The sequence below is a fragment of the Mirounga angustirostris genome, unplaced genomic scaffold, assembly GCF_029215605.1.
Source record: "Mirounga angustirostris isolate CCGP_5_RB_7025 unplaced genomic scaffold, mMirAng1.0.hap1 SCAF_4, whole genome shotgun sequence".
NCBI classification, from domain to species: domain Eukaryota; kingdom Metazoa; phylum Chordata; class Mammalia; order Carnivora; family Phocidae; genus Mirounga; species Mirounga angustirostris.
This window is the reverse complement of record NW_026991712.1, coordinates 93,260,404-93,332,308: the sequence shown is the minus strand read 5'-3', so window position 1 is coordinate 93,332,308 and position 71,905 is coordinate 93,260,404. Positions and strand designations below refer to the sequence as shown.

General features: G+C 46.8%; 1 long non-coding RNA gene across 1 annotated transcript; it reads left to right on the top strand.

Annotated features, from left to right (window-relative positions):
* Window positions 1–13,000: 13,000 nt before the first annotated feature.
* Window positions 13,001–47,382, top strand: LOC135364133 (uncharacterized). The gene is made up of 7 exons (XR_010410778.1): window positions 13,001–14,635; window positions 20,901–21,020; window positions 25,061–25,105; window positions 37,767–37,898; window positions 40,186–41,070; window positions 45,357–45,543; window positions 46,969–47,382. It is a non-coding gene; the product is annotated as an uncharacterized LOC135364133 (long non-coding RNA).
* The last annotated feature ends 24,523 nt before the right edge of the window (window positions 47,383–71,905 follow it).

Genomic DNA, 71,905 nt, shown 5'->3' with positions numbered 1-71,905 from the left:
GATCTACTCTGATGGAGAGGGGATATAAGCAATTACGTGGACACATATACCCCTTCAGATATTTGATAAATATTAACTGAATTGAAAGAAGGGGAGAGATATACAAGTGTATAACAATCTGTCGTTAGTGCATTTTTCATTGGTCTATTCTTGGCACCTCACTCACTCCTTCTGACCACCTCAATCAATTAGGGCCTCAGAGGGCATCTCCCCCAGTTTCTGCTCTCTCCTCCTCTCTTAACACACATGTGCTTTTTGGGGTAGAGCAGGGATGGGGAGTAGAGGGTATCGCAGATAACTGTCTTAAAGTTGCAGGGAATTGAAGAAAATTGAATGGAATCTTCTAGCCGTCTTTATTCTTGCTCTTCCATTCCACCTCCCCATTTACGTGGAACCTGGTAGAATACCTTACCCTTAGGGGATTACAGAAGAAAAGATCATCACAGAAGGAAAAGAAACCCTCTGGACAGCAGGCACCTAGAGAGTAGGGGAAGTCTCTGCTGTGGTGGATTGAACACCGTGCTTTCCGGAGATTAGCTGCTGTAGACAGGAGCTTGCCATAGCTTCCATGTGCTGCAAGTTCTCACTCATGAAAACCTTCTGCAGTGAGGTCCTGGCAGCCACTGGCCTTGGGCACAATTGCTTCTGTATTCACTTTCCATGGGAGGGGGTGGCATGGGGGTAGGAGGTACACAGAATTTCCCTGCCACCACCATCTGGGGTCCAAGCAGAGAGCCAGAGGAGAGCTCACAGGAACTCTGCTGAGAGGGACTTTGCACTGAGGACCTCGACCTGTGGCATAGCTTGCTCCTTAGTACATGTGAAGACATTCCCCCCTCTAAGACTCAGTTTCCCCATCTGTAAAATGAGACCAATAACACACGTCTCATGTGATTGTTGGTGAGAAAATTATGTGAAATGTATTTGAAAGCACTTTGGCGAAGGTATTGTACAAAAGCTGGTGACCATCACCAGAGAGCTAACACACACACAAAACACACCCATTTTTAAACTTTATTTTAGAAATTGACATACGGTAAAATTGCCTGGTGCGTGTGTACAGTTCTGTGCATTGTAACACATGTACAGATTTGCGTAACCATCACCACAGTGAGAATATGGAGGAGTATCATTGCCCCATTCACTCACTGAAGGACATTTAGTCACGATGCATTACTATTTTCATATATCGCTGGATTCAATTTGCTACTATTTTGTTGAGGATTTTTGCATCTATGTTCATGAGGGATATGGATCTAAAGTTTTCTGTTGTCGCTGTGTGGCTTTGGTCTTAGGATAATGCTGGCTGCTAAAACAAGCTGGGGAGTGCTCCACCTTATTTGCCCTTACTTCTTTTTTTTTTTTTTTTTAATTTCATTTATTTATTTGACAGAGAGAGAGAGAGAGCACAAGCAGGGGGAGCGGCAGGCAGAGGGAGAAGCAGACTCCCCACCAAGCAGAGAGCCCAACGCAGGGCTTGATCCCAGGACTCGATCCCAGGACCCTGGGATCATGACCTGAGCCGAAGGCAGATGCTTAACTGACTGAGCCACCCAGGCACCCCTTGCTCTTTTTTCTTGAAATGTTTGTGAGCATTCACTAGTGAGACCACGCAGGCCTGGAGATTTCTCTTTTAAAAGGTTTTTTGGGACGACTGGGTAGCTCAGTTGGTTAAGCAACTGCCTTCAGCTCAGGTCATGACCCTGGAGTCCCGGGATCGGGTCCCGCATTGGGCTCCCTGCTCAGCGGGGAGTCTGCTTCTCCGTCTCCCGCTCCCCCCTCTTGTGCTCTCTCTCTCTCTCTCATTCTCTCTCTCAAATAAATAAATAAATAAATAAATAAATAAATAAATAAATAAATAAATAAATAAAATCATTTAAAAAAAGGTTTTTTGACTATGAATTCAATGTCTTTAATCATGATAAGACTATTCAGATAACCCTTGTCATCATGACTGAATTGGTAATTTGTGGTTTTCGAGAAATTAGTCCATTAGTCCATTTCATCTAAATTGTCAGATTCGTGTGTAGAGTTGTTTGCAATAATTCTCTTATTACCTCATTAATGTCTACAGCACCTATAGGCTCTCATTCCTAATATCAGTGATTTGTGTTTTTTCTCCTTTTTTTATTAGATGTTTATCGATTTTGTTGATCTTTTCAAAGAAACACCTTTTGGATTCATTGGTTTTCTCTATTGTTCTATTTATCATTTCATTGATATCTGCCCTTCTTTTGTACTCCCCCCCTTTTTTTCTTGCTTTGTCCTGATTTTGCTCTTCCTGTTCTAATTTCTTAAGGTATAAGCTTAGATGATCAATCTGATACCTTTCTTTTCTAATATAAGCATTGATGTTTTCTTCTAACTGCTTTAGGTACATCCCATAAGTTTTGATATTTTATGTTTTTATTTTCATTGAGTTGAAAATATTTTCTAATTTTCCTCGAGGCTTTCTAACTAATGGATTGTTTGTAAATGTTTTGTTTAATTTTCAAGTGTTTAGAGATTTCCCCACATATGTTTTTATAACCATTAAACTTAGGAAAGTTGTAAAAATCTAAAGAAGCCATTATTTTAGAAATGAAATAATTTACTGAGCACCTCGTGTGTGCAAAGCACTAGGCTAGGTGTTGTTTGGAGTGTAAGGCTGCATGAGACATAGATCCAGCCTCCTTCAAGGAACTGATTGCTCAGGAGGAAAACTAAGACACTCATGCAAACAAATGGGATGCATGGTGGTCAGTGATAAGAAGCTTCTACGTGGTGCAGAGAAGGGCTGCCACGGGGGGGTGGGGGGGGCAGTCTTTTCCCACCCAGGTGATCAAGGTCAAAGGTGTGAACTGGGCTTTGAGAATAGGTAGGACTTCCATAGTGAAGATCTTAGGGTAGCACCATGTTGGTTAGAGGGAACTTTGCCTGGCCAGGGCAGTACACCCTGCCCTTGGGCACTCTCCCATCATGCCCCACTGAGCCTGCTACCACGTGGTGCATTTGGCCTGCTTAATTCACACATGTCTGGGGGAGTGACCTAATAGACGGACTAGACCGAACTCTTCCAGAAATTGAAGACAGCTCCCAAAGCCTGTAGAGAAATAAGTAGTGTTTTCTGGGCCAGCAGAAGGGAAGGTGGGTGACAAAAATAAAGCTAACAGCGAAAGAGTATTCTACTTCTCTCGTATCCTGCCACCTCACAGATATGGTCTGTCCTTCTGCCTCATCAGAAACTGAGCTGAACTTGGAAGTTAAGGACTCAAAACCCTAGAGCAACTCATTGGCCAACCCTGGAGCATGTGGCCAGGTTGTGGACGTGAGCTGAATCAGCTCTGAGATTTGGGCCTCTCAGGCCTATAGAAGTCAGGGGAATGTTAGAGTCACTGAAGCCAAAGGAGAATGTAATGGCAAGTGGTAGGAGAGAAATATTTGCTCCTGTCCTGAGGGCTTGGGCTCAGTACATCAAGGAACAGAGGGGTTCATATGACATAAAAATAGCTCCCATCCTCTTGAGACACAGGATTGCTCAACCACAGAGAACAAATTCCAGGGGATCCATAACCACGTCTTCTTCATTCTTTCTGGGGTTGTCAGTCATATTTCACCTTCTTTCCCATTTTTCTGCACAACCTGATTTGCAGGGTCTGCTTTCAGCACATAAGAAAACAGACTAAAAGCAATGCTTCTGAGATTTTTGAATTTGCATTTCTCCTGTCAATTTACTTTGCACTTGCATATTTTGTTTTTTACTGAAGACTGATTGTGCATATGTTGGTGATTTAACAAGAAGGAAATATGTTTTAAGTCTCCTAGCAAAGATTAAAATAACTAGATTTAATTTTATAGAAAAAATTTTAAGAAATGGTTGACTTCTCGTTGAATTTTGGGGGGCAAGTTACATAAACTCTCTCGGGGTGGCCACAACATGGGGAAGATAAGACAGCAATCTTAGCACCTAGTACAGCTGGGCAGATGTAGAACCCTTGATATGGAGATGTACTGCATGAAGAAATAAAAGACACTGCGAAATCCCACCATGGAATTTCCAAATGATGCTATGAAAATGGAGCTAATCTTGGTACCTACCATCTGGCCCCAAAATGAAAGGTCTATATGACCTGTTTTCTCATGCAAATAACTAGTTTGTTCTAAAGAGGAATAATTTTAAGGCACAAGAAATTTTTAGGAAGAACCAGATTCTGATTTATGCAAAAACAAGACATCCTAAGGGATTTTATATTTTTCATGGTGCTTTATAGTTCATAAAAGGCTTTAACGGGCCACATCTCTTTCAGATTACCAGAATTGCCCCCAGAAAAAAAGGCTGGGCAGCGATCAGTCACTCTGGCCTTACAAATGGGGAAATGACGACTCCAAGAGAGTGAAGAAGTCCATGGCTTATAGGGACTAGAAGCAGTTTCAACCTTTTGTGTCCAGTTCTAACCAAGGTCTCTATGGCCTAGGAGACAATGGTCAAAGCTATTCGAAAGGAAGAATGAACCTTTTCGTACTAATTGGTACATTTTTCTAAAGTGCCTACAAGCATTTGAGTAATGGTTTCAGACTGATATTGGATTCATTTTTATGAGGAGAGAATGTGAGGTTTTACCTAAGTTATTTAAATAGCGGTGTATGCATAAACTCCAGATGTATAATGGGGATGAAGTGAGGGAGAAAGGGGGAGTCCAGCAGGCAGCTCTGTAGGCTGCTCTGGGCTTACCAGCTTGACTGCTAACTAAACCCCCCCACTGCGTGTTGCCTGTGGCTTGGTGATGCCTTTTCAATGAAGGCTGCCAGCACACAACTTCATGCCCCTGCAAACTCAGCTGGGGTCAGGCTTACAGATGGATCTGGCCCACTCAGGACAGATTATGACCCATTTTAAGGGATCCCTGCTTCCATTCAGGCTCCTCAGGTGCGCTTCCAGCTCTTCAGGGCCCGCCCTGCTCTGGGACGGACTGCGGAAGACCCAGTCAGCCACAGCAGGTCTTGAGGCACTGCAACCCTCTGCCAAGCCTCAGCAGCACTGATGGGCAAGATGAACAGACATGGAGGCCTGTGTGTGTTGCGCACTGTGCCAGGAATCCCATGAAGAACCGAAGAGAGTCCTTGCCTCAAGGCTTATATTCTCATTTCTCCTGTCTTTACTACCTAAATAATTGGCTCTGAGAAGGATTTGGTTCTCTACTGTCTTTTCTTTCAGTGAATCCCCAAGGCAATCTCATTGCTACCGGAAAGCAGTGAGAGAGAAGCATCAAATGGTCAGGCTGTGCTCCTCGGGGAGTCGCTCTGGGGGCCTGCCTTGAGCATTGCCAGATGCTTAGCATCCCCAGCTTCTGGGCACCGAGTGGGGCTCACGTGCTACCCCCAGTCACTGTGACAACCATTAAAACATCCACCACCCCACCCCCCCTTTTTGAAATGACAGTACGGCTCTCACATGAAAATCACCAAATTCCTTTGACTAATGATATTTTTGTTTCGAAATCTCTTACCCAATGACAGTGGAGCCAGCAAACTGTGAACTGCAGGTACAATTTGGCACACGACCTTTTTTTGTGTGATCCTCGGGCTAAGGATGGTTTTTGTATTTTTAAAGGGTTGGGAGGAAGAGGAGGCGAGGAAGTGAAAAAGTCCGCATTTCTTCTGTGGCCCTTTACAGGTGAAGGTCACAATTCATCAAGCAACGATCAAGTACTGCCAGGTGCTGGTGACACCATGCTGGAGAAGAGCTCACTGTTGCCCCGAGGGGACAAAAGTCACGTGTGGGAGAAAATGAATGCACCACAAGGCAAGTGCAGTGTGTACGGTGATGGGGGCGGGGAGGGCCCTCCACGTATGGAAGCACAAAAGAGGGGCACCAGGCTCAGCCTTGGGGACTTCGGGAGTGCAGATAAGGGGAGCCTTCCAAGAAGAGGTGGCAGGTGAAATTAACCTGAAAAGAGAAGTAAGTATGAGCAGGAGAAGGGTGTGCTGAAATGGGGGAGGGGGTAGAAAACAGCCCAGACAAGGAGACAGAGACAGAGAGAGGAAGAGGACCCAGAGGCTGTTAGCGGGACACAAGGTAGCGAGTGTCAGGAGCTGAAGCTGGAGAGGGGCTGAGGGCCGTGCCCAAGGACTTTGTGCCTCCCAGCTAGATGCTTGGACGTTCAAATGATGGCCCCATCGCTTAGTCGCTATGTGGCCTGAAGCAAGCCTTTCTGTGCCTCAGTTTCCTCACCTAATACATGTGCTTAAGAGGAGGACCTGTCTCAGAAGGTGGCCAGGAACACTGAATGACACAGTCCATACAAAGCATGCAGAACCATGCCGGCTCAGGATTCACACTCAGCAGACGTGGGTAACTGTAGCTGTGGGGGCCATCGCTTGTTTGCTATCAGCCATAGGAAGGCAGTGAGAAGCTATGAGCATCTGCTGTGTGCCCGTCTCTACCTTAAGCTCTAGGAGTACAAGTGGTCTTGTCTCGTGACGTCTGTCCGAGACCCGGACCTTGCAGAAATCCAGGCAAAAAGTGCTAGGACGCTGGGGTTCCCTGGTGCCAGTTGCTGGCACTCAGGAAGTGGTCATGGCCCATCCTCTCTGCATTGAAGGCACCTAGGGGTCTGCTCTGAGCACGAGTGTTTACATCTGAGAGCCCAGGAAGGCAGGAGGTCTGGAACAGGGGCATGAAGAACTCCTCAGTTCAAGGAGCCGCGTGCTTCCCTCTTTCTCTTAAAAGGAAAATATCAAATCTGGCTTAAGAGCAGAGGAAAGTAGTGAGCCTTCACCGGACCCAACTCGCACTTGACCCTGGACAACTTCTCTTTGCTTCAGTGACCCTCTCAAGTCATCCGATCTCCGAAATGTCTTTGGGCTCATTGCAATCCTTCAGGGGGTCTCCGTCTCCTCCCACAAAGAACACCTCTCCCTGCAGGTATGGTCCAATCTGGAGCAGAACCCCTAGAGGCAGGAAGACCATCTCCCGTGAGCTGTGTCCACCTGGGTTGCTTTGCCCCAAACAGAGTCCACACCATGGGGAGGGCTTGCCCTGGACAGAAGAGCAGTCCCTTCCTGCCCTTCCCTGTGGGAGACGGTCTCCCTCTGGCTGCTGTGCCCCAGCTCATCCATACCCTTCTTAGACACAGACATAGCCTGCAAAGGACGCCGGGGAGTAAGTGCCAATTTGGAGCAGGCAGCCCTCCCCCACCCCCCCCCTTTCCCCTATTGGCAGTGCAGTGAGCAGAGAGAGAGATCCCTTGCTTCTGGAAAGCCCCTCCGAGGCTTCTGTGCTTCTAAGCTGGTGGTGACCTCCAGGGTCAGCACCTCTCTGTACAGGTCGGCCACGTGGCACTGGGCCTGCTGCAGAAGCACTGAGGATACAGTCCTGCTGAATGTGGCGGGGGCTACCTGGGATGCCTGTGGCCCAGGTTCTGTCATCCCCACTGCAGGTGCAGGCCGGCGCCCGCAGCTGGCCACCTCGGCCACCCAGCCCAGGGCCCACGCAAGTTGGACTCTGACTGTGCAATCTCTAAGTGCTCTGGGCTCCTTTGAAAAGGAGAACATTATCTTCGATATTGTTATACAGTAATGAGAAAATGTTTCTGTGTTCTGCGGCTTTCTGGCTGAGCACTCTCAGCCAGAAATACGCTCTTATTTATTTTCCCTCCAGAATATTAAAGTTGACAGCACAGGGACTCAGATCTCTGGTCATTTCCAGACCACTTGCCTCTCCCCGCCCCACCCTCTGCTCCTCAGCCACCCTGTCACCTGCCCCCAGGGCCTTAGGCCCTCACACCTGACTACCCAGGTTCTTAGCTGGCCATGTACTGTCTAAGCACTTTGCGCCGGTGTGTCCATGTAATTCTTACACTAGCCCTAGAACGTAGGGATTACCGTTGTTGTCATTTCTCAATTGAGGAAACAGCCTAGAGAGGTTCAGTAACTTGCCCAGGGTCACACAGTAAGTGGTAGAACACAGATTCAAACCCAGCCATCTGGTGCCATAATTTGGGCTATTAACCTTCACTACTCAGCCTCCACCTCTGGTGCTATTTGTGTGTGAGTCTCTGTACAGAACAAACTGGGGGCACCATCATACTTAGCATCTGAGCCAATGGAGACCGTGGAGCCCAGGAGCACTGTCGATCAGCACTGACCTCATGGAAGCTTTAGGCCAAAGTAGACAAAACTCTCCTTTCTCTCTAGGATGTTCCCAGAGCTTCTCAGGTAACCCTACAGTCTGAGCGTCTGAAATCCCTCCGGGAAGCCCAGCGCCTCCAGAGCAGTTCCTGGGATTCTCAGAGCTTCCCAGAGCTTCCTTGGGTCGAGCAGCCGAGCTGTGGGCATCCAGGTGCCAGACCCCGGGCTCCAGGGCCAGCAGTGTGGCCACGGCGACCCTTCCCAGGAATGCCCTGTTGACAGGTCCTGGAGTCTGTCAGGTTGTATCTCTGGGTCTGGGCCAGTCTCGGGGTCACCCGACAAATGTATATCTCATCTCCCAGCGGGGTGCCTCACCGGTTGCTACATTTGTGTCTTTATTTTGCCGGGTAGTATGTGCATGGGTCAGGGCTAAGGCCCCCCAAATGGGTAGGTACCAATATGAGCATAAAGTGTGTTAAAGCATGTATGTGTGAAAGAGAGGCTGGAGGTGTATAGCTGTGTGTCCACGTGTGTGTGTGTGTATGTGTGTGCGGGCACACTCTTCTGGGGGCTCTCTGCACAGCTGTGGCTCCTGGCCACCTTGGCACTCCTCCTGTGCTACTCTCAGGCAATGTTCCAAGGTGATCTGGGCCCTGCCTTGCACAGGGAGGCAGCTTAGTTCTTTGTGGGCTCGATTTGGTTCCTACAGGAAACAGCCCCTCCCGCTTTCCTGGTACTCCCATTGATCTCTGCTCCTCTCTCTGGCTCTGCTCCAGCCATGGGGACTGTCCCCCCAGCCCCCGCCCCCACACACATTGGAGGGAGCTGGCAGACATGTGGTTTCGGGGCAGTTTTTGAGGGTGCCCAAAGGGTCCTCCGAGCACGAATTTCGGCATCTCATCCCCCTATCTCCTGTGGACCCGAGCCTCTCCTCCCACCGGGGGTGGGCACAACTCCTGGGTGAGAGCCCTCTGCTCCCCAGTCATTCTGATTGGTTCACAGTGGGGACTGGCATCACTCTCTGAGCCGCCTCCAACCCCCCTGTCTGGGTCTCTGGAGATTTCACTCGGAGCCTCCACATCACCCTGCAAAGCTGGGGGAACTGGGAACCAGGGCCCGCTAAAACCTGGGACTGCTTTGGAGTCTGATGACTACTCGGCCGCTGGTGGGCTCCTGGGAGAGAGGTAGCTGTTCAGGAGGCAGACATGGGAGATGGGGTCTGCAGCCTGGCAGGGAGAGCAGCGCTTGGCTCGGCTCCAAGGGTGTGATGCCAAGTCCCCGCCTCTGCAGGGGCTCACACTGCCTCATGCCGGCCTCGGCGTCTGTGGCCAGCTCTGCCAGGCTGTGGCCACCCTCGGGACCGCTCTCTGGCGCGTCGGGCTTAGGCAGGGTGCCTCTGAGCGAGGACTCTGTGGCGATGAAGAGAACAATCAGAAAGCTCTATGACCTCAGAGAAATTGCTTCAGTACCTCTGTGACTTTGTTTTTTAATCTGTAAAATGGGGATAATGATAGGCTTATGGTAAGAATGAAATGAGTTACTGTGTGTGAAGCATTTGGAAGAGTATGGGCAAGTCGGAAGCACTTAGTAATTGTTATTATGAGACTATCCCAAAGGTCAATCTGGCCTCTTCCCAAGGTCTGCCGGGGGTGGGGTGGTGCTGGGGTGGGATGGGAGTTGTCTTTTGTGGTGTCTAGGCTTGGAAGAAGGGAGGGGCCATGTCTTTCACACCTGGAAAGGATTCACAGGGTCCTGGCATTATTAAGTGCATTCAGGACACCTGGGGGACCCAGGCCAGGGCCGCCTGCCTCCCTGTCAAGGCGGGTGAGAGCTGTCAGCATAGCAAGAACCTGCTCTCCAAGGACAGAACCTGCCTCTCCCTGCTTGCCTTTCATCTTTGAAGTCTTTTCTTAAAGGTCAATAGAACAGAGAGACCCCTCTAGAATTTGTCTCTGGTGATAAGGCTGGCCGACATAGGCTCTAAAAATAAACCTTAATAAGATTTTAGGTAAACACTTTCCACAATAATTCAGATCACGATTCTTTTCTCATTCCTAGAGCAGTGTGACCTATAGTGGGCCCTATTCCCGCAGAGGAAATGTCAAAGGCTTCCAGAGTGCCAGGTTGAATTTGGATAAGGCACCACTCTGCTCTGGGGCCCAGCCTTGCCAGAAGAACCCGCAGTCTTAATGTGAGAGGCCCCCCTCCAGTCCCATCCATCACAGTATCCCACACTCCTGCCCCCTTCCCCGCTGCCCCTACTGGGCCCAGTGAACAACCTGAGCTCTTCGGGGTGTTTCTGTACCCAGAGGCAGGTGGGGACGGTGTCTTTGCTTTGTTACTGTTCTCTTTTTCCCCCAACATGTGGCTCTCAGAGGTGGTGTCTGGGGACTGCGAGTCTGTCCAGTTTACCGGGACTGGGGGCCAGCCCAGACTGGGCCCACAGGGCAGTGCCGGAGGCGTGGAATGCCCAGGAGCCGGACTCAGGCTGCGGGTCTCAGCAGCATAGCAGGCTGACCGGGACCTGCCAGCCGGGGCATGCTGCTGAGTTGTCTTCCGAGCTCCTTCTCACTGCAAAGCGAGAATAGGTCAGCGGGGCGCTGGGATCGCTGTCAGTGGCACCGGCCGTCCCCTGGGGTGGTCCAGACCGGGTGGCTATAGGAGGTGGGGAGAGGAGAAGGTAGCGGGCGGGGTGAAAGGGCGGGGGAGGAGTTGCGGGTAGAGGGAGTAGAGAAAGGAAAGAGGAGGAAGAGCCAGGAGACCGACTACAAAGGCCGCTCCCGCACTGGCGCCCCCTGCGCTCCCTGTCCCCCCAGCACGCGGTGGCCGGTGGGGCCCGCTGTCCCCGGCTCGGGCACCCGGAGAAGAAGTGCAAGGGCGACGGGAGGGGCTGGGGCAGGAAAAAGCGGGTGTGGCCGGAGCACAGCGCAGGGAGGACCCCGCGACGGGGCGAGGGGCGGGGCCTGGTTTGAGCGACGCCCTGGGGGCGGAGGGGGCGGGGCGAGGGGCGGGGCGGAGGGCGCGCACCGCTCCCACCTGCGCCGCAGCCTCCAGCCGCCGGCGCCCCCGCGCCCCCCCGCCCCCGCCGGCGCCCCCCACCCCCACCGCGGCGGAGTTGACTCCTACCACTTACTGGTATTTTCTCCCTGCGTGCAGTGGGACGGTGGAATGTTTTCACCCTTTCCTTCCTGGAGCTGGGCTTGCGGCCGACTGTCTCCGCTAGAATGAAATAGTATTGTTCTCTCGCCTCTGCCTTGGGTTTGGGATTTGAGGATGGAGAAGATGCATTCTCTCATAATTAATTAATGTAGGTGGCTGTCACTGTGTGGTCCCAGCTGGCCCCAGGCAGAGTAGAGCCCGGGAAATCTGGCCCGAGGGAAGGGCAATAATAACCACAACCTAGAGGGCCGCGTCCTTGGCCCACGGCTAAGTGGTGGACGCAGCCCTCACTGGCCAGTCCTCTCTTAGGCTCCCAGCGAGCCACCAACCACCTACTAAGCACTTGTGACGTCGCTCCGCTTCACCCCCAGAGGCACCCCCAAATTAGCTGGTATTAGCCCCATTTTACAATTCAAAGAGGTTAAGTAACTTGCCTCCTGTCACAGCCCCCAGCAGGAAAAGCTCACATAGGAACCCTGATCTCAGAGTCTCTGACTTTGCAATGTTTTCCTGTGCACCAGGCAGCCCCTCCTGATTCTTTTGCGTTCCAACATTACCAGTTTCCTCCTCACACTCTCTCTCTCTCTCTCGCTCTATCCCATCTCCAACCCTGCCTCATGCCTTCCCTACTTCACTTCTCCATTATAATGTGTTCTATGAGAAGGATCTGAGACTCCTTCATGCTGAGGTTTCAGTGACTGATACAGCCTGAAGTGTTTTCCTTCTCCTCCCTCCCCAAGATTTGCCTTTTAATTAAAGTAGAATCCAAGCCTCAAGTTCAAGGACAGGTTCTTAAGGGAACTGATCTAAGTGACAGCCAGAAATGTGGGGCGGTATTGTGAGGACAGCTAGCTCTGCAGGTTCCTGTGCAGAACATAGGCAAGCCTCATTCCATCTGCGGGCACGGCTTTAGGAGGTGGGTCTGGGAAAGATGAGTGACCGAACCTTGTTGAGAACCTACTGCCTGCCTAGCATGTTCTGCCACGCACTTCAAAATGTTACCCCGTGATTCCTCATGGCTACCCAAGAGGTGGTTTGCTCCTCTCCCCATCTCATAGACAAGGAAACCCGGGTCTCCAAGAGGAAATAACTTGCCCAAGAAAGTAAGCTGCAAGTAAACTGCATTGGATTTCAAACCCATTCATTCATTAAGTGTATTTCTGTTATTTTGCTGTGTGCAGGGATATGGAGAAGAGATATAATCCTTCTTCTCTCACTGCTCCTGTTCCAAAGCAGGCAAACAGACATGAAGGAATCAGTACAATAAGGTGGTGTATGATAGTCTGGTAGTCACCCTATGGGGCGCTGTGGGTGGGTCATAAACACTAAATAGGAGGTCAGTCCGACCTAGGGGCACGTGGTAGGGAAGTGGAAGGGAGTCAGGGAAAAAAAGAAAATCTTGAAAGAGACCTACAGAGCCAGGCCTTTTTCTTCCCTCTCCCTGGTGTGGCCCTCCAGAAGCTCTGTGGCGTGGGGGAGGGGCGCACTGAGGCCTCAAAGGGCTCCTCTTTAAATGTCTCTTGACTCCCCTGCTCTGGGCCACCTGACTTCACTGTGGCAATCTGAGGATTATTAGATCACTATGAAGTGCCTTGTATTTCTGGTGGATTTGGGCAGCCTAAATGTACAGGAATCATCATTTTTTTTTTCTTTCCCAGTTCAACAGAAGATGATTTTAAAATATGCTTGACTTGAAGAACAAGGATTTTGAAAAAAAATGTGGGAGCTGGAGGTAAAAATGGAAAATAGATGAAACCCAAAGTATTTCCAAGGTGTCTTTCTCTGTGTTTCTGTTTTGCAGGTTTTAAAAGCAGAATTAAAGTGTCAAGCAGAGGGAAATTTCTCTGATGCAGCATTTACATAAGAAACACGTTCAGAAAAAGAGGCTGTGATTCTGAAGGTGTCCTTATTATACTGCACTAAAAATCTCCCTTGGGATCGGAGGAGGTTTAAATTAGTCTGGGAGAGGAGAAAATCATATCCCCCTTTTCAAATGGCAGATCTCTCCCCAAACTGAAAAATTTCCCGAAGGAAATGGCCATACTGTGTTCAGGAGCAGACAAAGCCCTCTTTGTGTAAGGGCTCCACCTTCTTGAGCCCTCAGTGCAATTCCCTGGCTCCTCCTAGGTCTGTTTAACAAGTCCTGACATTGCACTTAGTGCTTCATCATGGGCCTCGAGCACAGCTCTCAAGGAGACCCTTGTTAGCAGTTGTGCATTTTGCTCTAGAAATGCATCCGCAGGCCATTTAGTTGACTCGGGAAATCAAAGTCAGTGGGAATAGCACAAAATGTCATGCACTTTTACAAGCCCACCTTATGTATGTATGTATGTATGTATGTATGTATGTATGTGTATCTATTTTCTCCAAAATTTATCAAATATTTGCTTGCTAAACTGCATAGAATTTCACATACAAGAGTAACGCTATGTACGCAATGTTCTGGTTACCTATTGCTGAATAACAAACTCCCCTAAGCTTGGTGACCTAAACAGCACCCATTTTATTATGTATTGTGATTTTGTAGATCAGGACTGGGGCGGGGCTCAGCTGGGTGATTCTCCTGCTCCAGGTGGCATCAACTGGGATCGCTCGGTGGCCGTCAGCTAGTGGTGAGGCTGATCTAGAGGGTCCAAAACAACTGTACTCACATACCTGGCACCTTGGCAGGGATGGCTATAGGGCTGGACTTGAGGGGCACGTAGACAGATGGCCCTTCCACATGGTCTCTCCAGCAGGATGGCCGGACTTCCTACATAACGGCTCAGGTGTCCGACCCCAAGTGTGCATAAAGCCAAGATGGACAAGACCTAGTTGGATTTCAAACCCATTCATTCATTAAGTGTATTTCTGTTATTTTGCTGTGTGCAGGGATATGGAGAAGAGATATAATCCTTCTTCTCTCACTGCTCCTGTTCCAAAGCAGGCAAATAGATATGAAGGAATCAGTACAATAAGGTGGTGTATGATAGTCTGGTAGTCACCCTATGGGGCGCTGTGGGTGGGTCATAAACACTAAATAGGAGGTCAGTCCGACCTAGGGGCACGTGGTAGGGAAGTGGATCTCCTTTGGAGCCCCGGTGTTCTAAATTGCTTCCTCACCCTCTTTCCCCTTACTTCACCTCCACCCTGCCTCGGACACCCATTTACTGTGCCCAGGACTCATCGGTGTCATTGCTACTGCAGTGAGGTCATGGTGTGGCCCAGAAACACAGGGAGAGGAAATAGACCCCACCTATCCATGGGAAGAGGATCAAAGAACTTGTATCCATCTCTGGTCCAATGGCCAACGACAGCTAGTACCGCCAGACTGTTTTCCGGGAATAAGAGTAGACTACGTGGAACCATCAAATCCGAGATTTGGAAGGTACCTTAAAGATCATCTAGTTCAGCCTCCTAATTTTACAGATAAGTGAGGCTAGGAGATACCTAACAACCTGGGTCACAAGCCCTGATTGCAAAGGCAAGCCTCAACTGCAGGTGTTCTGATCCCAGATTCAAGAAGAGATTTACTGCGTGTCTGCTAGGTTCAAGTGCAGCACTTCTACTGCCAGAAGAGGGGCAAAGTTCAGGGTTATGCAGTTCTGGGTGTCCAAGAGTTCATAACTCAGCAGAGGGGAGGAGTCAAGAAAGGTAGGTAGCATAAGAAAAACAAGATTTGCAAATAATGTGCCCTGAACATCTACAGAAGGATAAATCTCATCTGGCAAGCAGGTTTAGGAAGGGATTTCTGAAGACCTGGATTGATGTGGGCCTTTAAGGATGGGTGAAACTTTTGACTGATGGTAGGATAGCCCCAGGATGTCCCAGCCAGAGCACATCATGAGCAAAAGGAGCCAGAATAGCCAGGGATGAGGGTGAGTGTTGCATCATCCCCCACTCTGACCCACCCTGGAGAACCGGATGCGCACTGTTCACAGAGACATCCAGCCCTGCAACCAGCGTGTGGTGGTTTGCTCAGATGCTTGACAGCTAACTCTCCTACTTAAGCAGGATTCGCTCTCTGCTCTAGGCCAGCTGTTCTCAATGCTGACTGCACACGAGCATCTCTGCAGATGCCTTTAGAATATCCCGATGCCTGGGTCCTACCCCAGAATGAAAAAGTTAGATTCTCTGGGAGGGGACCCAGGTCTTGATTTTTTCTTTTTTTATCTCCCCAGGTGATTTTATTTTATTTTTAAGATTTTAAATCCCTCTCCCGCTCCTCCTGCTTGTGTTTCCTCTCTGTCTCTGTCTCTCTGTTGAAAAATAAATAAAATCTTTAAAAAGAAAGATTTTATTTGTTTGTCAGAGAAAGAGCACAAGCAGGGGGAGCGGCAGGCAGAGGGAGAAGCAGACTTCTTGCTGAGCAAGGAGCCCAATGTGGGACTTGATCCCAGGAGCCTGGGATCATGACCTGAGCCAAAGGCAGATGCTTAACTGACTGAATCACCCAGGTGTCCCACCCCAGGTGACTTTAATGTGCTGGAGCCGTGTTCCCCAAACGCTAGTGAGCATCAGAATCACATGGAGGGCTTATCAAAATACAGATTACTGGGTTCTGCCCCCAGAGTTTCTGATTTAGTAACCTGAAAACCAGAAACTCTGGGAAGGGGGCCCAAGAATTAGCATCTCTAACATGTTCCCACGTGACGCTCATGTCGCTAGTCCCTGGATCACACTCTGAGAACCACTGCTCCAGACAACTGATCTACCCAGTTACACATAGAATCTGCCCCTTCAGAAATGCTATCATTGAAGAGAGAACTCAGGGGGCGCCTGGGTGGCTCAGTCGGTTGAGAGTCTGCCTTCAGTTCAGGTCATGATCCCGGGGTCCTGGGATCGAGCCCCGCATCAGGCTCCCTTCTCAGTGGGGAGTCTACTTCTCCCTCTCCCTCTGCTCCTCCCCAATGCTCGTGTGCTCTCTTTCTGTCTCTCTCTCCCTCAAATAAATAAATAAATAAATCTTAAAAAGAAAAGAACAGAGAACTCAAGTTGCAGACTGTGTAGCCTAAAGCCCTGCGGTGCCAAGTGTGGTCCGTCCCTAGGCCGGCACTGGCAGCCCCTGGGAGCTTGTTAGAAAACGTAGACTCTCAAGCCACAGCCCAGACTCTGGCAATCAGAATCTTTTAACAAGATTGCCCAGCTGATTTGAAGACACAGTAGTTTGACAAACTCTGCTCTTGAGCTAAGTTCTGAGCATAACTGCTCATGGACACCTGAATCTTGAGCCTATCACAAGATGAGCAGAGCTCTTCAGGCACGGCTGCTGTAATGACTTAGCTGAGGTGGGGCAGGGGCACGTGGGTAGCACAGGAATCACCGAGCTTTTTAATACAAGAATGATGAATTGGAAAATAGCAGCCAGATAACAAAATTCAACAGGTCTTGGGTAGATGTTTGCTTTGTTCTGTAGACTTTCGCAGGTTACTAAGCATTTTTACCATTGGGTGGTTCTACATCTATTAAAAAAATGTTGAAATAGCCAACTCAAGCACAAGGGTAACTCTAATCACTTAACTATCACGAGTGCCCATTACTTTAAATTTCGTTCCTTCACTCCTACCAGTGGGTGGCCTCAGGCCATTTGCACGGCATTTGGCCCCGTTCCAGACCGGGATGAAGTTGCTGCTTTGAATTCAGGTATTGCTTACCTCTTTCGCACTGCTCTGATACTCAACTGCCTCTCAGTTTCTTGCCTCGGGGGTTTTTCTTCCTCTTCACCATGTAGAGAGTAAGGACCCATTCAGTAAAATCCATTTCTCCCAGTGGGTTTGGAATTCACCTTATTATCAGGTGACTTGCTCTAAACCAGCTACACCTATGCATTGGCATTGGCAAGATAATGAAAGTCTTCTTAACCAATTCCAGTGTTCCAGACCTCTTGCCTTATCTTTTTATCTGATTAGTTCAGTTTAATCCTACTCAATGGAGGGGTGAAGCGGGGTTCAGGCTGCCACCCTGCCTCATTTCCAGTTGGGTCTCTCCGTCTCCTTTTGCCAATCTCATGATCTGTTGGATTGTTCCAAAACCTGAAATGTGGTCTTTCATAGAAGAGAAAATCACCTGGGAAGGTCACTTCAGGTCTACTTAGTAGGGTGGGCATGTATTAAATGCCACACTAGCAAGGCTTCAAGCAAGACAGCACCTCATGGAAATCCTTGCTGTTTGCACAGGATGCTGTATTTTTCTATTTTATGTTTTATTTTTTCATATTTATTTATTTATTTATTTAAAATTATTTATTTGACAGAGCGACACAGCGAGAGAGGGAACACAAGCAGGGGGAGTGGGAGAGGGAGAAGCAGCCCTCCCGCTGAGCAGGGAGCCCGATGCGGGGCTCGATCCCAGGACCCTGGGATCATGACCTGAGCCGAAGCCAGATGCCCAACGACCGAGCCACCCAGGCGTCCCTATTTATTCATTTTTAAATGTATTTATTTTTTTGTATTTGTATTTTTCTATTTTTAACAAAAAACCTCACCATTGTCTGGGGATGAGAGTAAAGTTTGGGCTCACTCATATGAAAGAAGAAAGTTACATTAATGCCAATAAAAGGATGAGGTCTCCTGATAGAATAATCAATTTTCTTGTCAAGGTACAGGAGGTTGTACTACGACTAGACACAGTTACCCAAATGATTCTAGTCTGGCTGATCAAGTTCTTTTAACTGAGTATGTTATCTTGCGGCAGGAAAGGAGAGGGTGAACTATGCTGGGTAGGTTTCTTTGTTGTGCCTACAGGTGTGACCAGCTTTGAAAAGAACAATGTATAAAATGAGTGGTTGTGAATTTGATCCATCAGGGAAGAATTATCTGCATTGCAAAAAGAATTTGCCACAAGGAATATGAAGGGCCTAGGACTTGGAGGATCTGAGAGATGGAGCTCCTTTGAAGGAAGCTGGCTGGCTGGGTCTCTCAGGATGACAGTACCCACAGGGTATACTGTACAGAGTCTGTTTCTTCGCCTTGCAGATCCAGAATGTCAGTCTGGAAATAGAGTTGACAGGACTTTGTGGGACTGACTACCGCTAAACTAACTCATAAGAGCCCAAAGTATAACTTAGTTGCCGATTTGTCGGCTTGCTGTGGGATCTCCCCTTTCCATTAATTAATTCATCAAATTTTATTGAGTGCTTGTTATAGGTTCAAATTCCCTGCCCTCATGCTGCATACATTCTAGGGCGAGAGATATATGATAAACACATATACAGTATGTCAGATGGTAATATGTGCTACAAGAACATTAAAGTAGTTTAAGTGGAAGAGAAAGTGTTGGGGTAGAAGCGAGTGTAGGGGTTTGTTCCTATTTCATTTAGGGATGTTAGGGAAAGCCTTTTCTGAGCAGGAGACATTTGAGCAGAAGGCTGAAGCAACTAGACCCTGAGATTTCGGGAGGAGGGGTACCCCTCGCAGAGTCACAGCAAGTGTAAAGGTGAGCGTGTACTTGATGTGTTCAGGGAACTGCCAGGAGGCCTGAGGACCTGCTGAGAAGCGGAGGGGGTGGGGCACGGGGTGGGGGGATGGTGACATCAGAGAAGTATCCAGGCCCAGATCCCTTGCAGGCCTTTGCAAGGATTTTGCTTTGCTCAAAGTGAGATTTTGAGCTGAAGGGTGACATAATCTGATTTACATTTTAATGGCATCACTCTGGCTGGCTATGTTGAAAATAGATGGGGGGCGGGGTGGGGAGGAGGCAAGGGAGGAAGTGAGGAGACTAGTTAAGATGCTTTTGTAACAGTGGAGGCAGGAAATGAGAATGGCTTGGACCAGAGTCCATGGCAGCAGAGGCTGTGATCAGGACTCAGATCCTGGATACATTTTGAAGTAAGCCTGCTGGTATTTGCTGACGGTTTGCTTGTGGTGTGTGAGCGCAAAGAGCAGAAGCAAGGATGACTCCAAGCTTTTGGCGTGAGGAACCGGGGAGCAAAATCTCCATTTGCTGTGAGCAGGAAGAAAAGCCTAGTGCATGTGCGTGCTGTGTTGCTGGGGAAGAAGCAACAGCCCAGTTTGGGAGATGTTAATTTTGATGTACCCGTTATATATCTGGAGCTGCATGCCATGGGATGCATGTATCTGGAATTCAGTGGAGAGATCCAGGCTGGAGATAGAAATCTGGGAGTCACAGCTTGTAGGTAGCATTTCAAATCCTGACACGAGCTGAAACTCCGCAAGTGACAGTGTGCATGGAGGCCTGAGCTCTAGAACTCCCCAACCGATAGAGGTCAGCGGAATGAAGAGCACTCTGCCAAAGAGACTGATAAGGGACAGCCAGAGAGGAGGGAGGGGATCCAAGTGAGATCGGTGGCCAGAAGCCAAGGGAGGGTGTTCCGAGGGCGGAGTGACAAGCTGTGTCAGATGCCGCTAACAAGCTGAGTAACATGGAAACAGACATCACTCCCGGAATCAGGAACCCGGAAGTCATGGCTAACCTTGACAGGAGCAGTTTCAGTGGAGAGGTGGCAACCAACCAACTTTGGGTTGGAGGGGGTTCAAGAGAGAAGGAAAGACAGGAAGTAAGGGGGGCAGGTAGAGAGATTCAAGAGTTCTGCTGTAAAGGGAAATAGAACCGAGTTCATGGCTGAGGAGGGATTGGGGTCAAGGGAGATTTTGTGGGTTTTGTTTTGTTTTTTGTTTTGCTTTAGGATAGAAAATATCAGGGGCGCCTGGGTGTCTCAGTCGTTAAGCGTCTGCCTTCAGCTCAGGTCATGATCTCAGGGTCCTGGGATCGAGTCTTGCATCGGGCTCCCTGCTCAGGCGGGAGCCTGCTTCTCCCTCTTCCTCTGCCTGCTGCTCCCCCTGCTTGTGCTCTCTCTCTCTGTCAAATAAATAAATAAAATCTTTTTAAAAAAAAAAAGGAAGAAAAGAAAATATCAGAGGAAGTTAGCTGATGAGGGGCACGTTTTTTGGAATGTCCCTGGCTGGGTGAGAGAAGATAAGGCCCAAAGCACAGATACAGGATCGGCCTTAAATCGGAGTAGGGCAGTTCGTCCGTAGCAGCAGAAGGGAAACTAAAGGGTATGATGTGAACTGTGGTGGTGGGAGCGGATTGTCTTCTGTTCTCACTGAAGTAGGTGACAGAATGTCAGTTGAGATTGAGGAGCAAGTGGGGCGGGGTGTGCCATGTCTGAGAAGAAAGAAGAGGCCAAGGGTGCTGTCTAGAACAGTAAGATAGTCCATGATCTGGAGCAGGGGGGCCCAGAGTGTGATCCCCGGCAGGACGCACAATATCAGGGTCATCTGAGAACTCGCCAGAGATGCACATTCTCAGGCCCCACCCCAGCCCTCCTGGGTCAGGAACTCTGGTGCCATGTCAGGCAGGCTGTGTGCTCTGACAAGCCCCTGGGGGACTCTGATGCACACTTGCGTCTGAGAAGCACTGGTGTAGGAATAAATAATATCGCGTGTTGCCAGGCAGTGGTGAGAGCCTTCTTGAGGTTAGCGGTCGTGAATTGAGAGTGAAGCCAGTCAGCCCGACTCATCGGAGCCCAGGCCGATAATGCATTCCTCCTCCCGCGACCCCACTAGGAATGGACATAGCGCCAGTTCTCGCTAATGCGGCAGGCGGAAAAGTCTGCGGGGAAGGGCTTCTAGCAAAGACTCCCTCAGTCTTAAAAATGAACTCAAGGAAGACACAATCTCTTCTTGCTTTAGGGTTTCATGGTGTGAGGATGTGGCCGCTGTCTTCTGACCCAGGAAAACAGCCCAAGGACGGTGCGAGGATGTGGCCGCTGTCTTCTGACCAGGAAAACAGCCCGAGGACAAGGCCAAGAGGTGAGGAGGGCAGAGTGGAAGGAAAGGAACCAGATTGCTGACGATGCTCTTCAGCTTCGGATGAACCCAGAGACCCCCCTCCTCTGGACTGACTTACTGATATAGAGGGTACCAGCCTCATGTTCCATCTCCCCATCCTTATCTGTAAAAATAAGAAAACTGGTTGTAATAGCCACCTCCTGTGACGGTTCTAGAGAGTAAGGGAAGATCACGCTTTTGAAAGTAGCTTCTACCGTTATAAGACACTACACAAATGTCAAGTACAAATGCAATTTCCATTAGTGCACTTGTATTTTGGTTGGAATTAGGCACATCTGGTTCATATACACTTTTCTACAGAGAGAGTGACGGTGACCGTGAAGGCTTTTGGGGCTTTGTCAGAGCGCTCCCACCTCAAGCAGTCTGTCCTAGTGGGGATGCTTTGTCTCAGGATACCAGCCAGCCTCAGACCTCACAGACAGAGGTTCCTTCACTTGCCGCCGCGCACCAGGGTCCTCTGCAGCTTAGCCGGACAGAACGGGCCCGGAGAGCAGGTGCAGAAGAGCGAATTCCACAGCCCAGAGCACTGCAGCTCCTCACCCCGTGGCCATCCCTCACCTGTTTTGAAATCCTATAGCCCATTTCAAGTCTCCCCCTAAGATTACAAATTTCATTCCGAGTGCCCCCCTCCTAAACAAGCAAAAGCACCCCTTTGCCATAGCAAATCTTCCTTCCTGGATGAAGCCTGCACACTCTCTTCACCCTCCATATTGCTCCCGATTTGGAGTTCATTTCCCCAGTGGGTCCCTTCACGTGACCTACCCTTCTTCTCCCTTCTTCTTGCCAGTCAGTGCCTGTGGGGCCTTTCCCTTAACCATCACATGTCCCTGCGAGTCCACAGGAAGAGGAGTCTCTTTTACTTCCTTAGTTACCCTTAAGCCTCACTTTCAAAGCTCAAGTTAGCCCTACCCGTTACCTTTGGGCGCAGCTCCTAGATCCTACTGGATAAGCGCCATGTGTGCGCTGAGCACTGAAAGGAGCAGAACCCCTTGGCCTGTATAACTTTTAAGGGTAGACTTTCTCACACTTGGCTGAGGGCGCCGCTAGTTCTGCAGCGAACCGGTCGACACCGAGACTGCTGGCGTCTTGAACACTATTTTATTATTCACTACTCTGTTACTGCTCCGTGCTTGGTGCTGACTGTTGCTGGTGCCGGCTCTGCCCCCTGTGAGGAGCCTCTGACCAAAGGTGGCATCAGGAGTGACTTGGGGAGTCTACCTGGGGAAAGAGACATTTTACATCTGTGTGAGGCAGGGAGAGCAGTAAGAGGGAGAGACCGGATTGCACGCAGGACCCACAATAAAATCGTAATAGTGAAACAATAAAACAGTCCACTAAAGGAACAGGGGACAGGGCAATACACAGAGGGTGGGTGACCCATGGACTGTTGGAGAGCTGGCACGAGGGACTTGGACTATCATGACTAGATCTCCCCACACCTGTTTGCAGAGAGCCAGTCAGAATAGGCTGAGGCAGGGCAGCACCTGGGTGTGAGAGCCAGCCTATACCCCAAAGCACTCACAGGGACCACTGGATATGCCTCAAGGGACCAGCTCACTCTCCTGCAAAATGGTGCCCTCACTGAAATCATGAATGGCTAGGACCCATTATAGGGGCCACATGACTTCAAACTGGAATCTCTTTGCAAACCCGAGGTCCCAGAATGGATCTGGCATCTCTAGGAACACAGAGGACTAGGTGCTTAACCTGTGTGCCCTTCTACTAGACCTTAGACTTCACAAGAACAGAGCTGTACTTTATTCATCAGAGATGAGCCCCGAGCTTGGCAAGAGTCTGTTTACCTTGAAAGTTTGTTGAACTAAAGGCCTAGACCAGGGATGGACAAATGGTCTCCACTGAAGATCTATTTCAACCGTGAAAGCAGCCACAGATCATTATGTACACAAAGGAGTGAGGTGATGTTCTGATAAAACTTTATTGTATGGATGTTGACACTTGAGTTTCACATAATTATGTCATGCGAAGTATTCTTTTGATTTTTTTCCCACCATTTAAAAATGTAAAAGCTGTTCTTAGCTTGACAGCTGCACAAAAAGAGGTAGCAGGCCAGATGTGGCCCACGAGTTGTCCTTTAGGGACCCCTAGTCTAATATAGCAAAAAGGGCCCACTTCCTGTTTCCAATGGGCGTCTCTTAATAGCTGTTGAGATGTGCTTGGCTCAACAGCTGGATCACCCACTCACTCCATTTGCCCACACACTCCACCCACACCTCCCCCCCCCCTCCCGTGGATCTATCTAACCTGGTCACTGTTCTGGATACCAGGGTGAGAGATGGGCGGTCTCCAAGCTGCCATGTTAATCGCAGATACACTCTCAGGACTGCTGCTTCTCAGTGAGGGTAAGATGGTAGCCTCTTTGCGACTTGAGCCTGATTTACCTTTCTGCCCTACCACCACCTCCTGGAGCGTAGAGGTCAGGGTGGGGGACCATAATTAGGCGGACGCGGAGAGAGAGACTGGGTAGCAAGGAGAGATAACAGTGGTCAAGAAAGCAATGTCTGGGGTGCCTGGGTGGCTCAGTCAGTTAAGCGTCTGCCTTTGGCTCAGGTCATGATCCCAGGGTCCTGGGATGGAGCCCCGCATTGGGCTCCCTGCTCGGCGGGGAGTCTGCTTCTCCCTTTCCCTCTGCCCCTCCCCCTGCTTGTCCTCTCTCTGCCTCTCTCTCTCAAATGAATAAATAAAATCTTTTAAAAAATCAAATTAAAAAGAGAAAGCAATTTCTAATGTTAGCAATGCTTCCTCCCGAAGCTTTATGTTTTGGGGTGCATTTTAATTGCACACGTTTTGGTTCATTTAGTCCTTACAAACTCATAAGGTGTAATTCACCTCCCTGAGGAACCCAGAGTCCAGAGGGCTTTGGGGATTTGCTCCCTATCACATGCTGCCTTTGCGGCAGAGCCAAGATTCAGTTTATTTGGCCATTTATTCCATAAACCAGTTTCGAGAGTAGTAAATGTCACACAACATGCTGGGCAGGAGGAATATAAAGATGAATAAGACTCGGCTCTTGTCCTCGGGGTATGTCCATCCAGGTTCTCAAGGCTGCCTGATCACTGAATGCCCTGGCGCTCTCCACAAGGACAATATTCACAGCTAGCTTTTGTGGACCACATCCAGATCTGCCGTCAGGGCAAACACCCTATGGGACAAATGCCATCGGCCAGCCACCTTCCCTCACCTCTGTCTGCTCACACCAACGCCAGGTCTAGAAAAGATGGACTCGGGGCCTCAGAGGATGCTCCTTATGTCCAGAGGAAGCTCCCTCATGGGGGTCAATTCTAGAATAGGATTTAGTGGCAGGGCCTGTTTGGGGAGCCCCAGGGAATCACCAGACCTGCCTGTGCACATTTGAATCTCTCATCCCAGAGGCAGAATTGCTGGGGAAGTTTTCTCATGCTGAGTTGGAATTTAGCACCACTTGGTAGTACAGTGAGAAAAGCTTCCGATTTTTAGCAAGAAGCCCCAGGTGATGTGACCGTGAGCAGGTCACCTAACCTCTCTGAATTTCCATTTCTACATCTGAGGGGACAAGAAGAGTCATGACCTGTTTACCCCACTGGGTGCAAACATTCCAAAGAATGGGGGAGGTGTGGAAGCACCATGGCTTTCGTGCATCCTCCCCACTCTAGGTCTGCCTTTGGCCTTGACCAGTCATGGCGTGGTGTGCGATGTCCTAGGTCAAGTATAGTCAAGATTTTGTCCCTGGATGTCAGCATCACCTTTTGAGAACCAATGTGTTCCAAAGCACTGGATGCCCGGACATCGGGCAAGATGAAGACAAGCCTCAGTTTTCTTCCTGCAGCCAGGCAGTGTTTGAAGTCAACTCCCTGCAGAGGAATACAAATGAAAGGAAATTCACGTTACGTTACTTAAAATGTCATAGCACTCAGGTTCCCAACGTATTCTGTTGACAAGTGATATTTGGGGGACACTTTCTGACCTTTAGGTTAGCTGGCACCGTGTCCTTTTTTGTTTTCCAGGTGAATTCTTGCCGTCTTCCCTGCACAATTTGTTTGCGCCATCAGGTAATTTCCATCCGGTGGGATCTACCTTTGGGGCTCTGTGGGTCCGCCCCTCTTCCTACCCCAGACCCAGCGGAGGCTCCGCCCACCACCTCCTTGCTCATCCTGGGGGAGGACACGCCCCTCTACCTGGCCACTCAACAGCGAGCCCAAGCTAGGCCGGTTTTCTTTTGAGTTAGGGGGCTTCTGTCTCATTTCCATGGTTTCTTACCTCAGATGTGGTTTTTATATCAATACTTAAATTTTAATAGTTGATTGCTTCAAATGGGCTATAGAATTATTTATTTGCTCTGATCAGGAATCTGTCTTATGATCTAAGATATTAAATCCCTCCTTGTTTTGGGATTTACAGCCTGGCTGCTCTAGGTTCACAAAGCTTTTCCATTAAAGGTCTCTCTCCTCTGCCAATATTTATTGCTAGAGTCACTGTTTGCCCAGAAGCTACTGTCTGCTGCATCTTCTGGGAAATGAAATTGATGTCTCCTGGCACTGATGGGGGTGACATCATTGAGACACTGTTTACATCACCGGGTAGCATAAGCCCTGAGCCGGTCTCTAATGGATGGCAAAGGTGGGGAGTGGGGAGGAACAGAGAGGGTTTACATAAACAAACATGCCTACTTCTTTCCCTTCCTTCCCTGCACTATCCGACCCACCGCTTGTATTGACTGTATCATTGCATAGTTATGGAATCTATTAAAATTGACACCTCCTCTTAAAATTAGTATTGAGGGGCTGAGGTCAACAGTGATGGAGGGGTGGGCAGGAGAGGGATGCCCAGCTTTTGTGTGGAGGGTGTCTGTTCAAAGGGCAATAACCGTGCCTTCCCTTTGTAGCAAGTCACCCCTACATAAACCATGTGACACATGCTTTTCTGTCCTCTGTTGACAGGTGAGCTAACTAAGGGATGGAGACTCAGAGTCTTGCTAGTCCAAACTGGGATTCCAACCTAGCTTTTCTGACCCGGGGCTCTGTTTCACAATCCCCTGGCTTGGTGGCATGTGCTTGGTGAGGGATGAGTGCGGCTCTCAGCCCCAGCTCCTCTCCCACCTGCCCTACATGAAAGCACCCCCCACCCCAGGCTCCAAAGCAAGCTGGCCCGGAAGAGAGACAGAAAATACCTGAGCAGCAGTTCGCTGGATGCACGTAGCCTCCGCCCCCTCTCTTCTCTCTTTCCCTAGTTAGCCAGCCTTCTTCTACCACACTGTGTCTATTTTCTCCAGTGAGTGCTCATGCCTTTACCACTTGCTCACCCCCATTCACTCGTCAACCTACTGCACCCATCTCTCCTCCCCCTCCCTGCTTCACCTGAGTTGACCAGTGAGCTCCCAGCTCAGTGGACGGCTTTGGGCCCAGGGCTGACTTCATGGGCACGGGAGGAAGACAGTGGCACAGAGACTCGCACTCAGAAGGGCCCCATGCTTGGTTTAGTGCTTCACTGTTGCTGTCTTGAAATTCTTCATATGTTTTTTGAACAGGGGATTCTGGATTCCCATTTTGCACTGGGCCCCGCAAATTATGCAGCTGATCCCGCTGGGTCTTTTAGAAATTAACTTCTGGGGGCGCCTGGGTGGCTCAGTTGGTTGGGCGACTGCCTTCGGCTCAGGTCATGATCTCAGGGTCCTGGGATCGAGTCCCGCATCGGGTTCCCTGCTCAGTGCAGAGCCTGCTTCTCCCTCTCCCTCTGCCACTCCCTCTGCTTGTGCTCTTCTGTCTATCTCTCTGTCAAATAAATAAATAAAATCTTTAAAAAAAAAAAAAAGAAATTAACTTCTGTATCAGACATCATCCGTGGTCTACCCAACATGCATTCTCCCTCTGTTCCTCCAAAAGATTCCCATTCTTTTCAGCCACTGTTGGAGACCCCTTGATTTCAGGGAGAGGCCATTCCTTGGCTACAGAGAATGAATGTGATTGACTAAGGAAGTGATGGAATCTTAAGACTCTGGGTCCAGAATTGGTCTAAAGGTAACCACATGACCTAGAGAGGAAAGGGAGGAAAATAAAAGCTTGCTCTGGGAAAGCTTTAGTGTTCCTGAGGAAAATGGACAGACTCGGCTGGCTTGCTTTACTCTTTTGCCCGTCCTCCCTCCTTCTGGTGTGGATGTGGACACAATCGCTGGAGGTGCAGCAGCCATCTTGTGACAGGAGAAGGAAATCCAACATGCTGCCAGTGGCAGAGAGAAAGGAAAGCACTGGGCCGTTGTTGAGGCACTGCCCCTCTGAACTTCCTACCATGCACCAAACAGATAGCAACAATAGCATCAAAACCCTTATCTTTTAAGTCATTGCTGTGATGTTTTTCTTTTTTACTTTAAATTGTTTCATAACTGCTATGACTTCTGCTCAGCATAATTCAACACAATGTTGCCTATTCCCTCCACTTAACACATTCTTCCCTTGGCAGTGATGGCACCATGTCCCTGGATTTTCTAATCACTTCTCATATTCCTCTCTTAGCTCAGTCCTTGATGGTGGGGTCTGGCAGGACTTGGTGGTTCATTCTTTTATTCATTGTGAGGTATTTCCTTGGTACTGCTATGTGTTGGGCTTTATACGAAGCTTGGCAGGTGCAGCCCTGCAGATAGACGATGAGGCCCCTGCTCTCGAGCAGCTTACACTGTGGTCCTGGGCACTGTCTCAGCCACTGTCCACACATCTTCTGGGCAACCTCACTCACTTCCTCAGTGTCCCCACATGCTGCTGTCTCATTCCCATGCGGGACTTCACATTGACTTATCTAATTAAGTAACAGTCCACAGATGCTCCTAGAAAAGAGAGAAGAGGCTAAACTGCCCCTTGGTGAGTTAGTCATGAAATTATCTCTACTCCATACTCCCAGCCAAGATATGAAGAGAAGACACAAAAGAGTTGGCTACCTTTTCTCCTACCTAAGCTCCAACTTTATTTTTCTGCAACACTCACACATGTTAGGAGGTTCTAAAGTAGCAAATTTCCCTAACAGAATCCTGCCATATGTGGGGATTCTCTCTTTTCTTCTTTTTTTAAATTTCTTTTTCTCTTTTTAAATTTTTAATTGAAGTACGGTTGAGTGGGGGATTTTCTTTTATTTCCTAGAAAAGGTATTGAAAGTTCCCATCAGTTTTAACAGTTCCTGCACTGTTACTCCTGCCTGACCCTCACTCATGCACAAACTGGGCCAGAAAACAGTGAGAGAGGAAGTAGGAAGTGAAAATGTGTCAAATTCCCCCCAAACCACTCGTGAAGGAAGATTATTGATAATGGCATTTTTTCAAAGTGTGCTTTATTTGGGAAAAGTTTAAAATGATAAAGCTCCAAATAAAATGGTAACCCATTAATTCCATTTATGAGAATGTTAGGGGATTTGGCCCAATGCTATAATTCAAATGACTGAAAATAATTGATTCATAGATATGCTTATTGCTTGTTTATGATAACAAAAAAAAAGGGAACAACTTTTCTTACTGTTATCCATGTAACTCACTACATTCTTACATTAGAGGAGAAACACTACATGATCATCTCAAGAGATGCTGAAAAAGCACTTGCTTTCAAATTCAATGACCATTCCTAATAAATATTTTTAGTAAGCTGGGAATAAAAGGAAAACCCTTAATTTAGAAAGGGTATATTAAAAAAACAAAAAACAAAAGCAACCCATAACACACATTATACTGAACAAGGAAACAGAACAAGCCCTCCCATCAGAGTTTGGTAAAACACTCTACAGACACATCAGAGCTGGGACTGTAGTTAGGTGAGTGATGAACTTGACTGAGGTGCAAACATTCAGAGCATGCCAAAACACCCAGTAATCAAGTACACTAAATAATATCTTAATGCAACATGATAAAAAATTAAAATTAATGTAAAAACTTCTTGAAGAATAAAATATCTAAAATTTATAAATTTTAAATATAGACAGGATCAGTATTTTTCCTAATTTTTTTTCTTTTTGCCTCCAGCTCTAATATGGCTCTTTAGTGTTCATTAAAATGTTCTTTACCTTGATCACTGAACTTTCTGGTACCCCCCCAAATTTTATGCCCAAGACAAGTGCCTCACCTCATCCTGGGGCTTACTGAGATGGAAATGAACTTCCCTGTGGCCCCCTGTGGTGGTTTGTGTAGGACAATAACCCACAAGTAGAGCTTGGTTGTCTCTGTCCTAGCCTCTCCCTTCTCCTGCCCACCTCTCACCCCTCAATCTAACATCTGAAGACGGCCTAGAGCACAGGTTTCTTTTCTTTTCTTTTCTATTATGTTATGTTAATCACCATACATTACATCATTAGTTTTAGATGTAGTGTTCCATGATTCATTGTTTGCGTATAATACCCAGTGCTCCATGCAGTACATGCCCTCCTTAATACCCATCACCAGGCTAACCCATCCTCCCACCCCCTCCCTTCTAAAACCCTCAGTTTGTTTCTCAGAGTCCATAGTCTCTCATGGTTCGTCTCCCCCTCCGATTCCCCTCCTTTCATTCTTCCCCTCCTGCTATCTTCTTCTTCTTCTTCTTCTTTTTTTTTTTTTTTTGACGTATAATGTATTATTTGTTTCAGAGGGATAGATCTGAGAGCACAGGTTTATATGCAACGAATATTTAATGGGCACCTTCCATGTGTCAGCACTAGAAGTCCAATGATCTATACATTCCCAGCCTTGTGGAGCTTACAGTTGGCTGATGAAGAACAATGATTCAACAAGCAATAACAGTAAAGTATAGTAGGGGCCATGGTGTGGCAGGGGTACCAGGGGGTTAGGAGAGCCCAGTTTGCCAAGTCAGAGGACATGAGGTCCAATCCCTAACCTGAAGCTGGATTAGGAGCTGAGGAGCGGGAGGGGCTGAGGAGAAGGATGAGGCCCTGAGAGATAATGGTTTATGAAAAAGCTTATTTGAGAATGCGACAGAATTACAGTAAGGCTAGAGCTCCCAAGAGAGGAGTGTGGTGTAGAGAGAGTAAAACTAGAGAGGGAGACAGAGGGCAGGTTGTGAAGGACTTTGTAAACCACATGGAAGAGTTTGGAATTATCCCCAGAGGGATGAGGAACTTTTGAAGCAGGAGAATGCTTGGATTGAGTTTGTGTTTCAGAAAGACCATTCCAGCTGTGCTGTGAAGAATGCAAGAAGGTAAAACTATATCCAGAAGACCAGGTAGGAGGATGTTAGGATAGTTGCTATGGACTGAATGCTTGGGTCTCCCCTCCCCACCCCACCCCCCCGACTCCCGCCCCTCCACACATTCATATGTTGAAACCCAACACCCAGTGTGATGGTGTTTGGAGGTGGGACCTTTGGCAGGTGATTACATCATGAGGGTGGAGGCCTCATGAATAAGATTAGTGCCCTTATAAAATAGGCCAGAGAGCTCCCTGGTCCCTTCTACCATGTTAGGACGCCATGAAAACGTGTCCACCTCTGAACCAGGAAGCAGGCTTTCACCAGACACTCACTGTCAGCACCTTGATCCACGACTTCCCGGCCTCCAGAACTGTGAGAAAACATTTGGGTTGTTTATCAGCCACCCAGTCCGTGGTAATTTTCAATAGCAGCCCACATGGGCTAAGTTAGTAATCTAGGGGAGAAGTGTTGGTGGTCTGATTAGGGTGGGGGCAGGGGTGTTGATGTTTACGCAAGTTGAGTAGGTCTAATCAACAGGACTTGGTGATTGATTGGCTGTGAAAGGTGATGGGGAATCAAGGATAACATTCAGGTTTGTGACTTGTGCAATTGATTTTTTTTTTATATCTCAGTCTTCCCATCTAGCAACCTTGATGAACTTTCTTTTTAGTTCTAAAGTGTAACTGTAGATTTTCTATGTAGACAGTTACACTGACTGCGGTTCCGGGTGGTTTTGTCCCTAACCTTCCTGTATATTGATATTGAAGCAGGGAGAGTTCAGTCAGGAAAAGAGAAAGGGCTCTTGGTATTGTAGGCAGAGAGATTTCATAGAGGGGATTGGATGCCTACAAGACTGTTGGGAAAATGGGATTAGTGGAAGTCAGGGGAAGCTGCTAGCTTTTAGGTTCAGCACTGCAGCCGTGGTCCTACAGTTAAAAAGTTGTTGTTGCTAGCCGGGTCAGGAAACTGCAGAAAACCTCCGCTGATGATCACGGCTGTCCTACAGTTGACAGGGTGCCCTGAGGACTTTGTAAATCCTTGTTTTGGCCAAAGCCCAAGCACCCACAAGCCACTGCCAGAGACAGAACAACACAGCATGCTTCCTAGGCCCTTCCATCTCCAAATCTTAAGCAAGTGTGTCTCACTGGCTGACTGTTAAACATTTGGGTTGTTTATCAGCCACCCAGTCTGTGGTAATTTTCAATAGCAGCCCACATGAGCTAAGTTAGTAATCTAGGGGAGAAGTGTTGGTGGTCTGATTAGGGTGGGGGCAGGGGTGTTGATGTTTACGCAAGTTGAGTAGGTCTAATCAACAGAAGCTGACTTTGCTTCTAAAGCCCAGGGAAGCTAAGTACTTTCTCAGCCTCCCTGCATGTTAATGGTGTTCAGCGCCCTGGACATAAAGGAGCATGGGATGAGTAGTTCTCAGGCTTCCAGACCCTGTAATAAAGGACACAGATGGTAAAAACAAAACCTGGTTGCAAAGAAAAACCAATAGCCAGCACAGTTTTGCCTTAATTTGCTAGCCTACCCTTCTGTATGTAAGGCAACCGAAAACACTTTCAAAACGAGCTGGACTCTGAGTCCTTCACGCACCATTCTCCCCATGTACCCTGTATTCTAGAAGATGCACAAAATGACATGCAGTTTTCCAAACATATTTCCATGACTTTGCCCTTGTTCTACCCTTGTGAGGACTCTTCCCATTCCTCCGCCACTTACGCCCTCCGTGTCCTGTACCTGCATCAGGCAGCATTGACCTGGATCTCTCAGTACGTTCTCTGCACCTGGTTCACCGTTCTATTATGGCAACTTGTCCCAGTGAATTTCAGTGTTTAGTCAAGGTAGCCATCTCTTCCAGTAGACGTAAGCATCACAAGGTAAGAGACCAAGGACCTACTACAGTCCTTGGAACATAAATGGTGTTCATTAAAGATTTATTAAATGTATGAAGGACTGTGTCTACAAGGTCACTCAGGGTAAGCACCTGAGGCTGAATGAAGAGCAGCCACTTTCAGAAACAGGCATGCCACTTACTCCTGAAAGGGGGTCTAGACAGTGTTAGAATCTTGGAAGGATGAAAATTGTTTATAAATTGTTTATTAATGCTAGCTCCAAGTTCAAAATTCTTTTTATTTTATTTATTTGGGAGAGAGAGAGCAGGAGCAGGGGGCAGGGGTGCAGAAGGAGAGGGAGAAGCAGACTCCCTACAGAGCAGGGAGCCCGATGCAGGACTCGATCCCAGGACCCTGGGATCATGATCTGAGCCGAAGGCAGACGCTTAACCAACTGAGCCACCCAGGTGCACCTAAGTTCTAAATTCTTATTTCCTATTTATGTTGACTTTTTCCAGTCTTTTCCAAGCTTTTACCATCTGTCCTTGCTTCTGAAGGTTGTAGTGCTGTTTCCCATTAAAATACAATTTCCATGCCACATTCTGGTTGCCCCCATCACATCAGATTAATGCAATGATGGCTTAAGCTGCAGGGGAAATGTGGGTCATTACATGTTGCTGACAGCAACCCTCACATGACATTGCAGCAGAGACAGAGAACATCTTAAATGATTATTTATACAAAATCAGAGAGCTCTAGAGTTTGATGTGTCCTTAGAGAGCCAATCCTTTTGTAACACAGAAATGGAGATTGAGAATTTCCCATGATTCCTTAGCACTTTGAAAAATTGGTTAGCGAGCTCATCTCTTCCTTCTTCATCCCTTCCTTCTTCCTCTATTGCCAGACCTCTGAGACTTCCCAGGACCCAGTACAGTGTTACATGCAAAATAAGCAATTAACCAAATGTTCTTAAATGGGTACATGGTTGTCCTATTTTTTAAATCCCTCAAAGCCGATATTGTTTGGTTCTTTAAAGGACACAGATGGTAGAAACAAGGTAACCTGGAAAGTCTTTGTTTTCCTTTGTAGCAGGCACAGTTTACTGGTTGACTCAGCATCCATTTCTAACCTCATTTCCCTCATCCACTTTGCTTCTAAAGCCCAGGGAAGCTAAGTACTTTCTCAGCCTCCCTGCATTAGGCGTGACCAGGTGACAGTTTTGAAGTAAGTGAGATGTAAGCAGACGCCTGCAGGAGTTTTTTGTGAACATTATGTTTTCCTGATGGAAGGGACAAAGGAGGTACATACTTTCCTCGCTCCCTTTTCTGTCTGGAGGGTGACCATGTTGGCTGCATCTACATCAGCCTGCTTATGTCCATAGGGAAATGTCAAGAGACTATCAGAGACGTTGGCTGGTATCGTGGAGATGCCAGACCATCACCAGCACCATCTACCTCCTGGCTTCTTGTTCTGTGAGAGCCACAAACCCTTCTTTGTTTAAGCCACTGAGTTTCTATTCCTTGCTTCTAAGTGCTTTTCTGATACTTACTCGAAACCAGCTGCAGAGCCTGGCGAAACAGGAGGGACAGGTCTGACAGATGTAGACATTACCCTTAATGTACTTCGTAAGTTCGGTTTTGTAACATTTACTTGTAACCACATTAAAAAAAAGGTTGTTTCAATGAATACCTAACATTTGAAAACAAGGGAAACCAAAAGCAGTTGCCGTCTTATCTCGGCCTCATCGGTCGACATGGTTTTGTTTTAGCTGCATAGCATTTAGAGAATCCTAATTCACACACATGATTAGTTGCAAATGTACAAGTGCGTTCACCCTGCAATTTCAGGTCAGAAGGTTTGAAAGAGGAGCGTGAGGACAATTTCCCTTCAAAATGGAGTCAACACCAGCATGTGAGACCTGCTCCCCTTCCTCAAGTGGAGACTGTCCAGTGTGGAGGGAGGGAGTCGGTGAACAGTTTCTTCAACCAAGGAAATCCTCATTGCTCGGGGGAAAATCTAATGTAGTGAAAAACAGTCCAGATTCTGGAGACACACTTTGTGAGTCCAAATCCTGAGACTACCCCTTGCTGGCTGAGTGCCTCTGTTTTGGTGTCTTCCGTGTGCAAAATGGGCACATTAATGGTACCTACCTTAGAAGGTTGTGGGTGGCTTACATCCGTCAATACAGGTGAGGCTCCAGAATAATGCTGGACACATCATGACAACAGCTGTTAGCAATGATGGAATGTCCAATGACGTCCCAGCTTCTCCATTGCCTGTCTCTGTCAGATATTTACTAAAAAATTTAAAACAGACAAGTCTATTTTGCTTGAAACATTGAACACATATGTCAGGTTCAATGTCTTTGCTGATCAATTCCCTTAGGATTAACCCGGAAGCTTCACCTTGCCAAGGTAAACTTATTCAGCCTTTAAAAGGAAGGGAATCTTTGGGATCCTACAATAGATGCTGAAACTATGTATAATGTGCCATGATCATTGCCCTGCAGCCTTTGTCCAATAGCTATTTTAAGACTAATTACTGTACCTGTGACCTTACAAGGTGCTGGGCAAACGTGTATTTCACCTGGCATTTAATTTCTTAGGGCCCATGCATGCTATATCTGATACTCATGTGTATAGTTTTATGTAAACAGACACGGGAAGGCCTGCATTAAACAACAACAACAACAACAACAAACAATAATAATATAGAAAGGACCAGTACAGGGCCACAACATTCTGAATCAACGAACATTTACAAAATATTTATGGCAAGAGCTATATACACAGAAGCATGTACAGCTGGAAGCCCAATTTAAAGATGTTGGTTGTTTCCAGTATATAAACATTTGGTGTGTGAAATATTTAACTGTGAATTTTTTTTAATTGAGGAATTTTTAATTGTAAAACAAAATTATAACTGAATTTTAATCAAATATTTGTAGGCTCCTAAAGTATCCCTGCATGACTGTAGTTGTCCATTGGTCAGAGTTTAACAGTCACCTAAATTATTCCTAAAATCCCTTCTAAAATTTGGGATTTTGAGTTATAGAAATTAATGCATGAGACTTTACCCAACCCCTCCTATTCTGGTCATTCATCTGGGGACACTGGCTCTTTATTCTCTATAAGGTGAGTCTACCTCAAAACTAATAGAATTATCTTACTTTAAGACATTCCATAGAAGGTAGTTCTATAGCACGGGACTAATATAAATTAATTAGGGATGCTTTTGCCAACAAGTCATTGTCAGCTCAATTCAAAATGGCTTAACCAACTAGGGTATTTGCTGTCTCACGTAACATGCAAGGGAAGGCAGCTCCTTGGTTGGTTAATTCAGTATTTCAACAACCTCATCAAGGACCTAGGGTTTTTCTGTACTTCTGCTCAGCTGTCTTCACCACGTCAGCCATTTTTCCTTGTGGCCTCAGGATGGCTACAGGATGTGCACAGCCATGGTCAGAGATATAAAAGAGATGTCTGTATTCTTTTCAGTTCCCTTAAAAGCTAAAAAACCTTTCCCAGAAGTATCCCCAGAAGAGTTAGCCTCCAGTCTCATTGATCAGAATTAAGTCACATGTTCTTTCTTAAGCCAGTTCCTAGCAAGAGGAATAAAATTACCATGATTGGTCAGATTATCAAGATTGATGTGCTGGGCCTGGGAATACGGCCAAATTCAGGAGAGCCTATGGCCACACTGAAGAATGTGCATGTTGGAAAGCAAACAACAAAGTGGGATTCTGGGTGGGAAATCAAGAGCATCTGCAAGAGTCTCTGAAGAGAGCCAGAAACGTTATCTCCTCCTTGTCTGCTATCTCCCCTCCCCAGGCTGGGTGGGAATGGGAGCGAAAGACACAGGAAGCAGTTAGGACAAGAGAGCTACATTGTGCCTACACAGAGCCCAAAATTCTAATAGAATTGAAGATTCAGTTGATCTGAGTGTTTCACGTAGCTTTTAAAGGTTGTTATACTTGTTCCTACAACTTCATTTTGGTTTGTTGTGATACTGGTGGGAGCAGGGGACAGGTGTCAGGTGCTAAGAAGTGTTAGCCAAACAGCTTTTCCTTTTATGATGTTTTGTTTAATGTTTTGCTATCGTGAAAACATTTATGAATCTGCTCCAACTATGGACCCCCTCCCCAGAAAAAAGAGCACACAGGTACTTTCATGTAAATTTTGCAAATAATTTTAGGAGATTCACTGATGCCCTGTCATTCATGAGCTCAAAATTATAGCCTTATGATATCACTGATTGGTATGGGGGGAAAAAATAAGATTTGGTGTGAGGAAATAAACAAAACAGCAAAATCTGGAAGTCTGATGGACTTTTGTTAGCTATGTGGCCTTATTTCAATCTTTTTTAAGACCTCCATTTTACCTCTATAAAATGGAACTACTGGAGTTATTTCAAAAACCAAGTGGATAATGTGTAAGGTTGTTTTCAATTACATTTAAATAGCACTTTACAAATGTTGGCTTAAAAACTTAATTGTTCATAAATCCAAACAGCATGATGGCTCTTACTTCCCAATTGGATTTACTGAATTCAAAATAGTGCACCCCGTGAGGTTCCAAGGAGCAGAAGTTTTCTCCTCCACAAGCAATGGTCATTTTCAAACTCATGGATTGAACCCAGTACCCTTTTCCAGCAGCTGGTTTGAAAAGAGGCACCAGCTGAAACATCCCTAATGCACTGCCAAGCACTACTCCCTGCTGGCGAACTCAGGACATACCAGTCCTGAAGAAGAGAGACTGGGGCCCGGTCTTCTAGATGCCCCTCCTCTGCCTGTCCCACGCTAGCACCCACCCCGGGACTCCTCATTACTCATCACCACTGGCACTGTCCCTGCCCTTGCTTGGTCCCCGCCGTGGACCCACTCCAGGCCTCTCCCGTCCTTCGAGGCAAGAATGCCAAGTCCGGTTTTCTCACCATGGCGCCCATCTGCCTTTCTTCGCTGTAAATTCCCCATCCTTCCTTTCTCTCAGTGTGAAAAGCCCAACTTCCTCTCTTGTTTTTATAACATTCTTCCTCTCCATGCCCAACTGCCTTGGCAGCCGCTCCTGCACCACTGAATGGCAAAATGCCCATCCGAGTTTTCCCAGGGATCGATCAACGAAGAGATACAGGGAGCGGCAGACCATCAGAGACCAACGGAGCTAGCTGCTGCCTCCAGAGAGCACGCAGGCAGACGCCCAGAGCCCCTCTTGCTTCTCCCAGTACGGGCAGGCAGCTGACTGTGGGGATGAGGAGATTTTGCTGGGTGACGAAGAGCATCAGGACTGCACTCACACATACCTGTAGTAGAACAAAAAAGAGAAAAAATCAGATATGCCAAAGCCATAAGGATGCTGCCAACAGTCCAGCCACCCCCAGGGGCCTGGGGCCCATAGTCCTCTGCTATGCCCCGGACCCATGCCACCCGCTTCCTAGCTCCAGCTGGTCAAATTGGTGGGGCAACAGTCTATAGCTGAGGGTCTCTAGGACTATCAGAAGGGGCGGGTTCTCTGCCTTCTGTGTTTCCATGACTTCACAGCTACATTAGCGCACAACATACTCCCCCATGCTTGAACTCTCTGGTTGTGGGGCAGGAAGGGAGAGAGGGCCCAGCTCCCAGGCCCTTCGATGGCCATCAACACCCCAGCCCCACACTCATCAAAACAAGACCCAGAGCAGACAGTGCCTCCTGATTCACACTTGCTTCTTGTCCCACAAACTCCCAGGTCCCTACCACGTGTATCAACAACAGAAGTTGTTGGGGAAACTGATGCCAAGAGAGCTTTCAGGTGTCCCACCCATCCAGAGGGCAGCTGATATCTGCGGGTGCTGAGGGGAAGGCAGATCAGCCAGACCAGGTTAGTCAATGAATGGTGGGCTCGAGAGGAATCCCTTGCCAATTTTGCTTGAGTTTCCAGAATCAAAACTCACACCATTGACCAAGGGGGCAGCATGGTGTAGAGGTAATTAGCATCCTTGTGTGCAATTAAAGAGACCAAACTATGACTTTGGGTAAGTCAGTCTCTCTGGCCTTCTACATCCTCACTATGAAGAGAAGGAGCTTGGATGAGAAGACTGCTAAGGTCTCTGTAAGTCACAGTAATATAATAATAATAATAATAATAATAATAATAATAATAATAGCTAACATTTAGTAAGTGCTTACTAAGTGCCAGGCTTTTTCTAAGCGCTATGTTCAATCTTGCATGATTTTCATAACAACCCTAAGAGGTAGGTGCTACTGTTACAATTCCCTTTTTTTGTAAGTGAAGAAACAGCCACAAGGTCGTTTGCCCCAAATCACATCTAGTCAGGGGCAGAGCTGGACACCTGCACACTTAACTCCTCAGCTTTCCTTCCTCTCTAATGTATAGAAAGCATATTCTGTTGGATGGATGGGTAACCTCATGTGATCACTGCGTTATGGCTTGCCGCAGTTTTTTTCCTACTTTAGGAAAAAAAAAAAGTAGTGTCTGTTTTTAAATACTCCATCACGCTGCCTAGGACATAGTAGGTGCTCGTAAATATTTGCTTACCTGACTTTTTTCATCATTCAAAAAGTTGTATGAAAAAGACATGGAAACAAACAAGAATAAAACAAGAAGAGAAAATAATGAGGCTACATAACTGGGAGGAAGGATCTGACTCAGACCTCCTAATAGGAACTGTCTTACTGGAGAATAATCCAAAGAGAATACGCAGTGTGAGCCCAAAGAGTTCTTATCTTGATGAAACAGCCTCTAAATAAATAGGTAAATAAATAAATAAACACACACATATCAGCCCAGCTGCAGAAACTTGATTATTGACTTTGGCGATCCTTTCTCCATCTCTCTGTGCCAATAAAGTTATTAGAATTGAATTGAGAGAAGCAGATGCACAAGAATTGCTGAGACAAGATGCTGAGTAGTTAAAATCAATGACTTGCAGAGCTGATCTCCTGCCAAGGGCTACACCAGCTCCCAGGAGGAATCCACCCCTCTGGCCAGTGGCCCAGCACTGCGGAAGCTGCAGGTCAGGTTTCTTGAGGGGACTCCCGGGTAGCTGGGGACCGACAGGTGTGGGAAGAAGGAAGAAGGTACTCCTCCCGTTACTGAGGGCCAGACAGGCCAGCACCCACCAGACTGAGAACAACAAGGCTTTGCTAGACTCACTGTCCTCCTCTGGCTGTGGAAAGAGAAGAGGAGGCAGCGAAGGGGATGGAAGAGAACACAGTGTTATTCACAATCTGTCCGTGACAGGAAGAAAGAGTGGCTTAATAACCCATAGCTCGATGAATGGAATATTCCTTCTTTCCCCTGGCAGAGCTGGGCCTCTGGTGCCATCACCCATAAAATGGACAGCCACCCAAGGAGCCGTAGAGCTAATTAACAAATTTGTCCCCAAGCGTGCCAGAACCCAATCCACTAGAACTGTAAAGATAGAGAGTGTTTAGACACAAGCTTAATGAGGAAACCACTAGCATTCTCTGGAAGCCACCATGGCGACTTGGCACCTCTTCTAGCCACCTTCTCCTTCTCGGCCAGCTGCCTCCCATATTCTCCTGTGTTGGCCCCCAGCATCCTCATTCCATTTGTTTTCTCCATCATCCGCCCACCAACCATGAAGCACTGAAGCCACCATTTAAAGCTTGTGCCCAAATTTCTGAGAATGATTGTACATTTATAAGCACCTATGGAGCTCCTAGCAAGGGTATGGGCTTTTGATTAGTTGTGTATATATTTGCTTCTCGGGGTACATACTTTCTACAACAACAATAATAAGAGTAACACATATTGAGCACTTCTTATATGTCAGGCACTCTTTTAAACATGAAGAGTACTTGGGGAATCTGTGTAATTCAAGAGTGACAGACCTAGCAATACTTGACATAGGAGGTTCTCCAGCAATCCTACATCATAGCACGAAGCCCAAAGCTCTACCCACTTGCCTGGAGTTTTAAATCAGCTTAAGGGTTCCCAATCAGATTAACAGATCCACACTCTTAATCATGATTGGATATCCCAGTGCTACCAAACATCTGAGGAGAGCCAGTTATGTGGAAGATAAAAACCAAAACAAACAACAAACAAAGTAGTACATGGGGGAACTGAGAACATGGGAGGAGACGGAGAATTAAAGTGTGTATTTATTATATCTTTACAGAGAGAAGATACTGCATGCAAGAAAAAAGAACAGAGTGAAACAAAAAAGGAGCATTCTGAAGCCAAAATGAAATTCTTGGAAATTAAAAACAACAGAAATGAAAAAATAGTAAATATCTCGGAAAGTAGAGCAAAAAATCAAAGATATTTTAAAAATTAGAAAAGAAAGCAAAATTAAAAGACTAGTCCAAGAAGTCCAGACTGTAAATAGTAGGAGTTCCAGAGAGAGAGAGAGAGAAAAGAGAGAAGAGAAAACAAGACAGAACAGGGTTAATCACAAATGAAATTATTTCCCCAAATTTCCCAGAGATTAAAAAAAGACAAATGTTTCCAGCTTTGAAGAATACATCAAATGTTGGGTCACAGTGAATGGAAAATAAATCCACACTGAGGCACATCATTGGAAATTTTCCAAAAATTGGAGGAAATAAAGAGTCTACAAGATTCTAGAGAAAGAAAAAGGTCACATACAAGGATCAGAATTAGAATAGTTTCAGACTTCTCAATAGCATCCCTGGAAACAAAAAGAAAATGAACAACGTATTCCAAATTCTGAAAGGAAATGCTCTCTAACCTAGAGTTCCATACCCAGCCAAATTACAAAAAAAAAAAAAAAAAAAAAAAAACCAAAGATAGAACAAAGACATTTTCAGACACGCAAAGTCTCAAGAATGTATTTCCCAGGCAGCCTTTCCCAAGAAAGGGAAAGATGTAACAGACACAGAAGTTTCAACACTGGAGGGAAGTAAAGGGGATTTCCAGGAGGATGGTGAAAAACACAGAGGCCAGCAGCCCGGATGGGTACAGCCCCAGTCAAGAGACAGGCGTGTTGGGAGATGCCCAGATTCACTCTATCTTTTTTTCAACTCATGGACAGAATGCTCAGGTAAGCTTGGCCCATATTCTTCACCATGTGCTGTTCTTTGCTCTTTGCTTTCTAGCTAGATGAGCTTGTCTCCCCCCACAGGAGCCCTCTGCGGTGACCCATTCCTAAGGGCTAGCTCAAGTTGGCCGAGATGAACTTAGAGGTGGGATACACAGAGCAGTCCATTTTCCCTGGCAGTTTCCCTTCCTGCAGGAAGACCACAGAAGCCTGTATGTCCAAGAATAGTAAAGGGATCTGCAGGGAATATGGGATGCAAAGAGTGCTATAATAACCAACGATATCTGCTAAGCCTACAATTGGTATGAAAGTCCTCAGCAGCTCGAAGTGTGAATAGGAACTCAGCTTTTAGATGTTCACATCCCACTCTCTCCTGAGTTATATTCAGCTAAAGATGCTCTATGCTTGGATTCCAAGGTCACATGCACATATTCAGCCCCTGTTCCCAAAGTAGGTTCTTTGTGCAAGCCTGGTGGGTCCAGAGGGAGAGGCGTCTCTCCTCAGTTACTTACTGTGCCTGAATCAGCATTCCTGTGTCAACCATCTAGTCCCTAGCATTGGATTTAATGAGTTTCTCTGGGGCATCTTTGGACCCTTTCCTGCCAGCTAACACCATCTGGAACCATCCCAACAACTGGAAGATTAGAAACATGTCAACAACGTCTAGGACTTCTAGGTTCTAAGAGGTTCCTTGACTTTAAGCAATTTGGCCCAATTTCTTCCTGGGGGGGATTTATAAAAGGCCAGGCTTTGTCCAAACCAGAGGTTTTTGTCCCTCCTGTCCCTTCTAGGTAATGGGTGTCTGAGAGACTTACATTGAAAGGATACTCAAGCGGCTTGAGAACAAAATCTGCCCTCAGTTGATGTGCCTTCTCCGTCCAGACAGAAAACAAGCGATTGGATGAAATGGCAGTTTCTTTTGCTAAAGTTCCACCTAAGTTGGCACCTGCCCCGCCCTGTAGAAAAACTTTCAATGAAGTCTGAGACTTGGTCACTTTGTATCCACTGGGGGGGCGGGGGGGGCCTGGATACCCCAGTGCCTAGTCCAGTGCCTGACATAGAGTAGCTGCTCAGTGTGTATTTATAGAGTGCACACAAATGCCTAATTGAATTAAGGCTGCCTCCTGTGCCATCCAAGATTCATATACCATGTGGTTAGGATAAGGCGGTTCTGCCAGCTCCCAGGGAAAATCAGATCCATGATTGAGTATTAGAATAACATCTCATGACTCTGAATGTAAGGCGAGAAGTCCTTTTTAAATGAGTGATGATTTTGCATGTGATAAAAATTATTTATAAAGAAGTTCACTTATTTTGTATCCCAAAATTTACCTCAACCCAAACCAGGCCAACGAGGGGTTCTATAAGGGCATTTTCAGCGGATTGAGGGATGCGTTACTTACAGGGTGGTAGTTAACGTATCAATAGATCCTTCTGAAATGTTGAGGGTTTCTGAAAACAATTGGTTTTTTTTCCCAGTGTTTTGTGCATTCCTCATAGAATCGTATTTTATTTAAAAATACTAGAGAGCCGGAGCCCTCACACATTGCGAGAGGGAATCTAAGTTGGCATGAACACTTGGCAGCATCCACTAAGGGTGAACAAATGTCTCCCCTGTGACCCTGCCATACCAGTCTGGGCACCTACCCAGCAGAATGAGCGTTGCGACCCCCACTGTGCGCATACAGGACTATTCATGGCTACCGGCAGTATTTCCAATGGCCCCCAACTGTAGTAAACTCGTATCTCAACTAGTATCTATCAACAGATAGGAACACCATGGTGTTCGGAATATATTTACGCAGTGGAATAAATACTGCACAGCAATAAACAAGAACTTACTAACCATTGCCCACAACAAAAGACATATTGTTGAGAGAAAGAAACTCAATGCAAAAGAACGCACACCATCTGATCCTATTTATAAGACCAAGAGCAGGCAAAGGTATACAATTGTAGAGGTCAGAATGGAGGTTACTTTGAGGTGAGACCCCACTTGGGTGGGCCATGAGAGAGCCTTCTAGTGAGCTGGAAATATTCTATATAGTTGGAGTAGCAGATTCATGGATGTATACATAATGTAAACATTCATCAAACTGTACCCTCTTTGTGTTCTTTACTGTATGTAAATTGTACTTCAATTTTTAAAAAAATGCTATAAAACTCAGTTCCCTTAAAAAAAAAAAAAAAAGCCCATGAATTACAACAGGAATGTTTCAGATAGAGTTCCTGCCCTGGAAGAGATGCAAAATGAATTACAGAAGATATACACAGACGTGACCGTACCGTAGAGCAGTGTGTGAAAATTCGAGGTGAGAGGTCCGAGGGAATGCAGTCGGGCTGCAGACATGGGACAGAACTGGGAGGGGAAATGGAGCATGTGACGCCTGAGCGGAGCTCTGAGCACCCTCCACCTGCTGCCCCAGCAGGTGTGCTCTTAGATGTCCCGGACGATCCACTTCTCCTGCGCAAGTCACAATGTTTAAGTCTGCTCTGTTGACCCTGCTTCCTCGGCGCACCCTCCGAGCTCTCTTCTTCCCTTCCTGGCCGCATTTCTGGATGGGATCGGCTACCTGCTGTCACCACTCCCTGCTTTCATCCACTGCTTGACCTTCTGGCTTCTCCCTACATCTCCCCAAAGAATCTTTCGCCTGGGCAGCAAAATTACCCAGGAGCCAGAGTTACTGGCTTCTTCTCTTTCTATTCCTCCTCCTCCTCCTTCTTCTTCTTCTTCTTCAAGATTTATTTATTTTAGAGAGCTAGCAGGGGGAGGGGTTCAGGGAGGGGAAGAGAGAGAATCCTCAAGCAGACTCCCCACTGAGCGCGGAGCGGGATGCGGGCTTGATCCCCACGACCCTGGGATCATGACCTGAGCTGAAATCAAGAGCAGTACGCTTAACTGACTGAGCCACCCAGGCGCCCCATTACTGGCTTCTTTTGAGTCCTTTTATTCCTTGGCCTTTGCATATGCGACACTGTCCTTTTCCTCAAAAATCAGCCTCCTTTGTTTTTCGGTAAGCCTGTCTCCTCCCACCTCTTTGCTTGCTCTCCTTGGTGGGCTTCATTTCCTCTGCCGCACCCTTCTGTGGGATGGCACCATCAGCATGCTCCTCTGGTCCTGTTTGGGTTCTCCCTCGGCAAGCCTTCTCCTCCATCTGCTGATGTCTGTGAGGCCTAGGGTCTCCAAACCCCACCTTTCTCCACAACTTGGATCTTGATATACACAGCCTGATGGCTGTCTCGTGCTGCCTCATACAAAAGTCAAGAGTAACCTATTGAAAACTTCATTATTTTCAACGTGACGTTCTTCCTATAGCACCCAGTTACCATTCAGTGAATGGTACGTCCATCCACTCAAAGAAACCGGGAGGTTTCTTTTCTCCCTTCACCTTGTTCCTCTGGCAGCCAAGGGCTATTTGTTCTGCCTTTCGAATAACCTCAGGACTTCGCTGTAGTCCCCAGTCATGTTCTCCTGGATATTGTAATAGTCACCTGACCCATGTGTGTTTAGAGTCTTGCCCACACCCACGTCACTCCCCGGTCATACCTCTTTCCAGCTTCCCTTCCACAATTGGCACTCCGTGCCTTAGCTTGGACCACCGTCCTCCATGTCATCTTGTCTTGTCTTCTCTCCAGACTCGCCTCCCGCCCCTTTGTCTCGGGCAGCCCGAGTGAATTTTAGCACTTCTCCAGCTGTTCCACACTCCCTGGTCTGCAGAAAACCCTCTCTGCCCCTTCTCATTTCCACCAGGGAATTCCTGGCTGTCCTTTATATCCTGACTCCTGCAGGTGCAGATGGACCCCGCGTTCTCCCTGCTCCTCATCACACCCGCAATACTGGAGCTGTTTGTTTTCACCGCTACTAAACTCTCAGGAGGCAGATGTTGTGTCTTATTCATCCTTGTATCCAAAGCCCATGGCTCAGAATCGGTGCTCAGAAAATTTGTTGTATAAATGAGCAAACATTCAGTTGTTAGGTACATAGACGTTTTTGCATCAAAGATACACAGCTCAGCAACTGCATTTCTAGCACTGTCACTGTTTCTATTTCTGAATCTAATTGCTATTGCACAAAACTGTTCAGGGCAGAAACTGCAGTGAGTGGAATGGTCCAGCAACACCCTTCCAATGCAAATGTTCTATGCTTTTATGAAATTGCTGCAGTCTTAAAAGGGTGGAGGCCTTTGGAATTTAAAGCAGGGAAAAAAAATTTGCTGTCCAGTATTCTGCCTGGAAGATTCTTACCCCACTTTCTCCAGGAATGCTCCCTCCTTTCTCTCCCAATTCAGATGAACGGCATTGAAAAATCACAAATCTGAGAAATCGAGGACAAAGCCATGGACATAGGAATTGCTGTGTGGGCCAGAATCCAAGGACCAAGGGTACAGAGTTCTCCTCCTTTAGACCTTGCAAAATGCGGGCTGTCCTTCCTGGTGGCAAGTTCAGAGGGTCGAGGCACACTACGCAGTCAACCAAGTATGAATTTACCTAAAACTCTTTTCAATGTACTTTTATGCTCACACCCAACTCCCAGTTGGATAATGAATTCTGTGGGTTTATTACTTGCTGGAAACAGGATAGCATTTCCTTTCGCTTAACCTAAAAGTCCCCTTGATCCAATGTCACCGATCCCTTCCTAAACTCTGATGCTGAGCTCGTGTGGACAAGGACTTTGCTCCCCGAGCCCTGCTTGCCCTTTGGGACGTGATGGACATCTCCTACAGCCCCTCCCAGCCTACAGCTTTCTAGACTGAAGTAAATATATAGTGTCTAGAAGACGGCCCCGAACATAATAAATATTGAATACTGACTCTGACTCTGAAGCTGAATGATGATAAGAATGGCCTTTAAGGGGGGATTCAAATTCTTGCCACGAGCCTGAGATGTGAGAATGAGCTAATAGATCATTGCCAAACACAGTGTTGAGATCACATGAAAGAGCACACACGGGGCCCCCTTGGTCCAGGGTGCATGGGCTCATTTGTTCCCCGATCACCAGCTGCTCCTGTTTCCCAGCAAGAGGGGTTCTCTTGGTGCCTGCGCAGCCCGTCTTTGTGAGACGGCCGGACGCTGGGCGGAACCTTTCCGAGGACAGCGTCCTGGCATGGGATGATTGCACAAGGGGAACCCTAATGCAGGCCCAGCTCCTGTTGTATGTGGGGCACTGCTCTAGGTGCTTTGCAGGGGTCATGCCCTTTAGCCTTCATGCTAATCCCATCAAGGACATTGGGGTCCCTGTCCCACAGATGAGGAAATTAAGGCGCACAGAGGCTGGGTCGCGTGCCCAGGGTGCTGGAGGCGGTACATCCAGACTTCCAAACCAGACCCGTTGGAGCCCAAATCCCATGCTCTGTTAGAGCATGCCCTTGCCCCCAGGCATGTGACCTTCCCCTCCTATGGAGGCAGGGTTTTAGCCCCTGTCCAGGGCAGCAGGACTGATCCCCTGGTCCATCCCCCGTCGACTCCTCTGGCTGGAGCCCACCCAGGCCCACAGGGTGCTAATGAGCTAGCCAGGTGCCCCTCCTTTACCTTTCCTTGCCTTATCTGCTGGCAGGAAGCACAGGGACAAGATGGGAGCAGTGACTCATCGATAGAAGAATAAACTCTTGAGTGGGGGCAGCCTGAGTGGCAGGGCTGGATGCTCTGACAATGGAAGAACGTCCCCGGAGCTTTGGAAGGGCCTTGCCCTTCACCGCTAGGAAACACAGGCGGGCGGAGAGAGGATAGCAGCCACGGGGTGGGAGTGCAGCCCGGGGGGAGCAGGACTGGGGACTGCAGCACTTTCCAGCGTGGAGAGGGAAGCATAACAGGGACCGAAGACTTTTCTGAGGCCGTCATTTGAGCTCTTTGCCATGTTAGGCAAACTGCGAGGGTTTTTTATTCACTCCTGTTTTGATTTAGCAGATTAACCTGGCCTCCACAGAGGATGAGCTTTCTCCACGTCACAGGCCAGGCATGCAAAGGACCCCACAGTTTCAGCGGTTTAACCTCGGAAGCATGTGAGGAAGCCTGCCCCAGCAGACTCTGGGAGGCGTCTGTGTTCTGTCCCCAGGGGGGTTCCTGCTTCTGCTAAGTAACAGGTGAGGCTTGTCACCTCTCTGCTGCCTTTTACCCTTCTCGCAGGCACTCCCAGGGCCTGATCAATGGTGGGGATGGGGAACAGAGACAAGTGGGTGTTGGCAAAGTGCTGGTGGGCTTACCAGACAGACTGTTATCCAGGCAGTTCTGCCGGCCTGCAGTCCTGCACCGGGCCTCAGGGGCCACCACCCTGCCCTCTGCACAGCTGGGTTCAAAGATGCAGAAAGAAGTCTGAAGCATGGGTACGCCAGAGCGTGAGGGCAGCAAACACCTCAAAGGGCACCATATTCCCTGAGTATCTCATGGTTTGACCACTGTTATGGCCTGAATTGTGTTCCTCAAAATTCCCTTTTTTTTTTTTTTAAGATTTTATTTATTTATTTGTCAGAGAGAGAGAGAGAGAACACAAACAGGGGGAGCGGCAGGCAGAGGGAGAGGGAGAAGCAGGCTCCCCTCTGAGCAGGGAGCCCAATGTGGGACTTGATCCCAGGATACTGAGATCATGACCTGAGCTGAAGGCAGATGCGTAACCATCTGAGCCACTCAGGTATCCCGTGTTCCTCAAAATTCTTATGTTGAAGCCCTAGTACCCAATGTAGTTTGGAGATAGGGCCCATAAGGAGGTAGCTAATGTTCAGTGAGGTCATATGGGTTGATCCCTTTTTATTAGGTTTTATTGATTTATTAGGATGAGTGTCCTTGTAAGAAAAGACACCAGAGAGCTTGATTCCTCTCTGTCTCTCTGTCTCTCTCTGCCTTGTGAGGATACAGCAAAAAGGTAGCCCCACCTGCAAGGTAGGAAGAGAGATCTTACCAGGAACCAAATTGGACAACCCCTTGATCTTGGACTTCTAGCCTCCAGAACTGAGAATACCCAGTCTGTGGTATTTTGTTATAGCAGCTAGATGAGACTAATACAACGACTAAGATGTCAGTGACTAACAGATCAAACTGACCTTCAGTTTCCCCCTGCTTCCAGTAAGGAATTTTCATCCTATTCTGAGCAACCATTGTGCCACCCTATCACCTTGCAAAAAATGATTGCAGAGGTGCCACTCGTGGAGAATTTGCTCAGGGGAGGGATTTCTCTGCCTCATCCCTCCCAAGCCACGCCTCTGGTGACGCCTGGAAGCCCAGGTCAGGCCACAGCAGCCTGGCTGCCCTGCAGGGAAACGCGTGCTCTGGGAGAGCTGTGGATGTTCCACCCTTGACAGTAAAAATCCCGGCGAACTGACTCCAGCCCGCCTCATCCCACCCCACCCCACTGTGCAGGACAATATTAGGCCAGCACTAGAGCTCGGAGAGTTCCCCCAACAGCCCGAGTCACAGGCCACCCGCTTTGTGGCCCTCCCTGCAAAAATCCTGCAAGGTAAAGCAGCTCACAAGGATCCTAGAGCTTCCTTAGGAAAATGCCATTTTATCCAGGTCTTAGGAGCTCAGTGAATGAAAATACTGGCTTTAGAAACTGGGTGGGATTTACAAGAAGACTGACCAGAAATCCTTTAACTAGGCCCTTCCGTCTTTTCTATCATAAATACAAGGCTTTAAAAAACTTGTGTTTTTACTTGACTTCCTCAATCAAACATATACTCTGTGAAATAAAGGTCCATGCGGATTTGAAACAGGTATTGGAGTTGATCTCGTGAGGCCTCGGGAACGGCGAGATAAGCCCATGGGAGCCCCTGAGCGAGAAAGAGGGAGAAGAGAGGATGGCCAAGGGTGGCGCGCACAGGGAAGCCTGGTGCCCACTGCTCAGGGGTGCTAGCACGCTAACCCCTCAGTAACCCTCTGACGTCCTTTGAGCCATTATGTCTCCAGTTCCAGCAGTAACCACGAGCATCTCTGACCACAGGCAGTGTGTGCCAGGAGGCTTGGTTCCATTGGTCCAGGCCTCTCCTCTGCCTCCATCTGAACCACGGCCCCGATGCCACACTCCCACAGTCCCATAGCCCAGGGGCACGAAGCGACCCATGCAGATGCATTCTGCTCACCTTCTCGTCACAGACATGCAGTGGTAGAGAGCCTCCCTCTGCCTCCGTGAGAGTGTTGTGTGAACGGCTTCTGGGAACCCCTTATTTTCTCCTTGGATCCCAGACACAAATAAGAATAAGGCTTGCTTACATGCCTAGGACATTTCTGAGCTCTGGTGCCCACAAAATTTCCTAGGACTAAGAATGCAAGTCTGTCATTATGGTATTTGCAGAACCAGAGACTGTATTTAAGTCTTCAAGATGATGCTTATTATAACCCTTTCTTGGGACTATCGTGCCAAAACACTACATGAATAGTCTTTTTCAAGGAAATTTGCCAGGGAAGGCAGCAAGCATCTGATCACATAGGAATAGTTTTGGGGTGGTTTTAAGCTGTAGAGTCTGGGGGCGAAGGAAATTTTCCTGAATGCTGCCCTGGGGAGGGAGAATCCACACAGGGCTGTGCGTTGCCCAGGCGGCCATTGAGGGGCTGCCGTCTGCAGAACTCATGATGGCAACAGTGTGCCCTTGGAGCTGAACATGATGGCAGCCCTTCCCTGCCACAGGAAGTGGGCATCTATGGAAGACACTGAATCCTGATTTAAAGATTAATGATGGGGAAAACAGGTGCCTCAAGGGGCAGGCGAGGGTTCTGAGTTCTTCTGGGGGAGAACGCAGACCCCCAAGCCTGGCGCATCTAAGTCTCCAAGGAATCATATTGGGGTGGGAGGAACTTCCTCTCAAGTAAAATTTTCATTTTCTGAAACTACTTCCCAACCCATTTGCATCACCCAACGATCAAAAGTCATCCTGTCATTTTGAACTTTTGTTTGTTTTAAAAACTCATAATGTAATCAGAGAACGTGCATCCCATATCATTAATATCCCTATGAGGCGATACCACATTTACAAAAATGAAAACATTATATCTTTTCTTGTATCCACTATTACTTTGCCTGTGGGGAGGAAAGGAGGTGCCATGCACAATGTCACATTCTAGGAAGATTGATCTGGAAGTGGTAGAGAAATGGACTGGGGCGGGGGGTGGGAATAGCAACAGTCAGGGAGGTGGCTCATTTCTTCCTTTATTCAGTAAACATTGATTAGGCACTTGTTGTATGTCATGTGCATGCAGATGGTTTCTTCCTTCCTTCCATGTCATTTTTGGTCCTCCAAGATGCAGACACCAAAACAGAATATGACGTGCAAGAAATGTACTGGGGGACATGCCTATGGAAGATAAAGGAGGAAGAAGCAGGGGCCAGGGGCACAAGTCTGAAAAGAGAGCGGGAGGAAGAGTGACAGACCACAGGGCAGGTGGCGGAAAGTCTCCACCAGGCCAACAGGTAGCCTCCTGAGCCAAGGCTGCCCGTTGGAGGAGTCCCACCCGGGGCAGGAAGGGACCGGCTCCAGCACGGTCAGTGTGCTTGTTGGTTGAAGGTGGGCTGGGAGAAATGTCAATGCCATGGTGGGATCCAAGAGGAAGCAGCTGGAGGCTCTCAGTCAACTACATTTCCCTCAGCAGGTTCTTTGGAAAGAGAGCTGAGTGGAGCATGTCCGTGGCCGACACGGCCTTCCAGAACTCTTGATGTAGACATCTAAATATAGGCATCACAGCTATATTCCAAGCCTGTGGACCAGCCTTGGGGGTTAGGTGTCCGTTCCAGGTTCAGTGGGCCACAGCCTGGATTGTGGATAGGCCCGGGGATGGTGTGTGACTGCTTAGATGGGGAAGGTTATATGTGCAGCAGGGAGGTGATTGCTAGACCACAGTTATGTACGAGACCCAGTGGCAGGGAGGAGGGAATTAATTACTTGCAAAGGAGAGGCCAGGGAAGGATAAATGGATACAGCCATTGGGTTTTAGAACATGACTAGGATTTGTCGTATACACAGAAGAAGATGCAGTAGAATCTGTCCCATCAGAAACCTGGCTCCCTATCCTGGCCCTGTCGCTTATCTGCTGTGTGACCTCGGGTTAGACTCTTCACCTCTCTTATGCTGCACTTTCTTCACGTGTATCATGGACATCACAGTTTACAGAATTGTGACAATGACACATGTGAATTCATTAGCAGGGGGCCTGAGCTAGGGGACACGATCCATAAATGGCCACGGAACTGTGTTCTTGCCGCTAATATTCCTGACATCCCAGCCAGTGGAAACGGCCCGTCCAAAGGTCAGCTAGGACACAGGGCAGCCAGTCCGGGGAGCTGCCGGTGGCTCTCTGTGGCTGGAGCCCCCAGGGCAAGGGAAGCTGTGTTAGAAAACAGGGCCTGTTGGATGCAAAGCCTTACGTGCGGTGTAAGATATTTCAGATTTCACACTAGGTTATGAGATGCTATTAAAGGATGTTATGGAGGGAGGGAGAGGATCAGATTTGCATTTTAAAAGTCTCCCTCTGGCAGCAGGGCATTCGCAGGGTAGAGGAAGAAGGGACTGGAGTGGGCAGATGGATAAGGAGGCTTTTGCTCTAATCCAAGCAAAGGATCAGAGGACCCACAAAAGGGAAAGGAGAAGCAGACTTGAAAGATATTTAGCAGGAAGAACTGGAAGGTGCTTGAAACCAGTTGGGCCTATGGGGGAGGGAGGCCTCTTGGGGCAGGGGGGACGCCTGGTTGTTTGGTCCGAATGAGTTGGTGGTTGGACGTACAATGTACCCAATAGCAACTAGAAGGCAGGGGCAAGTGATCGAGGCCGGTGGTGGAGACGAGACAGTTGAGTCGGGGCGTGTTGCATCTCAGGAGCCTGTTGGGTGCCCCAGTGGGCCATTTTGGCAGACAGTTGGATGAACTGATCTGGGGCCCCCGAGCAGTCCGGAGGCACTTGGAGATCGTGGGCACAGTCCAGGTGGGGGTCTGAATCAGAGTGACGGTGGGAAGAGTAGAAAGAGGGTCAGTGCAGGGACCGTCACGGGGCCTGCGTGATTCACATGGGCATCTTGTCTGTAGCCACCTTGTAAACACGTGATGGAACGTGGGAATATGCTGCCGCCCAAGGCCCCTTGAATCCACAGAGACACTGAAAGAATAAACAACCATCTGGGATTGCAAGGGTGAAGTCAGCTCAGACTGAAAAAGAAAAGAGGATTCGTACAGCTAATCAGGCTGGAGGGACACTGTTACAAGCAGCTGCAAAGTTAACAGGAGACCTTGTTTCTCCCAAGGCCACACAGTGGCTGTAAAAATGAGTGACCGCTGCTTTTTTTTCCCAGTGGTGCCCCAGAGCGGCCTCTCTAACCCATCCGGTACCGAGGGTCCCCAACTGCCAGGCCGCCCTCGCCTCGTGACAGCACCCCATCCCACCACTTCCCCGGATCCCACCTCAGAAAGCAACCCATCCGCCACAGATCCCCGTTCCCCTGTGGTCCTCTCGGAATCCCGCGGGCACACAAACCTTCTGGAGGAGTCTCCCCTCCTCCCTCTTGGCCACTGCTCCTCTAGAGGGGAACAAACCGATAATCTGACTGTGTGCGTGTCAGACGCAGCTTGTCCCTGGCGGTCTTTGGCTGCTGCTGGTTTAACAATATGCACATCCTAAACCAGCAGTACGGTTGACGACAGTGGGCTCTGCAGCAGGAGCCGTGGGGACCACGGAACCCCCGGTTGGCATAAGGCATAAGGGGACTTGGATCAGAAATTGGGAGTGAGAGCAGGCCTGGCCACACCTAGCTGTGCTTGTCAGGCTCGTTGGGACGACTGCTTCTCTTCTGGGCCACACCTCCAAAGGGACACCAGCAAACGGGCCACATTCCAGGGAGAGTGATAGTGTGTGCTCAGATAACACAGTCAGTCACATGAGGAATGCCGGTCTGCACTGGAGGGAACTTAGTCCTTGAAGGGAAAATGTTAAGAAAACTGTCTTCTATTATGCAAGAGACCATAATATGTAACAGGGATGAAACGCGCGAAGGCCTGGAGTGATAGAGCGGGGCCCAAGAATCTGTCCTTGGCAGAACGCAGGCCACGGCAGATTCGAGCTCAGGGGAAGAATCTTATTCACAGTCACAGTGAGCCACTTTAGGCTGTGTGTGTGCCTTGTCACAGGGGGTGTTTTTAAAAAGGCTGGACATCGGGGCGCCTGGGTGGCACAGTCAGTTAAGCGGTTGACTCTTGGTTTCGGCTCGGGTCACGATCTCACGGTTGTGAGATCGAGCCTCATGTCAGGCTCTGTACTGGGTATGGAGCCTGCTTAAGATTCTCTCTCTCCCTCTCCCTCTGCCCCTCCCCACCCCTCGGAATAAAATAAAATATAAAATAAAATAAAATAAAATAAAAAAATAAAATAATAAAATAAAATAAAATAAAATAAAAAATAAAATAAAATAAAATAAAATAAAATAAAATAAAATAAATAAAATAAAATAAAATAAGAGGCTGGACATTGCCCTGGCCAGGCTGTGGTACCAGGAATCTCAGCCTACAGGGACTTTAGGCTAGATAACCTTCAAGAACCCCTGTTCAGAGTCTGTGTCCTGAAAACAGAGCCCTGACTGGGCAGGCCCGGCCTCCTAATGCCATCAATGCCTAGAGCTCCCTTCTCAGAGAGGTGAGGCGCAGCAGGGTGGGGGGACCCAGGGGTCATGCAACCAGCCCAGAGCCCTCTCCTAAGGGACATTCCTTCATCAGAAGCCACTGCAGTACCATGTGACTGTGGCCATCTGTCTGTGACGACCTGAACCAGCCGTGGGCAAGTACTGTTGCAAGAAAGCTCTCGCAAAGCAGGAATTTGAACTGGAGGTTATAAGGAGAGGGGTGGGGGGTTGGGGGACAGAAAGAGAAACTGAAACAAATGCGGAGAGTAGGCTGGTAAGCAGGGCCATGAGGCGGCAGGGGTCCTGATGCGTAGATGCTGCGGGGCGGTGTAAGGTGACAGGTGTCCCAGCACCAGCATGGGGGCGGGGGGGGGGGGTAGGCAGTCTCCATGAGGGCCTGGAAGGGAGAAGCCCCTGCGGCCAAGACGTGGGCAAAAAGTAGGCTATTACTGTCCTGGCCCTGTGGTTCTCGCTCTTGTGCCTCTTGTGGTCTTGCTGGAACCGCGGTCCCCGAGCTCCCACCAGAGCCCGGTTGTCTGTATAGCCAAGCCCACCCACGGAAATAAGGCGCATACTTGAACGGAGTGAGATCCTGTTTCTTGAAGCTCAAGGCAGAGACGTTCTAAGGAGGCAAGACAGTGACCTGTTGGGTTTTGAAAAGAGTTTATGCCGTGATGGAGCCAGTGCCAGGCTTTTGCTCCATTCCAGACCCGGGGAGTGCAGATCCCTGGGTGCTTAGACAGTCTTCTCCCCTCAGACCCATCACCCCCTGCCCACATCCCACCCTCTGGGAGCCAAGCAGTTCCTATTTTCCCTGTGCATCCGCTTCTCTCCCGACACGGGCCCAGGGAACCATGGAACGAGAATGCAGGGCCCCAGGTGGGTGGAAGTGGGGGGAGGGGGCTGCCAGTAGACAGAATACTAGATGTTTCAGCCAGAAGGAGTTTGAGCACGAATTGAAGGCAGTCTCCCTCTGCAAAAGTGAAAGGGTATCTGAGGTGAGAAAACAGCCTCTGAATCCTCTAATCAATCATGACCTGTTCTCTAAATACTTGCTGCAGGAGCCAACAGCCCAGGGAGCCTGAGGCTGCAGAGGGAGCCTGGTGACCTCTCCCAAGGGCCCCTATGCCTCGGCCAAGTCTTCTCTGTCTGTAAGACCACTGTGGCGTCCTCATGAAGATTCATTAACGTCTTATTGATGAAGCCTGATTTGCCTCCTACCCTTCAAGCAAGAGGGATCACTCCCCCTTTGTCACTGTGGTGACACTTGATGGATGGGCCCCACAGAGCCCTGCAGTGCGTGCTGGTCACCCACGGCCCCCTCCGTTCTGACTGCTCATTACCCATGCTATTGGGACTCTTGTTTTCTGAGTGCTATTTTTTTCCACAAGTCATTTCCCTTGAGGGGCAGGGGCCTCATCTTTTTTCTGCATCCCCAGCACTTAGCCCGGTGCCTGGCATGGAATGAGGCTCCATCAATGTCTGACGAATGAATGACCCTCAGATAGAATAACCAAACGTAAGCTCCAAAAACGGCTCAATCTGCCCTCCATCCATCCCCAGTGTCTATTTCTGGACCCCCCCTCCACGCCTCCAGCAAAAATATATCCACTTTGAAATACCATGTATATTTATTTATATGCTTCGTTTTCCACTTACTGAGTTCCTCGGCTCTCGGCCACTTCAACACCCAGCTCCAGGCCCCCGGGGATGTGGCCACATCGCCATGCTTGCCTATTGAGGCTTCAAAGGATATGGTTGGAAAAGGGGTCCTCATCTTCGGAGATTTTTAGGACATAAGTTAATTACAAATGTAGACCATAAGGCCACTAAGTCGTGTCCAACCAACCAGAGAGGGGGATGTTGGTACCAAGGTGTGGTCTGTAAGGACGATGATTATAAAAGCGTATTCTTTGTACCTGTGGGACCGGCGTGAGTCTCAGCTCCCCCACGTGCTGTTAGTGTGGCCGTGGACCCGTGTCTAAAACTCTCTAAAGCCGCGGTATCTTCCTCTGTGCCAGTGGGCACTCGGCATAGACCTACAGCATGCTGCTATTGACCATGACTTTCCATCCGCGGATAGACACAGGCCTCAGAGAGATTTTACACATCGCCAAGGTTTTGAGTTCTTCGGCACCCGGTCAAGGGGCTTTGAGAATTCATCGGGGAAGCAGGGGGAAATGGAGAGGACACACCCTCACTTCAGCCAGAATTGCTCTGCGGGCCTCTGCTCGATTGGAGCTTTTATGGAGATTTTAAGGGAAAGGAAAAGGAAGAGCTTTTGCTGCCAAAATTCATCCACACTGCAGACGAGTGCCAGAATCTGGCCTTCCACATCCTGGCCAAATGATGGCCCTGCCTTTTCTTAAACACTGAAATTCTCTCTGTGAGGCCCCGAGCTAATTTGCTTCACGATGTTCGTCCTTTTTAGCATATTCAGAAGCTCAAACAAATGGCTAACAAAGTTTTATTGCCTTGTAGAAGTCCCGCCAGACCTTTTTTAATGAAAAGAGCACTGTGCGAACTTAATTGAAGCTCAGGATTCTCGCCACAGTGCTACAGTCATTACCGAAAACGGCTGTCCTCCGGAGGCCATAAATGTCTCCCAGCCATCTCGGCCACACTCTGAATTGGCTTAGCAAATCCTTTTAGCTATAGCGAGCATAAAGAGAGTTTTTCAGCCTGGACCCTTGAGCAAATTACCGCAAATTCCGAATCAATGGAGTTTGAAATAATAAGATTTCGGTGTTTCCATAATGATGTTTTCCATTCTGTAGCACTGCCGATTTTTGAAAGCATGTTCATCATTGATGTCTTACTTATTAGCCACCCGTCAGAGTTAAGATGAGAATGAAAGAAAATTCTATATTTGGCATGCTCTGTAAACTGCAAAGCTCTGAAAATGTTGTAATTACTTAGTTATTAGACTCCGGGTCTCCCGGCTTTGACTCACAGCCTGGCCTGTCTCCTTAGGCCCTAGCCACACTTGGAAAAATATCCTGGACATCTGGGTGGCATTGTGTCTTGCAGGACCAAGGAGGACATTGGGAGCTCGCAGGTGCTAATGCACCTTCTGGAACTATCCAGAAGGGGTAGCTGAAGAATCCCTCATTCACGTGAGAATCTGCCCTTCACTTAAGAGTTGTTAACTGCTCTTTGTTCTGCCTGCTGTCCTCACCCATTTTCATGTTCAGGTTCATAGCCATCTTTCAAGCCCAGGCCATCCAGCTCAAATGCCACCTCCTTCAGGAGCCCGTTCTAAGCATCTCAAGTTCAAGTCATCCCTCCTCCTGGGAACTTTCTATGCTCCCTGCCCCCCTCCCCTGACCCTTCTTCCGCATCGCCTTGTGTCACTGCTAGGGAACAAGGCATTTCTTTCCCACTAGTTTACGAGCACCCTGAGAGCGAGGCTCGAGCCATTCCACCCTCCCTGGTGCACCGTAGAGAGAGCAGGTGGTGGCAGACTATTGTCCCAACTACCCATTCTCCTATTCTTCTTGGGAGTAAGTCTTGGCTGAGTATGTGGCTGCCTAACTAGAGCTACATTTCCTGATTCCTTTGCAGTGGGGCATGGCCCTGTGTGGTTTCTGTCAAGTAGATAAGAGCAGAAGCGAGGTGAGTTTCCACTTCACATTCCGAACAACAGAGTAGCTTGTCCCTTTTGTGCTTTTCCCTTCCCACAATATAGAACAAGAACTATACCCTCGGGATGGCAGAGCCACAAGATGGAAGGAACCTGAGTCCCTAGCAAAGCCCCCCCACCACCTAGACTCATTCCAGATGCTTACATGAAAGACAAGTAAACTACTATTTTTCTTAAGCTCCTCTATGTGGAGATCTCTTTGTTAAAGTTGCTTTGCCTAACCACTAATCAGCGTACAGGTGCTCTGTACAGTTTTTGGGTGTGTGAATGAATGGATGCGTGGATAAACAAAAGAATAAATAAAAACGAATGCATGAATAAGTAAATGGCCTGGTGCCAATTGCCATGAAATAACACCTGTCTAACTTTCCTAATGGCGTCTGATTTTGCTGATAGAGAAAGAGCCAGGAAAGAGTTTGGAGGAAGAGAGGGAGGACCCATGCGTCTGATGGTGGGTCCCCAGGGAGTTCAGTGACAGCCTTGCTACCGATCCACTTTTCGTATGGTATTAAGCTGCTTCCCAGGGACCTGCTATCAGAAAACTCAAAAGGGACTTTTCTACTATCAGGAGTTCTTGAAATAGCTTCACCTGGCAATGTGCAAGGACAGTACCAGATGACAATAAAGGACATTCGATGAATCTATCCTTGTAACAATGTTGTTTAAGAAATTTAAAGTATTTTTGTCTATCATGTGACCCACAGCCTCTGTAAGGTGAAATGGCATCATACGGTGAAGAACAATTATATATGTGCTCCACATTCCTCACAGGGTGATAATGAGAATCAAATGAAATCATGTGTGCAAAAGTGCTCTGGGCGTGCCTGGGTGGTTGGGCGTGGGACTCTTGGTTTCCGCTTGGGTGGTGGGATCAAGCTCCCAATCAGGCTCGCCCTCAGCACGGAGTCGGCTTGCAATTCTCTCTGCTTCTCCCTCTGCCCCTCCCGCTTGTGCGCTCACTCGCGCGTGTGCACTCCCTCTCTCTCTCAAATAAATAAATAAATCTTAAAAAAAAAAAAAAAGCGCTCTGTAAACTCTTAGGCCCAGTATGGACGGCTGTTGTTTTATCTGCCTGGCGACTTCCTACCATTATCTAACCTGCGATTTTAGCTGCTGACCACCATCCCTAAGCCTGAGCCAAAAGAATGAGAAAGTGCCCGAGGTCTGGCCAATCATAGGCCCCAGGGGATTTTTTTTTTTTTTTGCCACAGTGATTGGTCCAAGGGGTGAACACATGACCCAGGCCAAGCCAATCAGAACTCTTCCCTAGGAAGAGTTTGTACCTCTTCATTTACTGGGTTACCAGCTGGAATAAAGGCTGCGTGGAATTCATCACAGCCCTGGGTTCTGAACGGGGGAAGCAGAGTTCAGAGGTGGAGAAGGAGGTTCTGACCCATTGTTTCCGAGACCAGCTTCACGTGTGTCCTCCAGAATCACATGAACAAATTGTTGGTTATATGAAAAAAATTCCCTTTTTTTCCTATAAAAGCTTATTTGAGTTGGCTATTTTCCACCTGAAATAAAAATAATCCTAATAAAATACTATATACAAGTAATACATTATTCAAGAGATTCTTTCAAAGGGACTTTGAAAGCTTATTTAGAGATTGTAACCAACAACAATGCCACTCAAGACTCTAACCAAGAGTGGCCACCTTGCCTCTGGAAGAGCCATCCTTTTTGACCAACCATGTGGCTTCTAAGGGGGCATACCCTTACTGATGAAGGTGGAAGAGGATCCCAATCAGCCAGTGATTCCAGTCTGGCCCGCCCTGGTGATCACTGCAATGATAGTTTTGCTTAAATGCTTCCAAGTATGGGAGTGTCACCTCCTCACAAGGGAGACCACCCTACTGCTGTACACCTCTGATTCTTTTTTTTTTTATTTAAGATTTTATTTATTTATCTGAGAGAGAGTATGTGAATGAGAGGGAGAGGGAGAGAGAATCTGAAGCAGACTCCACATTGAGCACAGAGCCTGTTGTGGAGCTTGATCCCACAACCACGAGATCATGACCTGACCCGAAACCAAGAATCAGGATGCTTAACCAACTGAGCCACCTAGGTGCACCTGTAATACCTCTGATTTTTAGAAATAAAATGAATTCTGGTCTTTGCAGACTTTCCTTTGTCTCTTTTTCACTTTCTGAAGCTGCACAGGATGTCAACCTACCCCCAACAACCTATACTCCCACCCCGCCTAAGTGGATGGCTCTTCAGATATGCGAAAACAGGTAACATATGTCCCCGAGTCTTTTCTTCTCTGGACTAAAAAGCAGCTTTGCTCAGGTGACAAGCCTATTAAACTCATCACCACCCTGACTTGTCTCACTGGGTGCCCACGAATGAGCCATGTCTCTCTTTGACCATGATATCCGGAACCACATTCATAAATGCAGCCAGGTTCTGACTGGTGCAGAGCATACCAGAACGATCACCACCCTGGATCTGGACCTGCACATTCTAGAAATGCAACCTAAATTTATGTCCTTTTAAAAACTTCTTCTCAGACTGTTGACTCATATTGAGCTTAAAATAAACTAGAACCACTAAATCTTCTCTCTAAAGAAGTGCTTTAACCTATCTTTTACTTTTGTGGATTATTTTTTGAAACCAACTAAAAGAAGTTACATGGATTCTGATTTATTCATGGTGATCCATCATTTCATATATTTTTTAAAAACAATGAATATGTGAACAAATGTGTCCTGCATTGCTTAGGGTTGGGTCATTTGCAAATTAGATAAGCTTGCCTCTTTGACTTTATTCAAATCCTTGGTTAAAATGTTGACTAGAGGGGCGCCTGGGTGGCGTACAGTTGTTAAGCGTCTGCCTTCGGCTTGGGTCATGGTCCCAGGGTTCTGGGATCAAGCCCCACATCGGGCTCCCTGCTCGGTGGGAAGTCTGCTTCTCCCTCTCCCACTCCCCCTGCTTGTGTTCCCTCTCTCATGTCTCTCTCTCTGTCAAATAAATAAATAAATAATCTTTAAAAAAATTAAAAATGTTGACTAGGATTGGGCCAAGTGCAAATAAACCTCCCTTCAGAAGGCCAAGGATTTTTTTTTTTTCTGGGTAAGAGCCTTCAGCCAACTATGAATCCGCCCACAGGTACACTATCCAACCCACCTTTCTCCATCTGGTCTCCATCATGAGAAATTTGTCAAACTCCTGAGCTGACCTAATTAATGCATTAATGATATTGTTCCTTAGCATTGGAGAAAAAGGCCTAGGCCAACAGACAAGAGTCAGGTTCATTTTGTGGAAGCGGTGAGAGGGGTAGCAGAATTGGGCCCTGCAGAGGGAAGATCAGACCTGCAGAGAGGTCCTGAATGCTTCAGGGTAGGGGAGCTTTTAAAGGGAGACTGGAGGAAATTAGAACACAAGGGCATCCCATTCACCTTTTTTCCAGGCAGTTCTTATCAGAAATACAAACTAGATCTAACCCCTCAGCACACAGTTCCCTAGTCCTTCATAGTGATGACACTCCCTGGTGTAAGCGTGGTGTTATCAAGACAGCCTTACACTGCCAGAACCAGAATCAACATACTCTCCCTGGGAAGATTGCAGGCTAATCTTATGACTCTCCTAAGCCCTAGAGCCTTTGAACTTGGATAGATGAGAAATAGTGCTAAACGTCCTTAAAAGCTGGGGTATGGGGCTCAGCTGAGTACATTTCTGGGGAAGGGCCGTACAGGACCCACAATGCAGTGAAAGGGGCAAAGCTCTGATGAAGGAGTCAAAGAGCCTAGGGACCCCCTGGAAAGTCCTCCGAGAAACTGTTGAGCCCAGGGAAGCTCGCTAGGGCTTCCATGGGGATTTCACATTACTGGAATTTGGATTGAGGGTTTGGGTATTTTTAACTTTCACAGGGAACATTTGTGACAAGATAGTAGCTCAGAATTCTATTCATTTCATAAACCCGCTGTAACCAATTACCCCAAACTAGATGACTTAGAACAGTAGAAATGTATTCTCTCACAGTCTGGAGGCAGAAGTCTGAAAACAGTGTTAGTAGGGCCACACTTCTTTCCGAGGCCCTGGGACAGAATCCCTTCCATGCCTCTCTCCTAGCTCCTAGGGCCTGTGGATAATCCTTGGCATTCCTTGGCTTATAGTCACGTCAAACCTATCTCTGCCTCTGTCTTCAAGTCACCTTCTCCTCTTGGTGTCTTCTCCTTCTCTGTCTCACATTTCTCTCTGCCTTTCCATTACAAGGACAGTGGTCATCTGATTTAGGGCCCACTGAACAATCCAGGATGATCTCATGTCAAAATTTTTATGATAATTAAACCTGCAAAAATCCTTTTTCCAAGTCAGGTAACACTCCCACGTTCTAGGGTTTAGGACATAGATAGATCTTTTGGGGGGCTCTTATTCAACCCATTGTAAGAATCCATCTCAATTTTTCTTTTGATGGTACCAAATCACCCTCCCTCTCATCTTGACCAGGAGCGGTGCTTTTCCTGCCAAAAGTCATCAAGAGTTGCGACGGAAAATGAACAGGACGTGTAGTACCACCTAGGGACGGAAACATAGCACAATATTTGCTGCGATCTGGAGAAGGAACACACGTGTGCGCACACGCACACATGCACAGACATGTATGTGGAAAATATTTTATTTGACGCCCCCAACACCAAACACAATCTCACTCTGTGTATATCACCAACTAGAGTAACCATGAGTACAATTTGGGTATGTGTGCATGTATCAGGTGTTTTATAAAGGTCATTTGATCTTTATTATTATTTATCTATTATTTTTTCTCTTTGTTGCTTTTGCTCTTATCTCATTGTACGACGCCCGCCTCCTCTTTATCCTCAGATCACTGCCTCCTTCCCTAGTTGCACTCTTGTACTTGGCTGTCCCCACACCAACCCCGGCTCTTTGGTGGCCAGCAAACAGATGATTCAGCAGCCTCTTCCTCCTGAGTCCGAACTGGACTCTGCTTACCATGCTTGCCCCATTCCTACTAGCTCCTCTCACCTATTACCATAATACCCCAGTGACTGTCGCTGGACAGGCTAGCACTTGAGGACCCTCAAGAGGAGGTCAGGGAGCATGACAGTAATCGTTGTAAAGGGCCATGGCCTGAGCAGTTATGAGCTCAACTCATTCATTCATCATTTGTCCGAGCAGATGTCTCTGAGCACCTGTGCTGTGCAAGGCACCATTCTAGGTCCTAGGGGATAGGGGAATGTAAAGATGGTCCCTGCCTCAAAGCACTTAGAGCAATTTCATAACATCCCATCTCTCGGACTGAGAGCTTGAATCCAAAGCAAGGAAGAAGAGGTCATGTCACATGGAACACGGTAAATACCTCACTCTTTTGGTTCTTTACAAGCAGCATTCACACATAGCATCCCATTAGAATTAGTGTCATCACACTGGTGAGGCTGGCAACCTCTGAGAGTTTTCGGAGGAAGAAGCAGAGGTGCAGGTGATCCCCCAGGTTCCCAGACCGTGGGCGGCAGGGCTGGGGTCTGAGTCCAGGGGCTTGCTTCACTCCACCGTGAAAGTTTGTTTTCTCTTGCCTTGAATTCCGGGCCATTGTTAGCCTTCCTCCTTCTTCTCCCCCAGTGCTCCTGGGCCCCATGGCCCTCGTGGTTCCCTCTGCCTTTCCATCCTGAGATTCCTGGGCTCCTTCATCTTTATCCAGGAGCTTCTCAGTTCTCTAGTCTGATAAATTATGCTAATGGGTGAAAATAGGTCAAACACAGCAAATTTCCAATCCTATTTTAAGCTTCAGGGAGATGAAGCTCTAATGGAGAAAAGAATACAAAGACTATTTAATGGACATGCTGGCTGAGGATAAACTACTTTCAGCATCATGCAAACATTTATCCAGCACTTAGCATCTCAGAGGAAATGAGCTAGGAAGTACATGGAGGGTCTGGTGCAGTTGCTTCCCCAGGGCCATGGCACAGAAACCTGGGAGTTGGGGGCCAGCTGGAGCTATGTGTGAGTCCCTCCTGTGAGACACTGGGCAAGTGACAAGCTCTTTGAGCTTAGTGTGCCGTGAAATAGAGATAAAAATATCTCCTCATAAGGTTCTCGTGAGGCTTCGAGAGGCTAGAGTAGATAGACGTGCCTTGCAAGTGTTAGGAGTTTAAATGTTTAACATGTTTGTTCCCTGCCCCCTTGGAGAGCTTACGTTCCAGCTGGGGCCGTAACGTCATTCCCGTGAATTGAATAGAGGTCAACTACACTCCAACAGTCTCGCCCTTCCTGAACCCTGCAAAAGAGCTACATACTTTGGGGAGGTGGTAAAAGGACAGAACACAGGTGAGAAGACAGAGGACAAGTGAGAGGGCAGGTGAGGCACACAGGTAGGAGTACAGTGGGGAGGGCAAGGGCACGTAGGGTCCAGGTTCTGGGAGCTCCAGGCATTCCTTATCTTGGGCAGCATAACTCCACTCTGCCTCTGTCTTCTCCGTCTCGGTCACTAGCTCCGTCTACATTTCTCTTCTAAGTACATCATCATGAGACTTGGGCCCCACTCTAAATCCAGGATGATCTCATCTCGAGATCCTTAAGTTAATTACATCTGCAAAGGCCCTTTTCCAATGCCTAATGAGTGCCCCAGATCTTATTCTTAAAACTCATTGAAGCCTGCTATGGGAATGTAAAATGGTACAACCACTATGGCAGTTTCTTAAAAAGTTAAACATATGTCTACCATTTAATCCCACCATTCCATTTCTATGAATTTACCTAAGAGAAAACAAACCAGATGTCCACGTAAAGACTTGTACACAATGTTCATAGCAGCTTTATTTGTAATAGTCAAAAATTGGAAACAACCCAGATGTCCAAGAGGCGAATGGATAAACATAGTGTATCCATACAATGGAATCCTACTCAGCAATCAAAAGGAATGCACTACACAGCAACATGGATGAATCTTAAAATAATTTTACTGAATGAAAGAAGACAAAAAAAGAATATATACCGGATGGTTCTGTTTAATAAAACTCTAGAAAATGCTAACAGATCTATAGTGACAGAAAGCAGATCAATGGGTGCTTGGGGATGGGAGAGATTGGAGGGAGGGGGCGGAGAGACTACAAAAGGACACAAGAAAACACTTGGGGATGATGGATATGTTCTCTACGTTGATCATGGTGATGTTTATATGTGTATCAAAACTTAACACATTGTACAATTTAAATATCTGCTGTTTATGGTATATCAATTATACCCCAGTAAAACTTTTTAAAAAACCCACTGCAGAATTTTTAATTAAGGTAAAGACATGGACAGATTTTCAAAGGTCTTCCAGTCTGTACAGAAATGGGGAAGACACTAGACATAGAAAAACAGCCTAAGGCATAATTATGTATATAGTTAGGTAAGAGAGGAAATGCTGATTCATTCAATTTAATTGCTGTGTAGTATTCCATTGTGGAAATATACCATAATCTATCCATTTGCCCATTGAAGGATATTTAGATTGTTTCCAATTGTTTATTATTACCAAAATGCCTCAATGAATAGTATTGTAAGTTTCTCCAAGTACTCACATGTGCTAATGTCTCTAATGAAATACCTACAGGTACAATTATTGAGTCAGAGTACAAGTGCCTTCAAGTTTACTAAGTATTGCCAAATTGTTGTCTCCAAAGTCATTGCAAAAATATTCACTCCTGTCAGTATTTTTATGAAAGTTCCCATTGTTCCACATTCTCATCAACACTTGGCATTATCAAAATGTTAAAAATTTTTATGGGTGTACAACGGTATCTAATTTTTCCAGTTTTCATTTCCAGAATTATTAGTGAGGTTGTGCATCTTATTACTCTTGGCCACTGAGGTATTCTCCTCTGTGAATTCCTAGTTTTGCTTGTTTTCCTAGTGGGTCACTTGTCCTATTTTATTGACTTGTTGTTCACCTTATATTCTTGTATCCTAATCCTGCATGCTGTATGCTTTGTAAAAATGTCCTAATCTGTGGCTTATCTTTTCACTTTGTTTTATGGTGCCCTTTGTTAATATTATGCATTTGTCTCCTAATGCTCCTGTAATGAATCACCACAATCTTGGTGGCTGAACACAACAAATTTATTATCTTATAAGGTCAGAAGGTCAGATATGGCTTTCACTTGGCTAAAATCAATGTGTAGGCAGGGCTGTATTCCTTCTTCAGGCTCTAGGGGAGAAATCCATTTCCTTGTCTTTTCTGTCTTCTAGAACCCATTTCTTGGCTGTGGCCCCTTCCTCAGTCTTCAAAGTAACCACATACAATTTTCAAATCTCTCCCTCATTTTGACACTCCTATGTCCCTCTTGTAAGGACCAGGGGTCAGCCCAGTTTATTAAATTGTTCACTTTTCCTATTAATCTGCGATGCCATCTTTACTGTTTAGCAAGCTTTCATAAATGCATGCGTTTGTTTCTGGGCTCTCTATTCTTTCAATTATTTACTCCCTTGCTTCTCAAAGTGTAGTCCTCGGACCAGCAGCATCAGCATCACCGGGTACCTTGTTCAGAATGCAGAATCTCAAGCTGCATCCCATACTTTCTCAATTAAGACCTGCGATAAGCAAGATCCCCAGGAGATTCCTATGAGCAGGAAAGTTTAAGAAGCACTAGTCTACCCAATGCTTTTGAAATCTTAGTTACTTCATTTCAAGCATTGATATCTGGTAACTCAAGTTCCCTTTTTTTCTCTTCATCATGATCAATTAATAGTTTGGGGAGGATTGGAAATTTTATAATAATCGAAATTCATGGACTTGTATTGGATTTACTCGGGGCTTCTTTTTTGTCTTTCAGTAAACGTTGGTAATTTTCTCCATAGAGGTTTTGTATATCCTTTTTGAGGCCCCAGAGTCAGGTTTTTATCCACACGAGGGTTACTCTGAGCCTCTCACTGCGCAGGCTGTGCTTTTGCTGCAGTCACTCAGCGTGGTTCAAAACCCAAGGCTCTACCCACCCGCCCCTCGGGGACCAATTTCCACCGCGCACGCGCAGCGCGGAGAGGGACTTGCAGGAAGTGAGGCGCATGCGCAACGGCCCTCGTTTCTTACTGGTTGTTGGGCGCGCAGGGCCAGGTGTTCAGCTGTCTTCCGACCGTGGGCTCCCTCACCAGTGAAGTAAGTACTCCCTCACCTGTTTCGGAAGTTCCGCACGCTCACGGCCTGTTCTAGGCAGATTTCCAGGGCAGTGTACAGAGCGGGTCTGAGCAGACAGACATGTCCTGGTTGCTCTTGCCAAAAGAGAGAAGAGGGCTTGGTTCTTCAACCACCCATCTTGCTTCTCAGTATGGCTTCTGCCATTGGTTCTCGATTACCCCTTCACCCCGCCGCTGCCAGCACCCTAAAACGACAGGGGAAGAAGTCCACTCGGTTCCAGGAAATTTAGAGGCAAATGGAGGAGCCGGGTGCCCCGCCCAGGACCCTGACACGGTAAGCATAGGAGTAGATCCAGTATTTATATAAGGAATTTGCAGGGACGCCTGAGTGGCTCAGTCGGTTAAGCGTCTGCCTTCAGCTCAGGTCATGATTCCAGGGTCCTGGGATCGAGTCCCACATCGGGCTCCCTGCTCAGCAGGAAGCCTGCTTCTCCCTCTGCCTCTGCCTCTCTATCTTTCATGAACAAATAAATAAAATCTTTAAAACAAAAAAAAAACCACTAAGGAATTTGCAGAGTGCTGGTCAGTTTCCAGACTGGCTGAAGGCTTTGATGTCCATGCAGATGTGGTACCCAGGGTGGAGCAAAAACTGAAGCAGGATCAAAAAGTCCTTAAAGCTCCGCTTGCCCGATCCATGCTCTAGCAGTTCCTAGGCTCTGGGATACCTTGAAGCGGCTTCCTGCAGGCCACTCTGTATCAGGCTCTTTGCTGATGCCAAGGGATGAAGCCCCAGTCAAAGGCCAGGGTCACAGCACAGTTTTTGTTTGTGTGTGTGTGTTGTTGATTTTAGCCCTTCTGACAGGTGTGAGGTGTCACTGCATTGTAGTTTTGATTTGTATTTTCCTGATGATAAGTGATGATGAGCATCTTTTCATGTGTCTGTTGGTATCTGTATGTTTTCTTTGGAGAAATGCCTGTTCATGTCTTCTGCCCATTTTTAATTGGATTATTTGTTTTTGGGGTGTTCACTTTTATAAGTTCTTTGTCTATTTTGGATACTAACCCTTCATTTTTTTTAAGATTTAATTTTTTATTTGACAGAGAGAGCACAAGCAAGGGGGGCAGCAGAAGGCGAGGGAGAAGCAGGCTCTCTGCTGAGCGGGGAGCTTGATGGGAGCGGGGAGGGGGGGCTTGCTCCCAGGACTCTGGGATCATGACTTGAGCTGAAGGCAGATGTTTAACCGACTGAGCCACCCAGGCAACCCTGGATACTAACCCTTCATTGGATATGGCATTTGCAAATATCTCCTCCTATTCTTTAGGTTGCCTTTTAGTTTTGTCGATTGTTTCCTTTGCTGTGCAGAAGCTTTTTATTTTGATGTAGTCCCAGTAGTTTATTTTTGCTTTTGTTTCCCTTGCTTCAGGAGACCTATCTAGAAAAAGTTGCTATGGCCAATGTCTAAGAGGTTACTGCCCGTGTTCTCATCTAGGATTTTTATGGTTGCAAATCTCACATTTAGGTCTTTAATCCATTTTGAATTTATTTTTGTGTATGGTGTAAGGAAGTGGTCCAGTTTCTTTGCATGTTGCTATCCAGTTTTCCCAACACCATTTGTTGAATATCCTTTGCTGCTTTGACAAAGATTAATTGACCATATAGTTGTGGGTTTATTTCTGGGTTTTATAGTCTGTTCTATTGATCTATGTGTCTGTTTTTATGCCATCACCATACTGTTTTGCTCACTACAGCTTTGTGATATAACTTGAAGTCCAGAACTGTGATGCCTCCAGCTTTGATTTTCTTTTTCAAGATTGCTTTGGCTATTCAGAGTCTTTTGTGGTCCCATACAAATTTTATTAATATTGTTTGTTGTAAATTCTGTGAAAAATGCTGTTGGTATTTTGATAAGGATTGCATTAAATTTCTAGATTTCTTTGGGTAGTATAGATATTTTAACAATATTTATTCTTCTAATCCACGAACATGGGGTGTCTTTCCATCTCTTTGTGTCATCTTCAATTTCTTACATCAGTCTTTTATAGTTTTCAGAGTACAGGTGTTTCACCTCTTTGGTTAGGTTTATTCCTAGGTATCTTATTATTTTTGGTGCAGTTGTAAATGGGGTTGTTGTCTTAATTTCTTTTTCTGCTGCTTCATTATTGGTATATAGAAATGCAACAGATTTCTATTCATTGATCTTGTATCCTACAACTTTACTGAACTGGTTTATCAGTTCTAAGAGTCGTTTGGTGGAGTCTTTAGGGTTTTCTCTATGTAGTACCATGTCATCTGCAAACAGTGAAAGTTTCACTTCTTCCTTGCTGATTTGGATGCCTTTTATTTCTTTTTATTGTCTGATTGCTGAGGCTAGGACTTCCAGTACTATGCTGAGTAACAGTGGTGAGAGTGGATATCCTTGTCTTGTTCCTGACCATAGAGGAAAAGCTCTCAGTTTTTCCCCATTGAGGAGGATATTAGCTATGGGTCTTTCATATATGGCCTCTATGATATTGAGGTATGTTCCATCTATCCCTACTTTGTTGAGGGTTTTTATCATGAATGGATGTTGTACTTTGTCAAGTGCTTTTTCTGTGTCTACTGAAATGACCATATGGTTCTTTCTCTTATTGATGTGATGTATCATATTGATTGATTTGTGAATATTGAACTACCCTTGCCACCCAGGAATAAATCTCACTTGCTCATGGTGAATGATTTTTTAAATGTACTGTTGGATTTGGTTTGCTAGTATTTTGTTGAGAATTTTTGCGTCCATGTTCATCAGGAATATTGGCCTGTAGTTCTCTTTTTGTGGTGTCTTTATCTGGTTTTGGTATCAGAGTAATGCTGGCCTCATAGAATGAATAGTAAATTTTTCTTCCTTTTCTATTTTTTGGAATAGTTGGAGAAGAATAGATATTAACTCTTCTTTAAATATTTGGTAGATTTTCCTATGAAGCCATCTGGTCCTGGACATGTTTGTTGGGAGATTTTGATTACTAATTTAATTTCTTTGGTGGTTATCAGTCTGCTCAAGTTTTTATTCCTTCCTGCTTTAGTTTTGGTAGTTTATATGTTTCTAGGAATTTATCCATTTCTTCCAGGTTGTCCAATTTGTTGGCACGTGGTTTTTCATAATATTCTATTATAATTGTATTTCTGTGGTGTTGTTATTTCGCCCCTATCATTTGTGATTTTATTTATTTGGGTTCTTTCTCTTTTCTTTTTGAGAAGTCTGGCTAGAGGTTTATCAATTTTATTGATTTTTTTCAAAGAACCGGCTCCTGGTTTCATTGATCTGTTCTTTTTTTTTTCTTTTTTTAGTTTCTATATCATTTTTTTCTGCTCTAAACTTTATTATTTTCTTCCTTCAGGTGGTTTTAGGCTTAGTTTATTGTTGTTGTTTTCTAGCTCCTTTAGATGTACGGTTATGTTGTTTATTTGAAATTTTTCTTCTTGTGGTAGGCCTGTATTGCTGTAAACTTCACTCTTTGGACCTCTTTTGCTGTATCCTAAAGGTTTTGGACTCTTGTGTTTTCATTTTCAGTCATTTCTATGTACTTTTTAATTTCTTCTTTGATTTCCTGGTTGACCCATTCATTGTTTAGTAGAATGTTATTTAACTTCCATGCATTTGTGGTCTTTCCAGGTTTTTTCTTATGGTTGACTTGTAGTTTCATAGTGTTGTGGCCAGAAAAGATGCATGGTATGACTTCGATCTTTTTGAATTTTTGAGGCTTGTTTTGTGGCCTAATATGTTATCTATTCTGGAGAAGGTTCCATGTGCACTTGAAAAGAATGTGTATTCTGCTGTTTTAGGATGGAATGTTCTGAATATATCTGTTCATCTCTTCCAGTCTGTCTGTCATTCAAAGCCATTGTTTCCTTGCTGATTTTCTGTTTAGATGATCTGTCCATTGATGTAAGTGGGGTATGAAAGTCCCCTACTATTATTGTATTATTATCGATTAGCTTCTTTGTTATTAGCTGTTTTATGTATTTGGGTGCATACAAATTTACAATTTGTTGGATTGTCCCCTTTATTATTATATAGTGTTGTTCTTTGTCTCTTTTTACAGTCTTTGTTTTAAAGTCTACTTTGTTGGGGGTGCCTGGGTGGCTCAGTCAGTTGAGCGTCCAATTTCTGATTTCAGCTCAGGTCATGATTTCAGGGTCATGAGATTGAGCCCCATGTCAGGTTCTGCACTGGGTGTGGAGCCTGCTTAAGATTCTCTCTCTCCCTCTCCCTCTGCCCCTCCACCAGCAACTCATGATCTCTCTCTCTCTTTTTTTTTTTAAGATTTTTTTTTAAATTTATTTATTTGAGAGAGAGAATGAGAGAGAGAGAGCACATGAGAGGGGGGAGGGTCAGAGGGAGAAGCAGACTCCCTGCTGAGCAGGGAGCCCGATGCGGGACTCGATCCTGGGACTCCAGGATCATGACCTGAGCTGAAGGCAGTCGCTTAACCAACTGAGCCACCCAGGCGCCCCTCTCTCTCTCTCTTAAAAAAAAAAAACTACTTTGTTCAGTATAATTCAATACAAGTATTGCTACTCACGCTTTCTTCTGACATCCATTTGCATGATAGATGTTTCTCCATCCCCTCACTTTCAATCTGTGGGTGTCTTTAGGTCTAAAATGAGTCTTTTGTAGGCAGCATATAGATGAGTCTTGTTTTTTATACATTCTGTCACCCTATGTCTTTTGATTGGAATGTTTAGCCCATTTACATTCAAAGTAATTATTGATAGATATGTATTTATGGACCTTTTATTATTTGGTTTGTGGTTGTTTCTGAAGATTTTCTCTGACCCTCTCTTGTCTTTGTCTCTTTCATGGTTTGCTGATTTTCTTTAGTTGTATATTTGGATTTCTTTTTCTTTATTCTTTGCATATTTATTAGTAGGTTTTGATTTGTGGTTACCATTAGGTTTGTAGTTTGAACCCACTCTTTACTCCTCTCCTCCCCACGTGTTGTTATATTTTATATTCTTTTATCTTGTGAGTTCCTTGACTGATTTTTACAGAAGTAGTCATTTTTACTGCTTTTGTGTTCCCTAACTTTATACTGTCACTTTTGGTCTCTTTTTCACTCAAAGAGTCCCTTTAATATTTCTTGCAGGGCTGGTTTAGTGGTCATGAACTCCTTTAGTTTTAGTTTGTCTGGAAAACTCTCTATCTCTCCTTCTATTCTGAATGATAGTCTGGCTGGATAGAGTATTTTTGGCTGCAGATTTTTCCCATTCAGCACTTTGAATATACCACACTCCCTTCTGTCTTGGAAAGTTTCTCCTGAGAAACACCCTGCGAGCCTTACGAGTTTTTTTTCTTGTAACTTACTGTCATCCTTTGTCTTGCTGCTTTTAAAATTTTTTCTTTATCACTATATTTTGCCAGTTTAATTACAATATGTCTTGGTGTGGATCTGCTTTTGTTGATTTTGATGGAAGTTCTCTGTGCTTCCTGGATCTGGTTATCTGTTTCCTTCCCCAGATTAGGGAAGTTTTCCACTATTCTTTTTTCAAATAAATTTTCTCTT